The sequence below is a fragment of the Panicum hallii genome, chromosome 3 (genome assembly GCF_002211085.1).
Source record: "Panicum hallii strain FIL2 chromosome 3, PHallii_v3.1, whole genome shotgun sequence".
Classification (NCBI taxonomy): domain Eukaryota; kingdom Viridiplantae; phylum Streptophyta; class Magnoliopsida; order Poales; family Poaceae; genus Panicum; species Panicum hallii.
Window position 1 is genome coordinate 4,951,569 of NC_038044.1, and position 65,714 is coordinate 5,017,282.

Here is a 65,714-nt window from a genome sequence, read left to right on the forward strand (position 1 = left end):
GTGCCCTGCGATCTCAACTGGAAAAAACGCATCCCTTCCGGCAAGGACTTTGTCGCCTTCGAGGAGCCATCTGCCACTGCCAGCCCTGACCGTGACCGCGGTGTCCTCCTCGAACACGGGCTCCGGGATCATCTCTGTTTGTGGAAACACCTCGCTCGCTTCGGTGTTACATTTCTTGCCACCGGCACCGAGGACGTCGTTGCCGGCTTCCATTTCGTCGGCGCTCACCGACTCCTCGCCATCGCCACGGCCGCAAGCGCACCCCGCCATGCCGAGCAGCCACCGCCGCATGTTAGAGTTAGACGAAGAAGCGCGCCTGCGCTCGGCGCGCCCACTCTCCGCCCCGGAACAAGGCTCCGCTTCGGCGACCGGAGTGGCGGCGCCGGCGACGGCGCGCAACTTCTCATCCGATGGCTCGATGGGTACGGGCAGCAGCGCGGAGCGGCTGTTCCAGCTCGCCTCCGACGAGCTGGTGCCCGCCGTGGGCGTGGGGACGACAGACCGGTCGTGCTCGAGCGTCCCTGTCCTGAACATGGACGACGACAGCGACGACGACGAGCGCTCGCACCACAGCGCGTCGTCCCCGTAGAAGTAGCGCTCGGCGGCGAAGACCCCGAGCTCGTCGGGGCCGTCGTCGGCATCCCAGCGATCCGGCTTCACCGCCGCCGGTGCTCTGCGTCTGTCCATGCCCGGCGGCTCTAGGCACGACCCCGCCTGCTGGCACACCGCATCGATCTGCACAGAGCACGGGCGCTATCTATACCTCGGGACCGGAACGAGCGGCCAGCGGCTGCGAGAGATGGTCTGGTGGAGGGAGGTCTCGCGGACGCCATTGTCAGGGCTTGATTGCTATGGGTCCGACGCGAGAAAATTCCCTGGGCGACCCCTTGTCTGTTGGTCGCCGGTAGCTCTCGGGAGGATTTCGTTCATCTCTGTGGCTGTTCTGCTCCGACGCCTCGCTTTCGCGGTCTTAATTGCCATGGCGCCTCCTCCTCCTCTCCTTCGGACCCAAGATCGGTGAAATTCGCCAAGGAAATTTGGCCCACCGAGTAGCAAAGAAGCGGCCAAGTTCGGAGCCTCCATGCTTCGCCAAGCAAATTTGGTCTACTCTCTTAAGGATACTGCTAGCGAAAGGACCCTACGATAAGTGTAACAGCAAGCAACTTGCACCCAGATGTCTCGACATGATCATTATGAACAAAGACACATTTAGGACATATTTGGAAGGGAAGTATGACTCTAAAAATTGTAGGAATTTGTTTTTAAGTTTGCAGTAAATTCTAAATAGTGACTCGGATCCCAAATCACATTTTCAATTCAAACTTATGAACTAGTGATTCTTGTTTTTTTGAAGAAATTGAACTAGCGATTCCTTTTGAAGCCAGAGAGGAATCCTAGAAAAAACGTCTGCTTTCAAATTACCGGCATGTGCCACTATAAAAAATAAACTAATGTGAGCCCTATAAATCTACATTGGTAAAATTAGCTGGAGGACATCTTTCGAAGTTGGCTTTTGCTCGTAACCACTAAAAAACCATCTCTTCGCCAGGAAACAAACTTCAACAATCCCAATTTGCTGCAGGGCAGTGGAGTCTATTTTTTTCAGATTAATTGAAAAGGAGCAAGAAATGACCAAATTACCTTAAGCTATGCATGCGTGGTCAAACTTTTAGAAAGTATGCAATTCTTGCACTCCCTGCATATATACGTGGTCAAATGCTCCAACAACGGCCAAGTTTAGCCCACTCCGGTGCCTAGAAACGAGCTCCGCCTCTCACGTGCAGCTGCGCATGGCCTATTTCATCCACTTCAACCTCTCTATTTTTAAGTTGCTCGAGACTTGACATCTCAGGTCGCTAGATCGCATCAGATAGCTAGCTCGCCGGACGAACAGAACAGGACGGGCCACCATGATGCCGCAGTTGCGTAGCCTCGTCGCGCTGCTCCTGGCCGCCACGGCCGTGGCTGCCGTCGCCGTCCCCGGCGGCAAGCCGGGGTTCGTCGTCACCGGCCGCGTCTACTGCGACAACTGCCGCGCCGGGTTCGAGACCAACGTCTCCCACAACATCCAAGGCGAGCCTCGCTAGCAGCTAGCTCCTGCAGCCATACATTTGGCCGTCGCCATTGCCAATTTGCCATGCGTCTCGATCTGTTGGTGCAGGCGCGACGGTGCACATGGAATGCCGCCACTTCGAGACGCAGAAGCTGCACGACAAGGCGGAGGCGACGACGGACGCCGGCGGGTGGTACCGGATGGACATCGCCGGCGAGGACCACCAGGAGGAGATCTGCGAGGTGATGCTGCTCAAGAGCCCCGAGGCTGACTGCGCCGAGGTCGAGCGCTTCCGCGATCGCTCCCGCGTCCCACTCACCCGGAACAACGGCATGGACCAGACCGGCGTCCGCTACGCCAACCCCATCGCCTTCTTCCGGAAGGAGCCGCTCCAGAACTGCGGCGAGCTCCTCCGCGGATACGACCTCTACAACGACACGTCCGAGAACCCCTAAGCTGCTAATTCAAGGCGGGCCACCATTGTTTTGTCAATTTTGCACTGGGGTTTAGTTTCTTCCTCGTCTTCCACACCGGCCGACCACGCATCGATCAAGATCAGTTCATGGGTGGATGGACGCTATTAGCAAACAGATTGAATTAATTAATTCGTTGTTAGAAATAAAAACTAGTAGTGATTTTCATCTTGATTTCCCTTGCATTATATTGGTAGCTGTACTAATAATCTTGCACAAACAGAGAAGGAACAAGTATGTTGCAGAATTCTTGATCTTGATGATAATTTTTGATAGTATATATCAAGCTCCTACATTCCTCCAAAATTTAGTTATGGTAGACCCTATTGTAGTAGCTGCTATTCTGTGATGTGACATTTTCAGAGTTTGGGCTGCAGCCCAAATACACAGTTCATCTACAGTCCAAAACAAAAGGGAGCTCCTTCCCCATCGATCTGCGGGGAGGCTATATATCACCCGTGCTGCAAATCCCACATCCATCACATGAAGAAAATTATTTGGAGGATTCAGCCCCAATTCAGCCCAATTCGACCCCATCCCTCCTTCTCCAACTCCGGTGAGATTCCGGTGAGATTATGGTTTCAGGGTTAGAAGTTCGGGGTTTAGGGTTGCCGGGGAGGGGGGGCTGTTCACCGCCGGCCATAGAGGGAGGGCCGGCGGCGGCAGGCCGGCCCGGCGGAGGAGGCGGGTGCGGGGGCGGCGGGGGCGCCGCCAGTCAGGTGGCGGGAGATGGTGGTTGGGCCGGCGCCGGAGCGAGGGAGTCGACAGCGACGGCGGCGGCGGACGGAGGCGGTGGCAGCAGCGGCGGGACCCTAGCCCGCCCGCGCCGGTGGGGTGGGGGAGGGGCTGGGCGATGAGTGTGGATGCGGCAGCATGGAGAGGGGCTGGGCGGTGGCGCGGGAAAGAAGACGATCTCGCTCGTGCGCAATTTTGCTTGATGGGCCGTCCGTTCAGGTGATGGTTGGACCCGAAGCGGTAGGTAGCCGCACCCATCGATCTGCCCCCGAACTGACCGGAAACAAGACGTGCTTCAGAGTTCAGACACAGTACACAAAACGGGAAGAGATAAATTCGTGCGCATTGCGAATTCTACCCGGAGCGGCGACCATCGTGTATAGTATGTGTATGCGGACCCTGACTCCAACTGCGTGTCTGCATCGCTGCCGGTTCACACCGCGCGCAGCTCACGCGCCGGCGCCGCAACCTGTAAAAGGCAAGGCAAACCCACCCGCCCGCTGCATCCACTCTCCCGTTGCCCGCCGAAACGACCCAGGCACCAGGACCCAACTCCCGGAGAAGGCGGCGCTCGAATCTCGAGGCCGAGCGCGGCACGATGGACATGGACACACCGATGGCGGCGAAGAAGTCTTCTTCGTGGAGCAAGGGCGAGGACACCGTGCTGCGGGAGCAGGTGCGGCTGCACGGCGAGCAGAGCTGGGAGCGCGTCAGCGCCGCACTGCCCGGCCGCAGCGCCCGGTCGTGCCGCCTCCGCTGGTACCAGCGCCTGGCCCACGCCGTCGCCGCTGGACGGCCCTTCTCCGCCGAGGAGGACGCGCTCATCGTCGCGTGCCACCGCGCGTACCCCAACAAGTGGGCCACCATCGCGAGGTTCCTCCCGGGCCGCACCGACAGCGACGTCAAGAGCCGCTACAACACCGTCCTCCGCGAGCAGCTGGACCTGGCGCCGCCTCCGCGCCGCCACCCGGACGGGACGCTCCCGCTGTTTCCTCTGGTGCCCGGGGACGTCAGGCGTGCCAGCGGCAGGGGCGGCACGGTGCTCCGGCGCCAGCCGCCCGAGGAGGCTGCGGGGGATGATCAGAGCGGCGCGTGCCTCGCCCTGTTCCCGCTGGCGCCTGGGGATCTCACCAAGGGTAGCAACAGCGCACGCGAGGCGGCGGCAATGGACTTTGATGTCAGCGCCGGAGGCCTGCCCGAGATGAGGCTCTCGCCGGCGCCCACGGCCATGGCGGCGTTCAGGGCGATGGTGCAGGCTGTTCGGGCGCCGTAGAGTTTGTGCTCGTTTAATTTTGTTGTGATTCTGATTTCTGATGAATTTCTGAAGAAAAGTTTCTACAGTACCTTGTAACACTGCATGAGAATTGTACTGAAAATTCGCTGTCTTTCTCTCGAAATCAAAGAGAGCGATGATTATATGGGGCAGCCAACCGTTTTTTTTCTTTTCCATTTGTTTCACTCTGATTATCTTTTTTTTTTCTTCCTCTGCCATTATTAGTTTCAGATGTTGGTTCACAAATCTATGTTTGGGCCTAAGGTCACGTAATGTTTGGCCCAAATTCCTAGCGTCCTTTCGACCCAAATTTCCTCGAGTTTTTTTTAAAAAAGGGTTTAAAAAAAATTAAAATTCGAAAAAGGGGTGCCGGTTGAGAAAAATTTGAAAAATGGGTGCCTCCCGCCCGATCATCGGGCGGGAGGCGTGGGGCCGGGGACATCCCGCCCAACCAGCGGGCGGGATCCTCAAAAAACTTTTTCCAGGCCCCCCCGAGGGCCCCTTCGCGAATAAGAAACTTTTCTTATTCGCGAACGGGTCCCTGAGGGAGCATCCCGCCCGGCCAGAGGGCGGGAGGCATCCCGCCCGGCCAGTGGGCGGGATGTTTAAAGCCATTTTTTTTTGTTATTTTCCTTTGGAATTTATGATTTACAATCTATTTGAAATTCAGACTGTTTTCAAATGCAATATTGATTCGCCATATTCTTTTGTGTACATATAAAATTTTAATTCAAATTTACGAAGAAGATTGCTCTATCTAAAATTCGTATGAAGATGGTTAAACGATAACGTTTTGCAACGTAGAATCCGAATATTACGACAGTACGATAGATCAACCGATTAAAAAGAAAATAGTATCATACAAAAACAGTTTAAATATAAAAAGTTCACCAAATCAAGAGTATCTACTCCGCATGTCCCGGACCTCGCGCTCTCTTGGGCCTCCCGCCCCTAGTCCTAGGCCGTCGGCGTATGTGGTCCTCCGAGTACGTAAATGCATCTGGAGCACGGTGAGGACGAGGCGGAGGAGGTGCAGGTGTGAAGGGGTCATCCTGGGACTGTGCACCTGGAGCGTCATATGTCTGGGATGGACCAATGATGTCAGGCTCGGCGCCGCCGCCCACCAGCTCTGACCAAGTGGCAGAGCCGCCCTCCCAGGCGTCCCAGTCCGGCACACCGAATGGACCGCCGTATGCAGGAGCTCCCGTCGACCATGCATGCTGAGCATAGCCATAAGAGTACGGTGCAGCTGGCCTCGAGCCTGACGGGAGAGACGGTCCTGGAGCATAGGCGCCAAACGTCTGAGGCTCCATTCTTGCAGGAGGAGGTCCCATTGCCGTCGAGTGCATGACTACAAAAAGAAATGAAATTAGTCGTGTAAATCATAGGTGATTGAAATGGCAATTATGAAGAACTTACAGCTTGAACTAGCGGCAGTACCGCTGGACGCTGCGTGCGGTGCTGTAGAGGTCGACGGGCCAGCTGTGAACACGTGGGCGGACGCATGAGATGAACTGGAGGTCCCCACGTCGTCTCTGCCGCGACACGTCAGTGCACGTAACGCTCGCGTCAAGCTGTCTTGAATCTTACGGAAGCTGTCCTTGTACTGTGCCTCCGGTACACGCACTCCACGTTCAATCAACGTGATCTGAGGGTATGCTTTTCGGACCTGCCGATGTGCCCAGCTCATCTGAAAAAATTACACAACTGCATCGGTACTCCTCGTATACAGAAACGTATAACAGTAAATTAAAGAGCTTATAAGAACTTACCCGTCGATCGGTCCAAAGCGAACCCATCGTGGGGCTATCCTCGTCCCACATCCCGTACATCTCGGGTGGATAAGGCTCTTCGCTGATTAGGGGACGCGCTATGGCGAATCGCTCGTACGACCATAGCTGCAGCAGAAGTGGGCAGCCTGTGATGACGGCAGTCCTCTCCGTCTTCAAACAGGCCTGGCAAAGACCTCGGTACGTCGCAGCAAGCACTGCCGATCCCCAGCTCCACCCAGGTACCTGGCCCGGCTCCGCATCCGCAATCGCGCGCGCGTATTGCATGAGCACCTTGTCCACGTAATTGCCGGTAGAGTTGCAGAAAAGAGTCCAGCCGAACAACCATAACAGATACGCCTCCAGGTATCGTGACACCTCGTACTGCCCAGCCAGAGGGTGCAGATCCTGAGCCTGTAATATATTTGTTCAAAACTTAGAGGTACTCACATATGATTCAATTAAATTAAATAAAAAATAACTGGACGTACCCTAAATTGTATTACCCAACTTTTGGCGGGGCCGGGCAAATCAGGTACTTTCACAACAAGTGGCGGGTTCGCGGGACCAAACCGCTCCTGCAGCTCCACCCTCCAGAAAGGTGGCACGGCAACCGGGCCAACAGCTTCACCCGCAATGGGAAGCCCGAGCAGGTACGACACGTCCTGCAACGTGGGGGCCATCTCCCCGCACGGCAAGTGGAACGTGTGCGTCTCCGGACGCCACCTGTCCGCCAACGCTGCAAGTAGAGAGCGGTCCAGCTGCATCCGCTTCTTCGCGCCACCGTCTTGGCCGTCGCCGGCCTGAAGCATACGTGCGAGTGGCAGCAAACCAGCCTCACGTAACCTGTATATTTTGCATTGTGGTTACAATTATCTTACACGCTATACATTAGTTTCGTAAAAAAAATATAAAGTATCACCTGTCAAGCCAGCGGTCGTCCAGGTGCAACAACTCCTTTGCTACACGAGGGCGCAACTCGTGAAGCTCCTGCCCCTCCACCGCAGCCAGGTACGACCTGTGCCGTTCATCGATGTGCGCGTCAAGGAGCTCTGGTGTCTGCGCCATATCTGCATGAAAAATATAAGTACCGTAAGACACATTCCTACGAACAATTGAAAATACTATAAACTATTTACAATAGAACTAACCTAACAAATATTTGTAAAAGCTATTCAAAATACTAAAATCTATTCAAAATATAACTACCCTAAAAAATATATCTAAAAACTACTGCAATTATAAAAACTATTCAAAATATAACTACCCTAAGAAATATTTCTAAAAGCTATTCAAAATACCGAAACCTATTCAAAATACCGAAACCTATTCGAAATATAACTACCCTAAAAAATATATCTAAAAACTACTGCAATTATAAAAACTATTTAAAATATAACTAGCCTAAGAAATATATCTACCAACTATTAAAATACTCAAAACTATTTAAAATAGAACTATCCTAACAAATATTTCTAAAAACTATTGAAATTACTGAATTCTACGTATAACTACCATAATAAATATTCGTAAAAATAATTAATAATTATACGATTATAATACCTCCAAACCGACGTGTGGACAGGGCTTCGCCGCTTCGTCTCCTCTCTTCCTCTCCTCTCCTCCTTTTCTTTTTTCTGATTTTTGATGAATTTTATGAGAATTAGGGGGTGGGTGGGGGCTTAAATAGTGGGGGGGGGGGACATCCCGCCCGTTGGGAGGGCGGGACGTGTGCCTCCCGCCCGTTGGGGGGGCGGGATGCCCCCAACGGGCGGGAGGACCACGTCCCGCCCTCCCAACGGGCGGGAGGCCCCTCGGAGGACACCCCGCCCGTTGGAAGGGCGGGATGTCCCCTGACTTTTCGCAAAGAGGCCCCTGCGAAGTGGTTTTCCTCCCCCGCCGACACCCCGCCCGTTGGATGGGCGGGATGCGTCATCCCGCCCTTTCATTGGGCGGGAGGTACCCATTTTTCGAAATTTCCCAAACCGGCACCCTTTTTTTGAATTTAAATTTCTTTTTAACCCTTTTTTAAAAAAAATTCAAATTTCCTCACTCTTGAATGGGCCCACCAATTACACTTCAAAAAAAAAAGAATGGGCCAACCAATTCATGGTAATGAAAAAACTAAAAATGGTGTGCTTAGACTTCGAATTGTGGAAGGTTCCCCTTGCAAACTAGTAGGAGTACTGAGGAGACCATTGAACTTATAACCTAACATACGATTACCATTTCGAAAGAACTCTTAATAAGATCCAGTATTTAAATTTTCCAAATTTGAGCATCAATCTGACAGAAAAATTACCAGATTTCGGTAATTTAGAAGGATACAATCGAAAGAAAGAGCAAGGTAAACAATTTTGTTGCGATGGTCCTAAATCTTTTTCATAAATATGTAATACCTATGGCCCTTAAAATTACTAGCAATACAGAAACAAATATATTTCACTCATCACAACTTCACAAGTGCGTAGGTGGCTGCAGTAATTTGGAGCGGAGGAGGGGACGGCTGGTTGATTTTTGGACCTCACGTTTGTTCATCTGAGCCTGCCTCTGAATAATGATGCTATTCAGTCAATTTTGTTACGCTGAAAACTGATCTCAAAACGCCTTGGTTTTTCACCACGGTGCTTCCAATAGTGAATGGCCATCTTTTGCCAGCACCTAGTATAAGAGCATCTCCAAGAGATTAGCAGAACAGACTAGCCAAATTTATTAATTTAGCTACTCTCTAGAATAGATTTGATAAGAAAATACTAAGTACTCCAACAGAATCTGTAAAACTAAGAGACTGGATGGCTAGTGAGGTAGGCTATCCGAAAGTAGAGAGCGAATGAGGTGGGATGGAGAGCTATTAAATTTGAAGAGTCATTTACAAAAGCCTGTGGATGTTTTTGTTTAATAATAGCTAAATTTATCTTTAGAAAATGATTTAGCTAATCAATTGAAGATGCTCTAAACTGTTCATCAATGTTTCATCCCTGGCATTTCTTCCTCATCCCCTTGCATATATGCAGCCTTTTTTCTTTCACTGAAAAGTGATTCCATGTAACTCTGTGAAGGCCTCATCTTTCTTGCTGCGATATTATGGCCGACAGGAACCTAGCTACATCGAAAAACTTGAGAGTAAAGTGGAACTATTTTACTGCAGCAAAATTCCTTTTTCCCCTCCAAAAGATCAAGAGAAAGAAAGGAGGAAAGCTCACCAGGCATCCGCACCTCTCCCTGTCGTCTACCCATATTCCTGCTTCCAAATCAGGTGGTGGTCCCTGGCTCGCCCCCGTCCATTCTTTCCCGGCATCGCCGTGTACCTCGCCGCTACGCCGCCGGGCCTATTTATACCCCTGCCCAGCCTCGCCATTCCTCATCACAAGCGAAGCAGAGCACAAGAAGCACCACACACCTTCTTCAGCACCAGCTCCTGCTCGTGATCAACAAGATCAGCATGTCTTGCTGCAACGGCAACTGCGGGTGCGGCGCCAGCTGCCAGTGCGGCCCCGCATGCGGCGGGTAGGGATCTAATCAAACCTCACGGCACATGATGATATCGTTGTAGATTTTTCCATGAAAAAAATCTGCAGTAACTGATCATATATATATATATATACATATATATATCTGACGACGGATGTGTATGATCCGCGTATACGCAGCAGCAAGATGTTCCCTGACGTGGAGGCCACCTCCGCCACCACCACCATGGTCATCGCCGCCGCCACCAGCAAGGCGTAAGTCGTAGGGATCGTTTGTTTGATTCGTCTTCGATTCATCGCCGCTGCTGCTGTCCTTCAGAGTGCGCTCAACTCAACCTTATCTGCGCGTCCGTTGCAGGAGCTCCGGCGGGTTCGAGGAGGCGATGGAGAGCGGCGGCTGCGACTGCAACACCTGCAAGTGCGGCACCAGCTGCGGCTGCTCCTGCTGCAGCTGCAACTGAGGCAGCGCCGCGATGGAGCACGAGGAGGAAGGAGAACCCCCGCAGCGTATTATATAGTAGTAGCAGGCCAGCGTTTAAATAAGATCTTAATTGGCAGCTGAAGGTTGTGGTTAACTGAACACTGCTGTATCAAGGAAATTGATGTGCCTGCCTGTTGGGGGAGAAGTTACATGGCCACTTGAAATGAACACCTTGCTACAGTTTGGCTAAGATCTTTCTGTGAATGGTACAAGTGAATGAACAGAAAACCGTCGCGCAAGGCGCTTCCAAAAAACCTTATTCACTCTCTCCCGCGCACCTCGCGCGCCCGCGCTCGGCCCGACGAGGCGAGACGAGCGAGCGAGCGCATGTGTTCTTCTTTCTTCCTCTCACCCATACTTGCAAGAGCATGAAGAGCATCCAACTATTTAAATTAAATTTCCTCCAACTACACTAGTAAGATGGGACTAACTTATTGCCATGAACCTTTGCACTAATGGCTGGACCCAAATATTCCACCATATATGACACTGCCATCTCACCCTTTCAGATTGTTGCAACATCGTCTGTTCTCCACCTCTTTGTCCAAAGATCAGATAATCGTCATGTTGACCTAGTTTGTCCAAAATCTTACTGAGATGAATCTAGAACAAGATACGTCTCTCTCTCTCTTTTTCATTTTCTGAATGATAAAGATGTCCTTAGCTTCAGTATCGTCATGTTAACTTAGTTTGTCCAAAGTATCGTCAGGTTAGTTTGTCCAAAATCTTACTGATGTGAATCTAGAACAAGATACGTCTTTCTTCCTCTTCTTTTTCATTTTCTGAACAATAAGGATATTCCTAGCTTCAGTTATGGAAGCCATGTTCAGTCAATAAACCATCACTACGCCAAAAGCCCTAATCTGAGACGCACCCTACGCAAAATGCTAGACGCGCAGGGGTCGCGTCCCGCATTACCGCGTCGCAGATTAAAAAGTAATCTAAGACGCGCCTAACACGCGTCTCAGATTACCAAAATGCAAGACGCGCCTCACTTACGGCGCGTCTCGACTTGGCTTCACACAGGCTTCTCTGGGAGCCAAATGCGAGACGAGCTCTAGGCTAGGCGCGTCTCGCATTAGTCACAGATGAGAGACACGCCTCACTTACGGCGCGTCTCGCCTTGGATTCACAGGCTTCCCTGAGAGCCAAATGCGAGACGTGCTCTAGGCTAGGCGGGTCTCGCATTAGTCACAGATGAGAGACAGGCGCCCCTGGGAGCCAAATGCGAGAAGCGCTCTAGGTTAGGCGGGTCTCGCATTAGTCACAGATGAGAGACGCGCCTCACTTACGGCGCGTCTCGCCTTGGCTTCACACAGGCGCCCTTGGAGCCTATTGAGAGTCGCGCCCTAAGCGAGGCGCGTCTTGCATTAGTCTACCCCCAACAGGGGCCTTTTTTTTCCCCAGCTGCATCCTGGAACTAGCCAGGATTTGGCAGCTGCATTCAAATACCTGCAAAAGATTTCAATTCACAGAATTCACCGCAATCATCACACGCATCCATACAATTCACACAGTGCGATACACACAAGCAAAGATAGTATTATATAACACATGTACAATCAATTAGCCTCGTCCAAAACTCAAAACAAGGCTCAACCTAACTCAAAACAACAATGATCGATAAGAACAATAGAGTACATGCAAAGCAAGTCTCTCAATCTAGCTCAATGTCGCCTGCCGTGCTATCATAAATGGAACTCCCCCTTTTTGTTGATCACCTCCATCATGAGGAACCCCGCTAGCCTCTCTCGGATATCCTGCACGTTACCAAGCGTCGTTCGATTGAAATAATCATCTTCGTCCTTCGAAATATAATTACAAGCAGTTAGAATACAAGACGAAGATAGATATTTTTTAATTAGAACACGTGAGAATTCTTACCATGAAATCCGGTTTCTCTGCAACTAGAAGCATGTTGTGGCAAACATAGAACCCACATGATGCCTGTCAAGAGACCTAAACACAGACATCCGGATGTTATATTACAAATGCTTCTGAAATGGGCAAATGATAAAAAACTAAAACAAACAACAAACTTACTCGTCAAGGATTGAGATGACTAGAGAATAATCACGTATCTGAGGCGCGCCCGACTCATCTGATGGAATGCTCGAGTCAAGGTAGAAGACTTGCTTGCTCCTGACATTGATGATGAGTGTAACCCAATGGTCGTCTGGGTTGTACGGCACCACAATGTGCTCCTTGTCAGCATGTACTCCCATGCACTTCACCATGTACCTAACCAAGTTGAAATGGAAACAAGCGGTTACATGTGTTAAATGGAAACAAGTGACTACATGTGGCTACAAGTTGAAATGAAAACAAGTTTAATTGTTGAATGTGCGCACGTGACCAAGCTATCTCTATCTGAATTCATAAATGTCACCGTCATCATCTGTGGGTCAATGTACCCACACTTCTTTCCGGTTCGACGCCTTGTCTCTTGTTGCATGTGCCTACACGATCCATATGAATTGAAATAGAAACGACTTCAATTGTTCAACGTATATCAAATGCATTGAAATGGAAATAAGTCTTAATCGACTTACAATGCAAAGCACCGAATGAGAGAAAGATCCAAAGCGTCGAGGTTGAAAAGGTGGAACAAATCGCTCCAGGCAACAATAAAGATGTTACGACTGCCCTCAAGCTGCAGAAAGTGCCGCTCTTCGTATGACACCATGATTTCCTCGGCTTGATTGACATTGCTCATGTAGTAGTTGTGCAGCTCCACACAATATTGACCTGCTGCCCGAAGCTCAGGGACACTAAGCAAGGACTTTCCAACCCTGTACTTTGGATTCTCAGAAGTGTAAGCCCTTGTGACCGGTTGTTTTATCCGATCCACCTTTTTCTTACCCTCTGAGATCTCCCGCTTCGCCGCCATCTGCCTACTCTGCTTCTTCCTCACAGGATTAGCCTTGCTTGGCTTCTTGGGAGCTGTAGCTGGCTCTGTCGGAACAGGTGGAGGGGGGGGGGTAATCTGAGGCTGAGTAGGAACAGGAGGATGTGGATCCGGTAACGCTTCCCATGTATCCGGCAGCTGTGGGCATGGCTCAGAAAACGTCGGTGGCACTGCAGGACTCTGTGGCTGAGGTTGACTGGTCGGTACTGAATCTGCGTCTGCTGGATCAATATGAATACCAGCTCTCCGCCACTGAACCCTTCTCGCAACTGCATCCCGCAAAGTGGTGGTCGTGTCATCTGATGGGAATTCCAGCTTGATATTCTTAGCAAACTCATGGATTAAGTCAATCTTGACCACAGCACAATCAGCCCTGACCTGCAACAACAACAACAACAAAGCCTTTAAATCTCAAGCAAGTTGTACATACCAAAAGAAAAAAAACAAAAAGAAATAGGAGAAAAGAAAAGAGAGGCAAAGACCAATGCACTGACCTGGGCACCTTCAAGCTGGGACATACCGGGATACACAAGCCCTTTCCCGATCTCAAATCGAGATGAATCTCCGACCAGCTGCAGCTGCACGAGAAGACTGCATCGGGTCAGACGAGCCAAGCCATCTATCGTATCCGGCTCCACTGATGTAGGCACAATTGCCCTCTCTGTCCCTCTACCCTGAGAAGCACCCGCTGCAGTAGAAGCGACCCTGTCGCTTCTCTCTTCACTCATCGTACTCCCCGGCAAATCAGGGAATGGCAATCCCTGAGACTCGAAGATGGTCTTTAGCTCTCCAAACATCTCCATCTTCACCTGCCTTTTGATCTCATCTATGTCAACCTTTGATGAGGAGTCTCGAGTCCGCTTCCGGTATCTGCCTTTGTGTTCAGGGAACCCCTCCTTCCAGGTCAACTGACTGGAAACACCACGGACACGACCCCGTTGCTCACGGGTTCCCAAAGCCCTGGTGAGCGCATCAAACTCCCTCACTCCTTCATTTGAACCTTGGCTGCTCTCCATCAAAGCTCTTTGAGCAACTTCCTCAGCGCTCGTGCTGTAGTAATTGATATTGCCATCCTCCGTGAGCTTTGACCTAGCACGCATAAATGGTGCCAGCCGTCCCTCAAACGATTCATAGGGATTCTCAATGCCCCTCTGTGCCAGCATCTCATCCTCCTGCTCCCACTTGCGTTGCTTTCCAGCATATCCCGCTGAGCCAAGGTGGTGGTCAAGCTTGTTCCGCGCTCGGAGACCCCGAAAATACTCACTTGACTGTTGGAACTCGGGAGTATTCCACTTTTGAACAAGCTCGTCCCAGGCTTCTTTGGTCAACTCCGCATACTTGTCAAAAGGGTTCTCTTTCTTCTTCCAACACTTTATAAGCCTGCACGATAAATTAATAAATCTGCATAAGTGACAGTAAATAATGAAAAATTGGTAAATGACAATAGCAAGTGACAACACTTTACTTGTTCTTGTAGCTCCTCCAGGCTTTAGAGATGATCTTCATAGCATGCTTCGTAGCCTTATCGTGCAACTCTATCGGATATTCAACATAGGGTTGAATATTGTTTTCGAAGATTCTCTTTTTGTCGTCCCAAGACAAGTCATCGAAATGTTCCAAGGTGAGTGGCACCCTTTGCCGGGCAGTGAGGCCACAAACCCGTCCTAATCTCACCAAGATTATCGGGTCTTCGGGTGCTGCCTCAGAATTGACCCGGCCACAACTTTTCACATCTGATGACCACGTTGTCTGTGACCTTTTCTTTCTGCCAGCACCAGACGTGCTAGCTCCTGACTGTGACCGTGCCGGCCGTCCTGATGCTCTGTCATCTGTAGGCTGCTGCACACTGTCCGGACCAGTGGACATCGTGCTACACGAGAAAGAAAAAAAATTAGATACAACCATAGAGTAACCGCTCCGAATCAGATACAACCATAGAGTAACCGCATGAATCCCATACCTAGGCCTAGACATGCTTAATGTTTTAGTGATACATATTCTCGCAAAGTAATCTCCATTTTTTGAAATATATGACAAATTTGATTTGTTTTGAATTCTGTGTAGCAAAACATATTATGTGGGTCCATGGAAGATGTTTCTTGCCTCATACATCCATATACAGGGTATGAACACTGACTAATTAGAAAGGGGGAAAGCTCACCTACGGCGGCAGTGGACGACGCTACGGTGGCTTGGGGTGGCGCCGCGGGGCCGGGGACGAGGGCGCGACGGCTCGGGGAAGGCTCGACGGCGGCGGCACTCGCGGGGAGGGGAGCTCGGGCCCGGGGGGCGGCGATAGCGCGGAGTGGCGCTGCGCGGCCGGGGACGACGGCCGCGAGGGAGTGACGGTGTGGCTCAAGGCCGACGACCGCGAGGGAGTGACGGTGTGGCTCAAGGACGACGGGCGGCGCGAGAGGACGGCGGCGGCGGGGAGCAGAGAACGGGTGTAAACGATTTGAAAATTTGACCTAAAGTCCCAAGAAGGCCGAGGGGCGCGTTCTAAATGCGCGACGTGCTCCCGTGCCTAAGGCGCGTCGCGCATCTCAATGCGCGACCCGCGTTACCTACGGTTCGTCGTGCATTGTGATATGACCGACGCGCCGTAGGTAACGCACGTCTCGCTTTTGATGCAGCTGGTTGCCGGGGGAGGGGATTTTGTCCCACCTCGCCAACGCAAGGCGAATGCGTCCAGCTTATAAGCTTGGGCGGTCCTTACCGTTTCGAAATTACGATACATGTACCTTTGAGCCGCTGTTTCCTCTCTTTGCCCATGCTGGCGGTGTGGTTCTGGGGCCCGTGGGCTCCCTGCTGGTCGAACCCGTTCAAACTGTTCGTGGTACCCTGCAGGTTGAGCCCCGGTGGCCCCGGACCCCCAACCGGGGTAACTTTTTTTTTTGTTCTCTCTTTAGGCACAAGTGTTTTTTACATCATGGACCCCAGGGTCCCTGGGTTCCGCCCGGACCTATAGGTTTTGCTCGGAACCCCTTAGAACAGGAAAAATAATTGCAGATATGCGAAATGCGCGACGCGCGTTACCTACGGCGAGTCGCGCATTGGGCTCCCTGCGGGTCAAAACCCGTTCAATCTGTTCGTGGTTCCATGCGCGACCCGCGTTACCTACAGCTCGTCGCGTATTGTGATATGCGTGACGCGCCGTAGGTAACGCGCGTCTCGCCTTTGATGCATGCGCGCATGGGGAGGGGATTTTGTCCCACCTCGCCATCGCAAGGCGAGTGCGTCCAGCTTATAACCTTGGGCGGTCCTTACCGTTTCGAAATTACGATACATGTACCTTTGAGCCGCTGTTTCCTCTCTTTGCCCATGCTGACGGTGTGGGTCTGGTGCCCGTGGGCTCCCTGCTGGTCGAACCCGTTCAAACTGTACGTGGTACCCTGCAGGTTGAGCCCGGTGGCCCCGGACCCCAAACCGGGGTAACTTTTTTTGTTTTCTCTCTTTAGGCACAGGTGTTTTTTACATCATGGACCCCAGGGACTTTTTTGGTTTTCTCTCTTTAGGCAAAGTGTTTTTTACATCATGGAACCCAGGGTCCCTGGGTTCCGCCCGGACCCTCTAGGTAATGCGCGACGCGCGCTACCTACGGCTCGTCGCGCATTGTTATATGAGCGACGCGCCTTAGGTAACGCGTGTCGCGCCTTTCATGGTTGCCTGTATTTGTTCAGTTCCAGAACTGAATGGTTCAGTTCTGGAACTGAAAACTCACACATATTCATATCTCGCAAATATGAATTCGTACTTCACAAATATTCACACATGATCATATCTCACAAAGGCACAATTTAAGTCACACAATTACCATATTTAACAAAGGAACAATTAAAGTCACACAATTCCCATACTTGACAAAGGAACAATTAATATACATTGTGTGCCCAATCAATTTGCTACTTTCCGTTGTTCCCTTGGTTTTTTGAAACTCTTGACTTTTTCTTTATGGTCGTTGCGCAAGTAGGGAGTTTCGTTGGCCGATGGTATTCTTGGCTTGATCATTGAGGTGGCGAAAGGAGGTATCTCATCGAACTGATCAAACTCTTCCTCCTCTACCGCATTCTCAACACCGACGATTCGCCGTTTTCCAGGTATAACCACCTTGAGTCTTTTGTTTGTTGTGTCAGAAACATAAAACACTTGAGCCACATGTTGTGCGAGGACGAAAGGGTCCGTCTTGTATCCGTGACGGCCAAGATCAACACTAACGAACCCGTACTTGTCTTTTTGTACACCTCTATTTGCATCAACCCAATTGCAACGGAAAAGAGCAATTTTAAAACCGTGAAAGTCAAGCTCCCATATCTCTTGTATTTGACCATAGTACGCAGTTTTGTCCTCTCTGTTAACATAGTAAGCATCAACACGTACACCACTATTCTGATACATGCTTTTCTTATCTTGTCGTTCGGTGTAGAACGTGTATCCATTTATGTCATACCCTTGGTATGTCATACGGTGAATATAGGACCAAGAGCCAAAATTTTGAGTTGTTCACTTATAGGAGTATCTGATCGTGAAATTCGATTCCGGAGCCAACCACAGAATTTGTGCATGTGTTCCTTTACTAACCATGATTCACTGTGTAGAGGATTCTCTCTAAGCAACAGCTCCTTGTGCTCATCAAAGTACTCAGACACAATGTCCATTTGTTGCAACACGTGGAAATGAGCCCTATGAAATAAATCTCGATATGGAATTATAGCTTTCTTCCCGATCGTCCCCGTGCCTGTGAGCCTCCCCTCATGACGAGACTTGGGAACACCAACCGGGTTACTCGGGTCAGCGTAGTTTAGAGCCCACTCAATGGCTTCCTCTGTACAATATCCTTGTACCATGCTGCCCTCGGGGAAAGCTCGATTTCGTACTAGTGACTTCAAGATGCCGTTGAATCTCTCGTACGCATACATCTGGTGAAGGAACACAGGACCAAGTAGCTTTATCTCCTTGATAAGATGGCCCGTGAAATGAAGGCTGATATCGAAAAAGGCAGGTGGAAAATACATCTCAAGAACGCACAAAGTTTCATAGTGCTTCTTTTCCAATGACTCAAGATCTTCTTCACTTAGAACCTTTTGACCAATTGCATTAAAGAAAAAGCAAAGGTTCATAATAGCCTCCCGAACATTGACCGGTAGGATATTCCGAATTCCTACGGCAATCATCTGCGTCAGCAATACATGGTAATCATGAGACTTTATGCCGGGAGATAGCTTTAGATCAGGCATTGATACAAGCTTCGAGACGTTGGTTGAGTAGCCAGTTGGAACTTTCACACTTTTCAAGAACTCGCAAAACTCCTTCTTCTCATTCTTTGAAAGGGTGATGCATGATGTGGGCAGCTCCATTCCTTTAACGGAGTCATCATTGAGCCACAACTCTTCTCTAATTTTCATTTTCTTCATATCAGCTCGTGCATGTGCGTGATCTTTCGTTTTTCCGTCCATGTTAAGCAATGTGCCGAGAAGGCTCTCACATACATTCTTCTCCACGTGCATCACATCAATAGAGTGACGGACGTCTAAATCCTTCCAATACGGTAGCTCCCAGAAAATCGACTGCTTCTTCCACATGCCATCTTCTTCAACAACGACCTTCTTGCCCTTCTTGCCTTTCTTCTCTCCTTTCCGCTTACCGAGGACAACATGGACATTCTTAACCATTTCATAGACATCATGACCTGAGAAATGCGGTGGAGGACGCCTCTTCTCGGCCTTACCGTTGAAGTGATCACACATGTTCCGGAACGGGTGTTTCATTCCAAGGTGGCATCTATGTCCCATGTACACTATTTTTTTTTTGACTCACTCAAGTACTCAGAGTCTGTCTCTCTCAAACAATGTGGGCATCCGCAACCTACTTTCTTGCTCTGTCCGGACAAGTTCCGTGCCGCTGGAGAGTCACTGATAGTCGCGAACAAAATGGCTCGAAGCTGAAAGTACTCACGCTTGTACTCATCCCAGACCTCCACTCCTTCACACCACAGCAACTTCAGATCGTCAACCAAAGGACTGAAATAAGTGTCGATATCATTCCCAGGTTGATGTGGCCCCGGTATCAAGCCCGACAGCATAATGTACTTCCGTTTGTTACACAACCAAGGCGGAAGGTTGTATATCGTCAGAACAATTGGCCAGGTGCTATGTATGCTATTGTTCATGAATGGGTTCTTGCCATCTGTGCTCATTGCAATCCTAATATTCCTCGGATCTTCCGCAAATTTAGGATATCGCAAATCTATGTTCCGCCATTGTGTGGCATCCGCAGGATGTCTTATCAACCCGTCCACCTTATGCTTCTCCTTGTGCCATCGCAACAATTCTAACTCCTTTTTGTTTGCAAACCAGCGCAACAATCGTGGAATAATTGAAAAGTACCAAAACACCTTTTTAGGTCCGCCCTTTGTTCTGTTGCAGTCCTCATCATCACCACCATCTTTTCTACGGTTGAATCGATCGAGTCCACAAACAGGGCACTTCTCAAGGTCCTGATAATTCGAGCCACGATAGAGAATGCAATCATTCTTGCACGCATGGATCTTTTCCACCTCCAATCCCAACGGGCAGATAATCTGTTTGGCCTCATAAACGGTCTCAGGGACGGTGTTGCCTTGTGGAAGCATGTCCTTAAGGAGTGCTAACAACTCCTTGAAACTGCCATCACTCCATCCGTGGATTGCTTTCAACTGGAAAAGTTTCACCATTGCAAATAGCCTTGAGTATTTCAATCCACAACCAGGATAGAAAGGTTTCTTAGAGTCTTCGATCATCCTCGTGTACTTTCCGAATTCGCCTCCTTTGAACTCATCGTCGCCGTGTCTGTCAGCATTGCAAACCATCTCCTCTATGTTATCAACCTGTCAAGCCAGACATGAAAAGTCATATTAGCACGACCTTATTATACTAATTGTAAGCTTTATTATGGGGCCGGGTTTGATTACTACCTGTTCCATGATGTCGGCATTGCTCAACCCTAATATATCCGCCTCATCCACATCGTCGTCCTCTTCTTCGACAACGCTATGGACCTCCCTCTCCACATAGGAATCCCTACTCTCTGCTTCATTAAGTCCTTCTTCACCGTGTTTATTCCAACATCGATAATCCTCCATGAATCCACGTTTGATCAAGTGTGATTTCAACATGTGCTCTTGAAGATATCGCTTCTCATTTTTGCAATTTTTGCATAGGCAATAGAGATACTGTATACCATTGTCCACCATATCTTTCTTCGCGTTCTTAATGAAGGCTTCAACACCATCCATAAACTCCTTGCAAAGGCGTGGACCATACATCCAACGCCGATACGACATCTATATAGAATATGAAATCAAAACGTTAGGATTATCATAGTTTGAGGCCATGCACAACTAGTGTTTAAGTTCAAATATTGTTAGATGGCAAATGACATGATATCATGTGCTAGAAAAAATATTTTAAGATTTTCATCTTTACTTTTCATGCTATATGATTTATCTCGGATTAATTTAGTATTAGATGCTCTTAACGTCTGAAGACAATCATGAAAAAATCTTGGTGTATTTTCGAACATAAGTTATAATGCCCTATTCTAGCCATAAAAGTTTGAACTTAGAACTTAATTATTACATGGTGAACCAAAAGAATCGATCTCATGTCGGAGGTACCTTGCCACTGCCCCCGCGACACACGACAGCAAGAAGAGGCTCGATCGTGCTCCAGCCGCCCGCCGTGACACGCTCCCCACGAGATCTCCACCGCCCGCCGCCGCAGATCCACCCAGCCGCACATCCGCCAGCACCACTTTCCCCAGATCCACCCAGCCGCACCACCAAAGTATCAGACTGCAAGTTCGGACAGCTTGTTCGGACCTCCAGACCCCAAGGCGGGTCTTGTCTGAGGCGGGACCACGACGCAATCTGAGACGCACCATCCAGTGGCGCGTCTCCCATCCGCATGATCTGAGACGAGCCATCCAGTGGCGCGTCTCCCATCCGCATGATCTGAGACGCGCCATCCAGTGGCGCGTCTCCCATTTGTAAATGGCGCGTCTCCCATCAGCATGATCTGAGACGCGCCATCCAGTGGCTCGTCTCCCATTTGTAAAGCGAGACGCGTCCCGGCTATTTAGCAAAAGAAAATAGTCGCGAGATGTACCGCTGAACGAGATGAGCACGGCTGAAATCCCCCTCCCCAGCGTCCCGGAGACCGAGGAGCTCGCCACCACCAAAATCCCCCTCCCCAGCGTGCCGGAGACCGCGGCGCTCGGCATCACCCTCCTCGGTGCATCCTCCGAGACCGCCGCGCTCCCGGAGTGCACCGCTTCGAAGATCACGGCGGTCGCCACCGGCAGATCTGCGGCGCCTCCTCCAGCGGGCTTCTCCACCACCAGCCGCAGATCTGCGACACGGGGACCACAGCTCCCTTCACCACCAACATCCCCGGGCTTCTCCACCACCAGCTGCAGATCTGCGACACGGGGACCACAACGCCCTTCACCACCAACATCCCCCATTGTTGTAGGTATTTGTTGTAATCGTCGCATTCTGCCTGAATCGGCATCAGCAAACCCACGGAGGAAGCTTCTCTTTGTTTGCTTTAGTGGTAGTACTCTATCGATTTCTGTTGTCTCACGAAACCCACGAAACATGAGCTGGTCCAGAATGAAATTTCCGAGCTGGTCGAAGCTGTTTAGCTGCTTCGGCGGCTGCCTCCCCTGCAGCGACTGTGCAGTCACCGTAAACTGCTGTGTCTCGGGGAACAACAACGCAAACAGGGGGCAGGATTTTGATTCAGCTCGCGAAGCTGCTAGCGCTCCTAAGCCAGCTCCAATGCCTGATTTAATATCTATGTAATAATTGATGTCGATGTAATAATAATTGCTGGATTTAGCCTAGACATTGTAATGTATTGTGACATTATTCGTATTTGAGACAATGTAATGGAATGTTCGTTCGGTTTCAAGGGATTGATTCCATGTACGTGTAATATGTAATTGTATTGTACGCTACAGACGCGCCCCACCGCGCCCCAACCCCTTTTTGGGATCAATGCGAGACGAGCCTTATGCGAGACGCGCCTTACTAAGGCTCGTCTCGCATTACTTTCAAGCCCTCCCACGGCGCATTGAGGAGGGAATAAATGCGAGACGAGCCACGTTAAGGCGCATCTCAGATCTCAAAATGATCGGAGACGTGCCCTCCCACGGCTCGTCTCGCATTTGTCTCCCCACCCCACGCAGCGCCGCGCCCGCATTTTTAGGGCGACTCTCTTTCTGTAATCTGAGACGTGCCCTTAGAAGCTTGTCTCAGATTGCTTGCTCCTATTTGCTGTTTTGGCATAGTGCACCGTCTTCAATCTTGGGTTCCTGATCGGCAATTTTGCTCTCGAGTGCCCTGAGCAACAATGATTCTGTGATAATGCTGTTGGTGCGCCTTAGGCCATCATCTAAGGCTAGAGAACTCCTTCTACGTAAAACAAGCTAAGTTATGGGATCTAAGGGCTTGTTTATAAGGTTCAGGAACTTAGTTGCAGCATTCAGGGATTTAGGGACCTGTTTGTAAGCTTAAGGAACTTCTTTATAAATCTTAGTGACGTACTTGTAATATTTGACCCTGCCAATGAAATAAATGTAAACAACCGCCTTCTTCTCCAGCTCTAGGACTTGCAAGAAAGGATTTTTACCCATTTGTTTACTTAGCTTGCTCTCCCCCTCACTTTATCACTCTAAGATTATTAAGTTGAGCTTGAGTTATCTTCTCAAAATCTGTCTGGTTTCGGCTAGTCCAGATCCAATAATAGCGCTTACCGTGGTTTTCGCACGAAATAAAAGCTCACGATGATACCATAAAGTTTATGTTCTTTGTTCCAAAAATAAATATTTTGATTAAGTGACCTTCGTTTGTCTCGTCCTGTTAAGCAACCAGAAAAAGCGCAAGGCAGGCAAACACACGAAGGTACACTAGCACCTTGCAATGGATGCTCTCGGCCTGGCGTCACCTTCGCTCGGCGTTTCTTCCGTTTCCTGCGCAACGAAGTGACAAAGCCAAGGTCGAAGGTGCTAAGCAACTGGCAAAACGCCACCTTCGCAAAGCCGCGAAGCTGGCAGGACACTGCACTCTCCGCTTCCGACACCAGGGACCTCCGTGCGAGGAGTATGCAAAAGCAAAGGCCGCCACCTCCGGCAACCCATATCGCCGACCTCCACGGCGAGCTCGGAAACTCCGCGACAAGCACCAACTTTCACGGCGAACTCGAACCTCCGCTAAGCAGCAACTTTCGCTGCGAAACAATTACAACATCCAAACAATAAACGAAGGTTAAGTTTCACTTCCCCACTCAAAATACTCTAATCCTGCCACCTTCGTTATTTTCCTTTGTGCTTTGCAAGAGTAAAAGCTGTGCTTTGCAAGAGTAAAAAGCGCAGGACAACCGCATGAGACAACGTAAAGCTGCCACGTTCGTCCATCGGTGACGCTGAGCGAAGCCGCCGAGCAAGCAGCAAGGCGTCAACCGCTCGAAGCTTCCAAGCTGCAGATCGACCTGTGGTTAACGACAAGCTTCGCTTGCGTCTTATTCATTTTGTACATTAAATGTACATGGTAATGGTCATCTATTAATAACTAGCTAGTTCAGTCTATCCTTCCTCAGCTAACCTTCGATGCAAAGTTCCCCATCTCTACATGCAGATTGTATTAGCTTGTTGAATAATCATCCAATGTTTATTCTCGGCATTTCTTTACTTTCATAAGCTATTTGAAGTATAGTCATGTTGATTGAAGGTAGTGGTTTTCTATCTTCGATGACCACAGCAAAAGGGATGCGATTTTCTGATAAGACCAGGGTCGAAGGTACCAAACAAGTTGGCAACCGTTGCTCAAAAGCAGCACATATCGCATGCCTCACCACCGCACCATGCACCGAAGCTGCTCACCACCTCTACCGCCACCTTTGCAAAGTCGCGAAGCCCACGGGGAGCTCCGCGTGGGGAGCAAAAGCAAGGCAGCCACCTTCAGTGATCCATGAGACCATCGCTAGCCTGGTTTCCCATGCGAAACTTTTTAAGCAAAGGATTCTCGACCATGCAAACAGAATAGCTCTTATTTCGATCAACTATTTTATTCTAACTAACCTGATCTCTGGTGGGGAGCTTCTAGGCAAGGATACAGAGCAGGGACTTTTCGATTTCCCGCGAGGAGCAAGGCAGGAGCGAGGATAGGTCGTGTTCTCCTTTCGCCAGTTCAGGCAAACCTTCGGCAATCCATGAGAAGCTCAGTTCCACCTCCGCGAGAGGCATGAGGACGAGTCGGGCAATAACCGAGGGCCCAGTGTAGCCTCAACCATCGGCCCAAGCGAAGGTTTGGCACACGCCCAAAGACAAGTATTCCACTTGCACTTTAATTCTGCAAAAAATTATGCTTTTGTGGACCCTTCGAACCCGGCCACTTGTAGTCCTGACCGCACTGCACCAACCAGTAAACCGAAGCAAGGTTCTTGCTTTTACTAGAAAGTTGTCCTTTTCTTTATCATGAAAACCAGCGATCGAAGCTGGCAGCAACGGCCAACATTTTCTACCAAGCACTTGCAGCACCTTCGATTCTCAAAGTTTTACAACTTACCTTAGTATACTAATTAATGACATGAAAAAGTTCAAGGTTTTTGAAGATGGTCATATCGAAGGTCATTGCGCCATTGCCTTTGCGATATTATGTCCTTCTTGACCTTCGAAGGAGGTTATGGTTTTGAGAAGATCATGACAAGGTCTTGCACTCACTAGTTTTCTACCCTGCTTACAAGATAATTTTATCTTATTTATTGAAATTTTCTCTTACTAACCTCTATGTTTGCAGGTCCTTTAAAGAACTTGCTTATTATTTATCTGTTATTATATTCGCACGCTCTAAGCTTTCTAAGCTCATTGTTCTCCAACTAAGTTTGTCCAATATAGTAAAATTAACTCACTAATCCCTCTCTTGATGATAATTTTCCATCCAAAATGCAGAGCTATCATACTTGACTTTTTAAATAATGTTATGACCTTATTGGTTTTCTATCTTCATTGACTTGTAGAAAAGGTCAGGACTTTCGGAGAAGGTTATCACCCTATTGGTTTTCTACCTTTATTGATCTCTAAAGAATGTTACAGCTTTTGGAGAAGGTTATGATCTTATTGATTTTCTACCTTCATTGACCTGGAGAAGGTCAGAGTTTTTGGACAAGGTTATAACGAAAGTTATTATCTTATTGGTTTTCGGTCTCCATTGAACCATATAGAAAGTTATGATCTTATTGGTTTTCTATCTTTACTAACATCTAGAGAATGTCAGAGAGTTTGGAGAAATCATAATGAAGGTTATCACCATATTGGGTTTCCATCCCTATGGAATTCTGAAGGTCAATATTGGTTTTCAAAGAGATCTTCGGATCAAGACCACCATAAACAAATAATATATTTCGGAAATTAAAGTTCAAAGATCCTCAAGGGACCAAGTCATTTATAGGGCGATTGTTGCTCACCTTAGATCATGTTCTCTCCAAACAAGCAACCTTCAGAAGCAAAGAATATATTTCGGAAATTGAGGTTAGAAGGTCCTTGAGGGATCAAGATATTTACAAGCATTCTTCACTAATCTTATATCGCTATTTCAGCAAGCTAAGAACCTCTACAAGCAAAGAATATGCTAGAGAACTCCAAGCAAAATATTCCGAAGGTACCACATCTAGAGATGCTTATCTATCTTGCGATGCTTAACTGCTTTTGTCTAAGTGTTTCAACTCATCTTGGGTCGGAGCAACGAAGAGTTGCAAACATCGACCATCGCATCTTGAATGCTCCAATTGTGTAAGTTAGCAAAGTTCGCATGCCTCGCAAACTTTGCATACTTATCTAAAAGTGTATTAAGCACTTGAATGGCGAGGGGCTTCCAGATCTAAGGGTCTAAAAGCCAAAACACCTTATGATCTCTAATTCAGACTTCACCCAAAACACTCAGCCAGAGGGGTTATTTTTGAAAGTTATACATCTTATACAATGAAATTTTTCTTCACTAACATGCAGGTTTTCTTCAAGATAAACACTCCTTCTCCACTTTATGCTAACCCTTTTATGCTAGACCTTCGCATTCATTTCGCAAGAATATTGGTTTTCATCCCAAACTTAAGTGTTTGATGCATTGGTTTTCATAGTATAGGGGCTTTTATCAAGAGATATCTCTTATTGACCTCCGACTCTTGATGGCTATTGGATTGGTTTCTTTTAGTGTTCATCGTCATTGACTTCCATTATAATGATATTCATCAACAGTTGGATTCCACCTCAACAATGGCAATTCATCCGCTCTGGTGTTTAAGAGTATTGTCTTGACCTTCGGTTCCTATCAGCTTCAAGGATCTGGAATTGGCAAACCTTGCCATATCTTTGCAAATGCATCTGTTGGTGGGTGAGTACTGCGAGCGGGATTCGTGGAACCCCCGTTTAGAGATTTGGCCAGTGGCTGAACATGCTGATCTCCTTGGACAGCGTGGATGGTGAGCGCAGAGAGATTTTACCCAGGTTCAGGCCTCCCGGAGGATAATAGCCCTAACTCCTGCCTGTTTGTGTATTTTGTGGTTGTGTATGAACCAGAGAATACATGGGGATGGAGCTCCTGCTTGAGCTCTGCCCTCCCCCTTTCCTGCCCCGGGTCTCCTCTTTTATCCTCCAAGAGGGATCCCCACATCAGGCTGTGTACAGAAAATAGGTGAGGTGTCCTCCCTAAGGTGACGTGCCCTTCATGCATGGGCTTCCTTCTTTAATACGTGCAAGTGAATGTATCTGCCACATACTTCCATTCAGCACATGCATGCATGTACCACCCTTCACGCGCGCTTGCGTGTGGCAGGAGCACCCTCTCAACTTGGAACCCATGCATCAAGTGGGAGAGAGAGAGGGAGATAGCCTTTTAATGCACATGCACTCCGGGTGCATGGTGCATACGTGGCGTCCGGGGTGCATGGTGCATTCCCATCCCGGGGTGCACGGTGCATGCACACACCCCGGTGCCAGCATGCTTGCTCCATTAATGTTGGCCGGTGATCCTTGTCTTGGGACATGCATGAGAATAAGGTAGCAGGTGTTAGAGTTGCATGTCCTTCCATCTTTATTGTGAGAGTTGGATGGTTCTATCAGTTTGTCATGCTGCGACGCACCATCCCGTCAGCCATTAGTGTGGGGTTATTTAATAATGCCTGCTCCTACAACTGCCATAGCTTTTCCTTAAGAGCAAAGGAAACTATCGCCTCCCGAGGTGCCGAGCTGCATCCTAGGGTCCTCCAGGAGTGTCGAGCTGCACCCCGGGACATGGGGGTTAGGTGGGCCCATCTCGCAGGCCACTCCCTTTGTGCGTCGCTGTGGTCGAGCGTCTCCATGAATCGTGTGTGATGGGACCCCCGTTCCCTGTGCGCCGACATTAGCCCCCGGCCCCATGTCTGACCGAAGACCCAAGGATCAAGCGTGGGGCCAATCTTCTCCTATGGTGGATGGCACCTCGAATGCCATTCCCTTTTTAGCGCGACCGGTGTGGCTTTGCCGCCAGAGCGGACTTTAGTGCGATCGGAGTTGGCTTTGTGCAATCGGCGTCGGCTTTGGTGCGACCAGAGCTAGCTTTAGTGCGACTGGAGTCGGCTTTGTGCGACCAAAGTCGGCTTTGGGCGACCGGAGTTGGCTTTGGGGCGACCAGAGTCGGTTTTGCCGCTAGAGCGGACTTTAGTACGACCGGAGACGGCTCTGGGGCGACCGGAGTCAGCTTTGTGCGAACGGAGCCGCCTTTGGTGCTACCGGAGGTGGCTTTGTGCGATTGTGCGACCGGAGCTGGCTTTGCTACTGGAGAAGCTTTAATGCAACTGGAGTCGGCTTTGTGCAATCGGAACCGGTTTTGATGCCACCGGAGCCGGCTTTGTGTGACCGGAGTTAGCTATGGTTGGAAAATTCATGGAATTGACTCCTTGCTTACACTACAACTTACAGCGCGTAGTCGTTGGGTGAGAGACAGGTGACAGCCCGGCCATGCATGCGCTGGGACCACCATTCGTGAGCCCCCGAGCCACCTCGGGTCCCGAGTTGTTGAGGTCCCGGGACCGGCACGTGCATGGACTCGGGCGGCGCTGGCCATGGATGCAGCCCCCTCGATGTTGAGCCATGAGCGCCATGTAGCCATCTCCGGCGCACACTGTGCTGCGGATACTCAAAGCATGTGGAAATTAGCCTCGCCAGCAGGCAGCTGCGGTCAGTACTAGCTGCTATGCTAGTACAACCTGCGTCTACATGGTATTAGCTAGTATTTGAGATGCATTAGCAACTTGTAATTAACGGATTAAATACTTAGCTTTTCGAGGTTTGAGTCGGCAACGTGTGAGTGTTGATGGTCAAAATCCACCGGCGAGCAGCGATAGGCAACACGTGAAGGCTCCTGGGACTACTGGTGGGCACTAGTCCCTCGGTCAACGGCCCAAGATCCGGCACACGACCTGGCGTCTGGGTTGCTAGGCGTGCGACATGATCTTGTACTTGATCAGGAAGGTGTAGAAGTGATTTCGGTTAGTTTCCTGCATGCACAGACATGTTCAAACATTAGTCCGAGCTGTGATTGGCTCATCGGGTGATCCCCGATATCAGCTGTAAAGAGCCGATTGTCTCCCAGTATCAGATCGGATCTATATATATCTAAACAAAGCGCGTATATATGATACTAATGAAATCTTGCTCTGTAATTAATAAGCTAATTCAATCTACGACGGTTAAAGTTTTCACCACGTAACCGAAACATCCTACGCGTAGTTAAGGCTAACAGATACAAAAGATAACAGAACAGCAACCTAAACAGAGGTCTAAAAACCAACAGAAAGCTGATTCCCGGAACAATCCCTCTTTAGATTAATATAAAGCATGAAACGTACTGCCGGATCATTTAACTCGTTTGAAGAGCCTAACCATGCGGATATTAAGCTAAATCTTTGATGAATAAAGACTAACCATAACAGATTGGATCTACTAATCAAAGCAGAGCAAGGTGCTGCCCTTACACCTGAGATCGGGCACGAGGACAGCTAAACGGTTACGGGTGACATGCAACGCATGAGTACAGTATGAAAAGCCGATGCATTCCTATAAGCGTTAAGATAACTAGTATTACTCGCCATCAACAGTGCTTCAGTATGAGAAACACGGAGATGAAGAGGTAGGGACGATGCTGCCCGAGCTGCATGGCACTTACCCGAAGGAAACCGTGAAACAGGGGTGGCGATGCACCGAGAGTTGTTCGCGAATGGTTGTTGTTTTTATTTTTTTTCATTCGTAGTTTAGGGTACATATTTATAGTCTGGAGACTTGCTTCTCCTAACCAATTCTAACTGACTACGACACGAATCCTGGCAATCTCTATCTAAACTAACTTAAATGCACACACCTATCTACATACATGGCCAATCTGACCTTAAACCGCCCGCGCAAGGACCGATTTGCAAGCCCATTACAATTATCGTTTGAGCCCGCTCACCTTCTACCCCAGCCAAATTATACCGATAACAGTTGCTTACGCGGTTGCCGCACTTCGAGGTCCGTCAGCTCGGGTTCGACGATACGGGTCGCGTCAACCCAGCTGTGCCAGGAAACCACTCGAGGCCGAGACTTCTGGGATGCAGCTTGGCCTGACGAGGTCGTTGTTGTCGCGTGGCACTCGGCAACATCCATGCGGGGCCGCCGTCGTCTTCACAGCTTGCAGCCATCGCCGCGCCGCGCCTGGCGCCGCCGTCACCGACTCTGGTGCCACTGCCACACATGTCGGGGTGGCCGGGCGCTTGAGCTTCGGGTCACGAAGGCCGCGAGGTCGGAACCCCGGCCCGGACCTCTGCAAACGCCAGCTTGCATCGCATCCAGCTACCACTCGCATTGCTGGACTGAAGAAGACCTAGGCGGTGCGGTGCTGTCCTTGTGGAGCCCCCGGGCCTGGAGGCGGAGAAATGCACTCGGAGAAGCGCCATCGAGCTGCTCCCAATGAGCGACGCGGGAGGGCGCTCGGGAGCAGCTGTAGTACACCCCGGGAGCATCAGCAGTTCGCGCTTCGGAAGCGACAGGGGTGCACGCTCGGGGATCCGGGGCTGCAATGGCCTGGCGCGGCCGCCACTTATATCCCGGGAGCTGCGCTAACTCGCGTTGCGGGGGCCGTGGTGGCGACAGGAAACAGCATCAGACGCTCCCAGGAGCATCACATAGGTTGCGCGAGAGCAACCCGACGCGTGGGCTAGCAGCCTACAGTAGGCGTGACACACCTGCAAAAGAAACGACAAGGGGAAAAAGCAACCAGACATGCGGCCCGACGCGCATCTGTCACGCCAGCACTTAAAAAGTGCATGAATTAGCTCCACCAGTAAGTAGCACTTAAAGCGTGCATGAGTTAGCTACTTAGCTCCACCAGCAACTAGCCTTGGAAGCACTGGCAGCCTAACTCTTGCATGCCCTTTCACGCTACTAACAATACATCAGCATGGGTTGGACCATCCAGGAAAGTATTGCAATTAAGGAAAAATCAAAGCTTCGATGATGAGCACCAGCATGTTTATGAGAGCGCTCGACCAAGTACGCACATGTAGCTCGGCGTACGAGGAAAAAGCACGAGCCACATAAAAATGAAGGAAGAGGCAAATAAACAACACCTCGCTGATAAGAGCAACAGGCTGCAGGTGATCAATGCGGATTGAAAAACATTGAGATCGCGAACCTGCAGGCTTGCTTGCGGTCGGATGCTCGTCGGGCCCGAGGCCCCTCTTTGCTTCGCCGAGATGCAGCGCAGCAAAGCTCACCGGAGACGCCGGGAAAGAAGAAACAACGCCACAGCCTTCTACCTGGCGCGCCGCCAGGCTGTCGGTGGGTGAGTACCGCGAGGTAGGATTCGTTGAGCCCTCGTTTGGAGATTCGGCCAGGACCTGAACACACCGATCTTTTTGACAGCGCGGATGGTGAGCGCAGAGAGATTTCCTGCTTGTTCGTATATTTTATGGTTGTATATGAACTAGAGAATAAATGGGGGTGGAGCTCCTGCTTGAGCTCTGCCCTCCCCCTCTCCTGCCCAGGTCTCCTCTTTTATCCTCCGAGAGGGATTCCCACATCGGGTTGTATATAGAAAATAGGTGAGGTGTCCTCTCTGAGGTGACGTGCCCTTCATGCATAGGCTTCCTTCTTTAATGCGTGCAGGTGCATATATCTGCTGCATACTTGCATGCAGCACATGCATGCATATACCACCTTTCACGCGCGTTTGCGTGGCGGGAGCCTCCTCTCACCTTGGAACCCGTGCATCAAGTGGGTGAGAGAGAGGGAGACAACCTTTTAATGCGCATGCACGCCGGGGTGCATGGTGCATGCGTGGTGCTCGGGGTGCACGGTGCATGCACACCTCAGGGTGCATGAAGCATGCACACCCCGGGGCGCATGCACAACCCGAGGTGCGTGTATGCTTGCTCCATTGATATTGACATGTCAGAATAAGGTAGCAAGTGGTAGAGTTGCATGTCCTTCCATCTTTATTGTGAGAGTTGGAGGGTTCTATCAGCCTGCCATGCTGCGACGCACCATTCCGTCACCATTAGTCTAGGGTTATTTAATAATGCCTGCTTCTACAATTGCTATAGCTTTTTGTTTAGAGCAAACAAAACTATCGCCTCCCGAGGTGCCGAGCTGCACCCCGGGATCCTCCAGGGGTGTCGAACTGCACCCCAGGACATGGGGTAAGGTGGGCCCATCTCGCAGGCCACTACCTTCATGCATCGTGACGGTCGAGCGTCTCCTTGAATCGTGTGCGTAGGGGATCCCTGTTCCCTATACGCCGACAGCATCCATCTCCATTCATATGCATCAAAAGCATATATCAAATCATCTTATTGCATGATCACATCATCATGCATGGCAAAAAAAAATAGCTTCAAGGAGCAAAGAGGCTTATGACATAAAAAGACCAAGAAACTATCGATTCTAAGGGACACAAAGCTGAAACACCTTCGGCTAAGAAAAACAAAAGTACAACAAGCATAAAAAAAGCCAATGGGTTGTCGATCCTAAGAGGTACGAAGCCAAATCACCTTCAGCCAAGAAAAAGAAAAGTACAAAAAGCACTTGTGTTTATGGATAACTTCAAGAAATGATCGCGGAACCATTCTACACCTGTTGCAAATACATCACTTCGTTTAGGTACAAATCGTTATAGATTCGACAAAGCATAGCACTCAAAAGTTTCATCCTCGCCGTCATCTTTGGCATCGCCTCCGACTTTTGCTCGAGAGGCTCGCCGGAACCTTCGGCGTCGTCCCCGACGTCGCCCTCGCCGTCACTTTTGGCATCGCCTCCGACTTCAGCTCGAGAGGCTCGCCGTCACCTTCGGCATCGTCAACGACTACGCCTCGGCCGATACTCCTGCTCGAGGGGCTCGCCGTCACCTTCAGCATCGTGAACGACTCCGCCTCGGGCGATACTCCTGCTCGAGGGGCTCGCCGTCACCTTTGGCATCGTCAACGACTCCACCTCGGCCGATACTCCGGCTCGAGGGGCTCGCCGTCACCTTCGGCATCGTCAACGACTCCACCTCGGCCGATACTCCGGCTCGAGGGGCTCACCGTCACCTTCGGTATCGTCAACGACTCCGCCTCGGCGATACTCCGGCTCGAGGGGCTCGCCGTCACCTTCGGCTTCACCACCGACGTCTCCCTCGCCGCTACTTCAGCTTGAGGGGCTTGCCGGGACCTTCGGCTTCGCCTCCAACGTCACCCTCGCCAGGACCTTCGGCTTCACCTCCGACGTCTCTCTCGCCGGTACTTCGTCTCAAAGGGCTTGCCAGCTCATCATTACCTTCAACAGCTCGAGTGCATGAAAACTGCATCACCTTCGACCACTACTACAACTACCTTAACTTATGTCATCTACATCGACTACTTCCACTACATGCGAAGCTTATCTCACGAACACCAGCCAAGAGGGGCTGGGGGTGTATTGGAGGACCAGTCCTTCTTAGACGATGGAGTCTTGCGGCTACCTTCGGCCATGATTTCTCCGACTACATCGCTGACTGCGGCTACCTTCGGCCACGACTACTCCGACTACACCGGAAGATGAGCCACTCGCTGATTGAAGCTCGAGAGCGAAGCTACCTGCAAAATCAAAACTCTGAAGGATCTAAAGTTGGCACTTGTGCATGTAAATTAGAACATGTGCGTGCTCTTTTCTCCATGCCCTTTTTTCCACTGGATTTTTTGATGGAGTTTTTAACGAGGCACACATGTCTAAGTTGCAAAGGATATTTTTTGCAACCGGAGGCTGAATTGTAGATATGCCTCTTTTAACAGGATGAGCTACTCAGCCTCGTTGTGCTAGCCGAGACCAAATAGCTGAGGAGCTACCGTTGGGGGTGCGTCTTAGGCCATCATCTAAGGCTAGGGACCCCTTTTGTGCAAAAGAGGCTAAGTTTTGGATCTAAAGGCTTATTTATGAGGTTTAGAGACTTAGTTGCAGCATCAAGAACTTATTTGTAAATCCTAGAGACCTATTTGTAATATTTGACTAAATTCTAGGATCTATTTGTAATATTTGACCCCACCAATGAAATAAATACAAACAACCGCCTCCTTCCTATAAATAGAGCCCTAGGATTGCAGGTGAAGATTTTCACCTATTTACTCACTTAGCTTGCTGTCCCTCTTATTTTATCACTCTAAAATTATTAAGTTGAGCTCTTGCTCTTTTTCTCGAAATTTTTTCGGTTTCGACTAGTCGGGACCCAAACAGATGCATGAGAAACTGTGGTTTTGCGATGATTTATTGCAGTGCGAGTTGCAGAACCTGCAGTGATTCTCCAAGTGTCTGAAACTTTTCTTCACAGTTGACATTGCCAATTTGCCAAAAATAAAATGATGATAATGCCCTCCAATTTCTGATCGTTAACCGACACCAGACAAGTTGTTTTGGTTGCCTCATTGGGGGTGAAACGAGTCATTAGCTCCAGCGTCCACATCAAATCCTTTGGTAGATTTCAATGCAGCCATGGATCCCTCAGCAAGTGGAAGTTGCCATTGCCATGGATTCTCAGCCACGAGCGTACGACAGATGCAATGAAAGCCACGGCTTGGCAGCTCCAAGGGAGGGGCAGCGCTGCGCAACGAGGGATCCAAGCTTCTTTTTTTTCGAAGAACCGGGATCCAAGCTTCTGAACGATGGTTGCGCGGTGGCGGCCTTGGCGGCGTCCATCCAGCGTGCCCTCCGGTCGCTGGTGCCCTCCGGCGAAGCCGAAGAAGCCGTGAAGACCATTGGGGGGGCGAGGAGCTGAAGGTGCTCTCCATACGGAGCAAGGGCAGAGCAACGGGCGGCGGGAGGCCTCGCTGGGTCGCCATCAACGCTGGTCGTTGGTTGCCGGCGGCGGGATTGAGGGGAGCGATTTTGCAATAACCCCTTTCATTTGGATCGCGACTAATAATTCGGATCCGGTTATTTGCAGTAAGGTGCTGTTCGGATCCATATAGCAAAAGAGCAAAAGGGCAAAATTTTTGCCATTTGCTAAAAGTGGCAAAAATTTTGCCCTTACAGGTGTTCGGATCCTCCAGAAAAAAATTTGCCCTTTTGATGTCTCGGCCTCCGCCCCCGCCGTCCGCCGCCCGGCCTCCGCCGTCCGCCGCCCGGCCTCCGCCTCCGCCCCCGCCGTCCGCCGCCCGGCCTCCGCCCCCCCCCCTCCCCCCCCCCCCCGCCGCCCGGCCTCCGCCCGCCCCCGCCGCCCGACCCCGCGCGAGATTGGGGGATTCGGGGGCGGAGGCCGGGCGGCGGGGGCGGGGGGCGGGCGGAGGGGGCGGAGGCCGAGGCGCGGGAGGAGGCCGGGCGGCGGACGGCGGGGGCGGAGGCCGGGCGGGGGGCGGAGGCCGGGCGCGGGGGGGGGGGGGCGGAGGCCGGGCGGGGGCGGAGGCCGAGGCGCGGGGTCGGGCGGCGGCGTCGGAATTTGCTATTTTGCTACCTCGTCTCGCTCTTTCCCTTTCAACGGGTGGTGTTCGGGTGTAAACGGAAAAAAAAAACGGCAACTATTTTCCCTTTTGCCCTTTTGCGGTTGGATCCGAACAGGGCCTAACTCACTGGATCGTGATTAATAGCGCGATCCGAATATTTACAGTAACCTCCAGTTATTTAAAAAAAAGCTACTAATCGGATAATATTATTTCACATTGGTCCCTCGTTATCGTCTACGCCTGCTTCCGGGATCCCCTGCTTCCTCCATTGACGGCTCCATCTCCCGTGCCCAATGGCTTTCGCGTCCGCTGCCGGAGTCGCCGGAGATGCGCAGCTGCCCCTTCTGGTGGTGCTCCTCCGCCAAATCCTCTGTGCTCGCCTTCGTCCTCCCTTTTCCAACCCTGGAATCCAGGATGCCGAACTGCCCCAGGTTGGGGAGGGCCCGTGACTCTCCCGTCACCAACGCCGTTTGTCCGCCATGCCGCATTACCTTATCTGCCTCTGCGGAGCCGTCGTCCTCACACCTTCATCCACCAGAATTCTGCCGCTACAACCCCCCCGCCGCCCCCCCCCCCCCCCCAAACCCATCTACAGGTCGGCTTCCACGTCACCAACAGCGATCTTTCCTTCCCCGGCTCCGGATCGACCTTTCCACTACATCTTGCTGCTCGGCTTACCAATCTTCCCTGGCGTCTATCTCTGCTCCGGTTTCCTCAATGATACACAGGTTGTCTACTTCATCGGTGAATATTCAGATTTTTTTTTTGTTTAATTTGTGATTGTGAACCTGGCTTATGCTTTGTACTTGATAATTGCATCGGATTCGTAATCCTTCATGTGTCTGCTGGTGCATAGGAGTTGGTAACCGAGAATTATTGCAACTTGTCCATGCTACCTGGTGTCATTTAGTTTCAGTATCTCTGCCTTTGGTAAATGTTAGCCAGTGAATGCAATTTTCTATTTGTTAGCCTCTGCTAGTTTTGTTCCTGTTAGCTTAGCTGGAGATTGCTCCCATTTCCTGGATCAACTGCTGAACTTGTTCACTCGATTCTTTCCCAAGGCCTCTTCTCATTACTCTAGTATTTCTGTTTTGTTAGTTAATATTAAGATAGGTTCTGCTATGTAATTTTGTAATTGTGAATCTGCGTTTATTCTGTAGTACATAATTGCATCGAATTCTTGATTGATCATGTTCCTGTTGGTGCACAGGATTGTAACAGATAATTATTGCATCTTGTCGTTGTTAGTTTCCTGCTGTGATACCCTCAAAAACAATCCTGGTGTGATCTAATGTCAGTATCCCTGCATTTGATAAATTTATGGCCAGTGAATAGTGCATTTTATTTTTCATCCTGTGTTTATATTGCACTATTCACTGGTATTTGCAATTGCTTGAAAGTTTTATTCATACCTGATCAGAGTATAGTTTTAGTTTCCTGTTTCCTCGATCAATGATTCAAGTATTTGGTAAAGGCATTGATCTATCTGAAAATATGGGGCCATATGAAATGGCTCTCTTAGGGAAGAAAATATGTTATCCTCAATAACAGCATATATTGGACAAGCTAACTTAGTGGTGGCTTATCTCTAATTAAGCAGTAAGTACTGGTATGTCAACTATATGAATCACACACACATCTAGTTCTGCTTACTACTCCTGTTGAAAAAAATTAAGGAGCACAATGTTTGCATACCATAGACGATCATTAAAATGTAAAATAAGAGAACAGGGGAACACAATAACCCATACAATTTAGCAATTGCAGGCTTCCTCTATTCATTATGTCCCAAATTTGAGCATTAAAATTTGCTAAAACAAAATCTGTAGCATTGACTACAGAGTATTTATGAATTATTACATCAAAGATGCATCACAGCCTTCCGTGACAGCTTCAGGGCCTTGCGTGATAGCTGCAAGCAGCCTTGGCGCTGGGGGCATATCAATCTCCTGTAGACCCTCGAGAACACGGACCACTTCACCCATTGTTGGCCGATGAAGCTCATTATCTTGGATGCACCAATATGCAACTTTGCAAACCCTTTCAGCCTCTTTCAAATTGAAGTCACCATGTAGCTGTGGATCCACCAGACTTTGCACATCTCCCTCGTGAAGCTTGCTGATAGCTTGCACAGGGAAATATTCAATTTGATAATTGCTGCTACTAGATGCTTCAGGTGAATTTCTCCTACCTGATATGATTTCCAACAGGACCATACCAAAGCTGTAAACATCAACTTTCGATGTAATAGCTACCCCCCCAAGCCACTCGGGGGCAAGGTACCCTGCAGTTCCTCTGAATGTAGTCAGAACTCGGCTGAAGTCCCTTCCTACAAATGCTGCCATCCCAAAGTCTGCAATTTTAGGAACAAATGATCCATCTAGAAGTATGTTTTGTGGCTTAATATCACAGTGTATGATGCATTCTCGGCAACTCTGATGCAAGTAGGACAGTCCTCTAGCAATTCCTAGGACTATTTGATACCTGGTGTTCCAATTTAGGGCAGCAGCATTGCCCTGAAATAGATGGGCATCGAGAGAGCCATTTGACATGTGTTCATACACAAGTAGCCTCTTATCACCTTCACAGCAGAAACCAATCAATTTGACTAGGTTGATATGTTGGATCAGCCCAAGTGAGCTCACCTCAGCCCTGAATTGCTTTTCTCCCTGACGGGCACCGTCAAGCCTTTTCACTGCTATAGTAGTCGAGTCACTTAGTGCTCCCTTGAATACACAGCCAAAACCACCTGCTCCAAGCTTTTCTGAGAAATTTTTAGTAGCATGACCTAAATCAGTGTATCTAAAGGCTATAATTCCGCCATCACCTTGACTGTCGTACGATGGCGTGCCGCACCACCTGATTTTTTCTCTCCAAATCATGAACAACAGCATGAGGATTAGTAACCCAACACCCATTATGCTTGCTGCAATAACAACTCCAATGCTTGACTTTCCTTTGCTTCTTCTCAGGCTTGGCGAATCACTGGCGGCAAGGCGAAGATAAAGAACATCTTCGGAATTATTGTCGATGCCATCATTCTTATTTACACTAAACAACTCCCCATACCAGACGGAGCATCTGCTACTGTTGTAGGAATAAGCAGTGCAGGAGCAGGAATTGAGGCAAGCTTCTTCACATTTGCTCTGATTGGCAGCACCATCTATGCTTTGGGGGTTATAGGGCAGTGTAACGTGAGCGATGGGGTGGAAAACATCCGTGGAGCTGGTTGTGTTCTTCTCACTACTAGTGGTGCAATGTAACCGGGTGTTTCTGGTGCAGCCCCCGGTTCGATCATCAAGCGTCCAATCCTGTGGTGACTTCTGGGAGAAGCTCTCCATACAGTCACAGAATGGAGGGGAGGTGCCGTCGCAAGTCGTGAACGGTCCACAGGTCGCATACGGAGTGCAGGGATCAGCAGGTTGGGCAAATATGGCTTGCCAGGACTGTTCAGCCTGTGACCAAACATTCATCTTGATCTGGCCGGAGATGTCCAGCGAGACGAATGTCAAGGACGAGTTATCCTGTGAAGTGTACATGTAGTACTCCTCTGCATCGTCATTGACGTATGTGGGGTCAATCAAGCCTTTGGTCCGTGGATTCGATTGCAGCATGGTCTTCAGTATCAGTATGAGCTTCAGTGTCGAAGCTCCTCCGGACAACCAGTGCCAGTACACCACAGACGGATTGCGGTGCTTGAGAACCACCCCGCTGGTGTCGATCTCGACGGAGTACGAGCCGAGACCCGGATCGATGAGGCTCTTCCTCGTGACGCCCACACGGCTGAAGCCGGTGAGCTTGTTCCGGCCGAACTTGGCGCCCGGGAGCATGACATCGGTCGGGTAGTCGAAGCTCTGCCACAAGGTGACATTGGAAGGTGGGCTTCCTACAAGGGCAAGGTTCCCAGTGTCCAGGAGAACGGCGCTGGTAGTGTTCGTGCCGGCTCCTGTTGTCCTATTGGCAACAATGTGAGTGGACCAGACTACGGATTCAGGACTGGCATGGCTCACGATGGCGAGGTTGCCATCGCTCGAGATCTTCAGCTGTGTTAGCTTGGGGTCGGTGATTGGCTGCTCTCTATTGGCGACCCAAACGGTGGTGAAAACTGGGATGTTGTTGAACCATATGCCGAGGTACCAGCTGGAGGAGGTGGTGTTGCCGGACTTACTGGTGACTGCGGCTGTTGGCTGGAAGAAGCCGAGCGCGAACTTGCCGTTGCTGGAGACGAGCTTGTCGCCAATGGCGAGCGCCTGGCCTGCCGCGAGAGTATTGGTTGTCGCGCCTGCAGCGGGAGCTGGAGCTTGCAACGAAGCAAGGAGAAGAAGGCCGAGTAGTACATGCAGGGGATACATGGAGAAACAAGATGAAGTAGTACGAGTGACGATGGCTGGACGTTTTTGTGCTGATCGGAGAAGGCAGAAGGGGATGTATAGAAGGAAAGGAGGAGGTTGCAGAGAATGCGCAACGCGCGACGACGCTGCGAGTCAAATCCGGTCAGCTGTGTGTGTGCGTGCTCTACTCCGGAAAAACTAGGACAGGCACAGGTGCCAACTTGGGCTCCCACTTGTGGTGGGTACACTGCACAAGACGTTGTGCTCTGTGTCTCTGAAATAATGCGAGGCGGTATTGCCATGGAAACAAGGTGCTGGCCGACTAGGTGCCGCCGCAGGCTACGAAGCTGCCACGGGAAGAAAGAGAGAAGAAAGCAGCTTCCCAGCACGCTTCTTCGGGTGCTGATGACGAGGCTTCCATCGGCGTCCACACTTGGTCCAGCCAGCCGGGGTCAAGTAGTAAAAGGATCACAAGAACTTGTGCCGCTAGAGTTCGTGCAATTTGATAGTAGTACCGAGTAAATCCATCACAACCTGATGAGGAGCCAATGCAAGTGGACTCATGTTCTGACAGAGGTGGCGACGCCAATTAACACGGTGTTGAACATATATTCCGTTGTTATGGTAATGATGCGATCATCACTGTATACTCATCTTCCGGCACTCACCACCAGCTAGATTTTTATGGAGTCTTATTTCCAAATTCATTTGAACTTGATTATATTTGTAAGACAAACTACACCCACTGTGTTCCGTGCAGACTGCCGAGTTGTCACTTGCTTAAGCTTCCTGTTCGCCCGTGAGGACTGAAGGACGGAAGCAGCCATCGAACTTTCCAAGGTGGGGTGGGCTGTGGATGGGGCCTGATGAAGGTGTGGATCAGAGAAGAATGGCCGGAGACGGAGACGAAGCCCAAGTCAAGTCAAGTCAAGTGGCGTGCCAGCTGCATTGCCCACCTGCACCACCACCACTAGGCATTTAGCTTCCCAAGGGAGGTAACAACAGGTCCAATAGTTGCACTTGCCAGATCAGAATGGACAGCCTGCCAAAAGTGCCTATCATCACGACAAGCCTTAGGCCATACCACAATGGACAGCCCATCAAACCAGCTATGCCGTCAAGCACTCGGATTAGGGATGACAATGGTGCATGGGACCCAGAATGTCAGATACAGCATAGGCCCAGCAACCACAGGTGCAGCCTCTCTACAGTCTAGACCAACACCTCACCTGCGTTGGCTCTCGTCCAAGATTTCATTCATTCAGGGTCACGCGTCGGACGCTACCGGCAGAAGCCTGGAAAAGAAACGCCAGAGACAACCAGGCGCCCATGGCCCATCCCGTGAGCTGTCGCATGTGCCGTGCCGTGCTTCCAAAGAGCAGCAACACCAGCACGCCACAGATCTGCCGTCACCACCCGGGGCAACCCTCCCAACCATTGAACAAACTGGCTCCAGCGAATCACAGAAACTTCGCTTGCGGTAAAAGCATTACACCAAGTTGGTTGGTTAGTTACCCGTGATAGCATCAGCATACATGTACTGGAACAACAAAGACTGCCCAGAAAGAACCCGATCGTGAGAATCATCATGGATCACCGCGGAGCTTATGAACAGATGGACGCATGAGAAGCGGTCACGAAGAAGTTATTTACACGACTCATCGATGAAGAATGAAGCATGAACAGGGTACATATATCAACAGTCAATTAGCTCTCTTTGAATTGCACAGCAAACGTTGGCGGGCACATCAAGAACATACTTATCAAAGAATCAACGATTCCAGCTACCAAAAGCTATACTCGGGTACACCACACGCAAGTCAGCGACTTTGGTCATATAACTCGGCCAGACTTTACAAATTGCAACAGACGTCATAAGGAAAAAAGAAAAAAAAAAGGAGAAAAGGAATTCCCTCACGAGGCTCCGCTGTATCCTGAGCTGTAGCCACTGTAGGCGCTTTTCTTCATCGCGCCCGACTCCATCTCCTGGGTCTGGTGGCCCTCGCTGCTTGACGCAGATGGTATCTGCCCGTACTCGCTGGTCGGCGCGCTGTACTGGCTGCTGGTGTAGTTGTTGGTGTTGAACGCCATCTTCCTGAACTTCTTCATGTCTTCGTTGTATTGGCCTGAGTCGTAGTCGGAGCTGCTGTACGACCCGAAGAAGCGGCTGTGACCAGGTCGGACACCTTCGTTGAGATCCTCCAATGACACATCACCTTCCAAAGCTCGAACAACCTGAACGTCAATCAGGCAGCAGATCATTAGACCACCAAGTGAATACGAGCACATGATGAAATGCAGTTGTATGGATCGAAATGCGGCATGTAACATCTTTTCATCATTCAACCTAGTGAACAAAGTTCAATCTCAGAAATCAGAACATCATCATTTCATCATCAACACAGTACCTTTCATAGTTATAGAAATCATGAGCTATATGCAATAGATTCATAATAGTCACACTTAACAATGCCTAAAGTAGATGAAGAAATTTTGACGATGAAAAGTGTGATGGCAGCTTACGGATACTTTCTAGGACAGTTAAAAAGATGTTTATGAATTACCTGGCTCATGCGTGGACGACGACGTGCAGAATGGCGTACACATGCAGCAGCACAGGCTATCATTCTTGCCATCTCGTTAGGATTGAAATCCTTGGCGAGCCGAGGATCCACCAAAGAATCATATTCACCATCCTCTAGTGCTCGCATCAGTAAAGGCCTTGCCTGCAGATGGTACAGTAATGTTACTTTCAGGAAGATTACAACATCGTAGTGCAAACAACAAAGGATAAATATTTTCTAGGTTAACCACACCGACATGTCACGTATAGACAGATACTTTCTCAAGGCAATACAAGACTACAAACCCATAACATTTATTAACAACAATAAAACATAGTGGCCAGAAATATGTGTTTTGCCTAATAGTAGAAGTCAGGAATAAAACTATTAAGCACGCAGATAGATCATGAGAATTATCAGTAAAACTAAGTGACCTTCACTTGACATAACAAACAACAGAAGAAAACTTCAGTTTTGACCTAGCAGTTAAGAGGCATTATGAAAACATCAAAGCTAGAAAAGATGTTTGAAGTAATTACCCAGTCAACCAAGCTGTCATCCATATATGTTTGGGTCGAGTCAACTGGTCGCCGCCCAGTTATTAGCTCAAGAAGCATAACTCCGAAAGAAAATACATCTGATTTTTCAGTGAGCTTGCCGGAAGACGCATACTCAGGAGCCAAATACCTGAAGGCAGAAAGATGTATATTAGCAAGACACATTTATTACTACAGTATAGCAAGTTGAATGTTGGAATAACTCTCATGCTAGCTGAGAATATGATGCAAATGCTAAGTTTACAAAATCTCTAGGGTGTTGTATCATTAAGAAAATTAACCATATAGTCAACCTAGTCTAAGTTGCATAAGTAATGGCATCCACAGCTACAAGAATTGCAGCTGAACAGTGGTGTATGCAGCACGTGTATAATGTCTAACAACGTACTTCAATTACAAAGTAGCTTTTGTACATACCCAAATGTGCCCATTACTCTTGTTGAAACATGGGTGTTGTTATCAGTAGTGAATTTTGCAAGTCCAAAATCCGCAACCTGTAGAGAGTCACTTGTTAGATAAAGTGAAGCTAAAAAAAAAGACATTCAAGCAAGAAGGCTGTATAATTTCTCATCAAATGTGATTATTGAAAAATTCCATTAACATGACAAAATTCAAAGCAAGCAAAACTTTAAGGTTACCAAAATAGAGTAAATAGCAGAAACCACATTACTACATCATTCAAGCCTTTTAACAGAGATGATTTGTGGACTGCCAAAATGTCCTAATGTAATATAGTTTTGTCAAGGTCAGAGATGATTTTCAGTTTTAGCAGAAACGGACAGAGAAAAGAAAACTCAGAGCATACCTTAGCTTCAAATTTGAAGTCAAGAAGAATGTTTGATGCCTTTATATCACGGTGGATGATCTTCGGATGGCCTGCACATAAAGAAAATGTTATATACAAGGTCCTCCTATATATCTAACTTTAATAAAAGAGATATTGTAATAAAATATAGACGGCAGTAATGGATGTAAACTCACAGTCTTCATGAAGGTACGCTAAACCCTTGGCAGCACCCAAAGCAATTTTTAATCTAGTGGGCCACTCCATTGTCGGTCGATCTTTCCCTGCAGAAGGTGCAAATATGTCATAACTCATAAAAATGCGCAGGAGAACATGAAACAAATGGAAATAGCAGTCAACTTATGTCATGCATGTCTCAATCAAATTTTAGGATAGGCACTTAATTAATCCATGGATTGCCCTATAGGGGAAGGGATTTCTCTTTGTGCAAACAAGACGCTTGGTCGTAGATTGCATTTTGAACATTAAAAAAGGCAAAGCAAATACTGCCAAAGTGACCCGCTAAGCAGATTTTTTTTTCCAGGAGATTGGTGGCATCGAAAAGGCTAGAAGGTGGTTCTGACGAATAGCAAACCAGCGATTGTTTCATGCCAAAGGGAAGGCAGGGGAGCTTTTTATTTAGCTAAGTGTCACAGGCTATAGAATTTCCTTCAACTGAACAATCTTAGATGTGCTAATCAAACTTTGTAACATGGTCTCAAAGGGAAACCAGGTAGAAAATTCAAACATTTGAAATGCAGGATCACAGATGGTGAAGCAAAATTGAAGAAAAAACATACCATGTAAGTGGAATTCCAATGTGTTGTTGGGAACAAACTCATAAACAAGCAACCTCTTGCCTCCAGAAATGCAATAACCAACCAAAGACACGAGATGTTTGTGATGTACTCGACTGATAATCTCAACCTCAGCCTGGAACTCACGCTCCCCCTGGCCACTTCCAAGCTTCAACTGCTTTACAGCAATCTCTTTTCCATTAGGCAGCAATCCTCTGTGGACATACCCAAAACCACCTTGTCCAAGGAGATTAGCATCAGAGAATCCATCAGTTGCCCTCACCAACTCTTCATACGTGAATGTGCTCTTAGAGAAGCCAAGGGCAGCGCCAGGGGATGGTGGAGGTAGGATCTCGCCACCAGAGTAATTAGAACCAGACCCACCACTACTGTTTAACATTGCTGGTGGAGGAGGTGGAGGTGGCTGTGGAGGACGGTTGGCATATGCTGGCGGGGGTGAAGGGTGCATCTTGACAACATGTTCAGGTGGTGGAGGAGGTGCATTTTGCTGCTGCCAATTTTGGTATGTTCCACCGTATGGATCCTCTGTGGTAAGATAAAACATCATGTGAGATAAATTATGTCTACATCTCATAACAACTTATAATCCTCAAAGTTCAACTGGTATTTGATTTAGATAACGGGCACGACAACCATCAACAGCTACGAGGTAATGTAATCTCGGGAGTAATTTATTGTTGAACTTTTGTCGTGGCGAGGAGTTTACATCACCACTAAGGATCGTCAATGAAAACGAAATTCAGGTCCGATTCTCTTGAAATTGAAAATAGAATGTACACATAACACCCATGTATACTTAGTGGACTTAACACTTTTCAACCTACTTTGCACATGTCAACAAGACCTACACGAAGAATCGGGCACTCACACACACCTAACACCCATGTTCATGCCGCGAAATAAGATCCAACGCCACCCGAATTGCCAGGAAGACAAGAATTGAAACCGACAGCAACGTGACTAGTAGCTACTGGACACGCCATCCTGCGCGCCAGATCTGGATCTAGACAGCGACAGGCGGGCTGGCACGGGAGGTGTACGAGAGATCTGAAACTCACCCTTGTACGGCGGCGGAGGCGGAGGAGGGTACCCGTAGTGCGGCGGAGGCGGCGCGCGGCGGCGCTTCTTGCGGAGGCAGCAGAGGCAGATGAAGCTGGCGAGCAGCAGGAGCACGAACCCCCCGACGGCCACGCCCACCACGAGCGACGTGGACGGCCCGTTTCCGCCGCCGCCGCCGCCTCCCCCCGAGTGCGACTTGGGCGGGGAGTGGCTTGGCGTGGACGGCGACCTGCCGGACGACGGCGTGGACGGGGACTTGCCGCCCCCTCCCCCGGAGGACGGCGGCGAGGGCGTGTCGGAGGGCGGGGACGGCGCGGCAGGCGTCCCCCCACCGGGGGAGGAGGGCGACGGCGCGGAGGGCGTCGCCGGGGTGGAGGAGGACGGCGCGGGCGGGGACGCGGCGGGGGTCGCGGGAGCCGGGACGGAGGGGGAGGAGGGCGGCGGCGCGGAGGGAGCCGGCGGGGACGGCGCGGCGGGCGTGGGCGGGGTGGGCGCCGCCGGGGCGGACGGCGGCGGCGCGGACGGGGTCGGCGGCGGCGGGGTGGTCGCGTTGGCCGGCGGGGCCGGCGGCGTGGTCGGCGCCGGCGCGCCCGTCGGCGACGACATCGCGCCCGAACCTCGCGCCGCTCCGGCTCCGGGGCTGGGAGCTAGGGACTGCCGGCCGGTTGCTTAGCGCGTAAGAGTGGACTGGCGGAGGAGGAGACGGCGAGATGCTTCGCGCTCGATTCGCGTGGAGAGAGAGAGAGAGAGAGAGAGAATCGCAGGGAAGCTAGCTAGTAGTAATCAATCAAGCTAGCGGCGGCAGCGGGAGAGGGGGAGGGAGGAGCAGCAGCAGCAGCCTGGCCAGGCGAGTAGGCACTCCGCAGGCAGGGCGGTCGAGCGTTAAATGGGAAGTGAGACGGAGGGAGCGGGGAATGAGGTGGGAAAGCGGATGGTGACAGCGCGGGCGTGGTGGGCCCTCCCCCCAGCAAGCGGGCGGGGCCGCCGCCCCCGCGGCTCGACAGCGTTCGGGTCGGGTGAGCGGAGCGCGGTCGCTCGCCGTGTTGCGTACCGGGAGGCTTCACCTGCACGGTCACCGACAGGTGGACGAGGCCTGCCGCGGCGGGAGCGCGGGGCCCGCCTGTCCGCGACGTCCAGAGAAGATGACGTAGGAGGCGTCGCCGGCCTGCGCGTGGTGGCGCTCCGCGGTGCGGTGCCCCGCCATCGCTTTTGACCGCCGGGGGTAGATGGTGGTGTGTCCACCGGATAAAGCGCGCGTCACCTTCGCATGCACCTCCTCTGCTGCCGCCGTCGGATTACGAAGCCTTTACGGCGGGTGACCGTGGTTTTACTTTTACTCCTCCGCGTGGGCCCCGCGGGTCAGCGTCAGAGCCTCCCATGTTGTGGCAACGGAGGGCAGGTGGGTCCCGCGCGTCAGCCCCGCTCACCCTGGCGTCTCGGTTGCTGACCGCACCGGGCGGCTGCTGCTTCTTTACCGCCGCCGATTCACCGCGGTGTCGCGTCGTGTTCCGAGGCTCCAGCCTCCAGGTCGGCGAGGTCGCGAGCCACGTGGTCGGACCCCGCGGCCCGCGAAGCAGCGTCCCGCTAGGCCGAGCGTGATTGGCGGCGTAGGGCGGGACACATCACACACGGGGGGATGACCTGGGCGACGCGTACGGCTTTTTTCTCTCTGACATGTCGTGTTCTCTCCTCGTTTTTTACCTTCTGTCCGAGAGGGGGAGGAAGGAAAAAATACACGGTTTCTGTAGCAATGGGAGCATTCGAAATTAGAGATCTACGAGTACGCGATGCTTATACGACATCGTCAGTTTGTCACGCATGGTCACGTGCGCGCTCGCTTTGCTCCGTCTTCACCTGCGCGACAGCAACATCCTCGTCGCTAGCTCGCGAATTGCTTTCGCGCTCCTGGATGAGAACTGAGGACGCATGTGTGCGTTTCGGATCTATCTTCTCTTCATTTCTGCGCAAGTTGGAGGTATTTTTGAATCTATATCCACATCCAGGTAAAATATCGTCGTGGAATAAACTTATCTCGCATCTCTTTTTTCATCTATCTTGATCGATCATGTCAACCTCATCGGCGCCGCTCTGGTAGCTCTATATCTGTTTCCAAGCATAATCCTAATTTTAATCTCGAAATAAAAATATTTTGCTGATTTACATGTAAGGAGACATAGTTGTTGGTAGGTAAAAGCTTCGATCAGAGTAGAATCCAAATTTACTGTGTTGATACATAAAGTTGCTGTTGGTTCTCTTCGACGCCGTATATACATATATGAAGGGAACCACAGTACTCACTCTGCCTTTCGTAATAGTACATATGAAGAGAAAAAACAACCTTCTTTCCTCGAGACGTTTACAAACTGAAGCCAATATTTAGAGTCTTTTTTTTCTCCAAGTACACAAACTGAAAGAGATTCTATATATGCCCCCTGGAATGTCCTAGCAGGAAACGGTCTGAGTCTGGCCTTGTTAGCCATCCATCCTTCCCTTTCTCTCCACCTGGGAGCATGGTGTTACCAGCAAGCCTCATCAGGAGCCGTTCGTCGAGCGCGTACGAAGCAGGAGCTGGACAGCTCACGAGCAGCTATCTACGCTAGAGTCCTCATCAATCACATGGGTCGGCTCCGTCCGAGCTCTCAAAGTTTTTAGGCGGCGGCCAAGCGGAGCGCCCTGATTCGGCCTCCGGCCCTGCCAATCTGCACCGGCAATCTATACGCGTTTCGAGCTCCTATAAAATTTGGGAATTACAAAAATACTCCCTACGCTCCGTTCTAAATTATTAATGGTTTTAACTTTTCTATATATATATAGTTTTGTTATGTATCTACATGTATATATATACATTTATATCTAGGTGTATATATATACACATAGCAAACTTGTATAAATTTAAAAAATTAAAACGACTATAAAAATTAAAACGACTAGTAATTTAGGACGGACGGAGTTGATTTACGCGGCGCTGGAAACAATTAACTAAAAGAGGAAATGCTTGGCGTACAGCCTCCGTATAACCATTTACCTAAGGCCACTAGACACCGAGAGACGTATATTAGCTGAGTCAGTATGGAGTTGACGGCCGGGCTACTGATTTTATTCTTCGTACGTAAGGAGGAGTTGACAACGTCCACTAACCACAATGGACGTGTCCGAGCTCCCAAGTTAATTCCGACATAAATTACGCTTAGAGGCTAATTGGCCGGCAGAGAGTGAGAGCGGACAGCAGCGTAGGGGAGGACAAAGAACGAGAGCCGTGGCGTGGCGATCGAATAATCCGTGCCGCACATGCCGCGTACGCGAATCCTGCTGGCCGCATTGACGAGTTAATCATTCGAGTGCAGGCCAAGGACATACTCATATCATATGCAACTGATGATCTGCAGCAGTTGGGTGTTTCATTTAACTATATATGTCTCCATCAGCAGATGTATATGCATGCAATGGATATTAGGAGATATGTTTTCCCTTGCAAGTATCCCGGGTGGAGAGTGACATTTTTAGTCAAACTGAGAATACACCCTGTTCACTCAAAGGCCAATACAAAAATACCTCCCTGATGCAAATGTCTACGGGTTTTCTCTACTTTTCTTGTGGACGGGTTCTCTGATCGACGGGTCACTCAGTTTTCAGTGGGCGTCGGCTTTTTTGCTCTCTTTTGTTTCAGCAAGCAGTAACAGAGAAAATTAACAAGTCGAAATTAAAAGCAGGATCTACTAGTACCTATATGTCAAAGCCAGCGCCACTCGTTAATTAAGCACAAGTTTGAGCTATTTGGCTCCTGCACTTATCAGTTTCGGAGGAAGGAAACTCAAATCTCTGACCATACTTAACAGACAGCAACACAGGGACAAGGCTGCTCTGATCAGTGCTGTCCATATCCGAACGATAGTCTAAATCAGCGACAAGCTAAGAGTACTCCTTGTTTCACCAAGATACTTCAGCTGTTGAGGTCTTGGACTCAATCAGCCAGCACAATGATGGCATTGATGCTCCTACCAAATCTCTATTCCTGCCAAACGTAATTGTCTTGTGGTCATCATCATTAGGCCTGAAGGGAAGATGTGTGTGTATTTGCAGGCCTACCCTACTCGGACGAGAATGTGTGTTGCTTCTTGGTATGTGCAGGCATCTCAACCGCAGACCATGTGCCTGCCAATCATATGCGCACAATGCAAGATGCTCCCTCGGCAATTTCCCCGCCATCTTCTCAACTTAATTTGTGCGCTTTATTTGTGATCATAATTATTAGGTCTTAATCAATAATTGTAATTTGTACATGGTGTGATGACAAAAAAAAAAACATTTTTGGTCTTGAGCTCTTGATGATGATGATGTTCCGCAGAACAAGCGTACGGGGCATGTTTTCCTGTTCCTGCAATGCGTGCACAGAAGAGAGCAAGGTAGGCACGTTTGGTGGTTGGTTTGCTGCATCAAGATGACGATGATGGTTAGATGCGTCGCATATATAGCCAGACACATCTTGTATGAAGTATTCCAGAAATAATGTTTTCTTTTCTGATGTGCTAATATAATGTCAACAAACACAAGATAGCATGTCTGAATAATTGTGCCCAAACAATGCACAGCATTTTGCTTCGACAAGGATAAACGTGTCTGAACTGAAACGTATGATGTTTTGTTGGCAAACAAACTTATTATGCTTGCAGTACTGTACAGTGTACTGCTATATATACTCCCCACAGGCCACAGTGCTGCTAGTCTACTACTACATGATGTTGTTCTCCCAGGTCTGTCTTCCGACCACACATGGCATGAACAGTCACCTCGATTTGCCATGAACAGATGCTAAGAAAATCATGCCGCTGGTATTCTAAAAATGCAGAAACGAAGATAGACACAAGTGGACGGCGATGCCGATTATTAGCTGCAATCACGGTGCTGGGAACTGAAGGAATGCCTTATTATCAAAATCACCGGCCGGGGTGGGTACGCGGCGCGGAGTCAACACTCTATTCCATCTCCACGATTGGTAACAGCAAGCCGTGGAATTGTTGGCAGGCACGCGGTTTCCACGCATGATTTACGGCGACGCCCGATCGGTGCTCGCTGCCGCCGACTGTTGAATTCACTCGCTCTTGTTTGCTTTTCTTTTTTCTCCTTGTAATTTTGTAAAATTTTGATTCTCTTCTCTATCAATGCACGCCACATAGCAAAGCTGTCAGCCGTTTTTTTTTCAAAGAAAAGATTGTTGAATTCACTTTCTGTACTCACGTGCAATTGGCATGGTCTGAATAGTAATTATGAGATAAAGCTTTTGTGAAAATTACGATAGTTTTTTTTTAAAAAAAAGAAATTTGGTGATGTTTCTAGCAGTCTAGTCGCAGCCGCACAAATTTGATGAGTTAGGAGGGATACGTGGAAGATCATCATGACAGCGATGCTAGCTGCTAGCCTGCATGCTCGGAGTCGTGAGGAGATTGATACGCTGGTGAAAGGGACATCAACAAGCTAACTCTGACTGATTAAGAGCCGATCTTTCGGTCCTAGAATCGAGACAGTGACAGAGAACTGCCGATGCACAAGCTATTTGATGGAAGAAGAAAGCCTAACAAAAGCAAAGCCCAGAAAACTCTGGGATTCGACTGTTCTTTTATCCTCGTTGGGCTTCTATTATCCTTCATCTGTGTGTGTATGGGCTTGTTGGGCATTTCCATCGCAGCCCAACCCATTTGGACCTTTGCCTTTCCCCCCGTTGCCTGTGTACAGTAGATTGGGCTACTCTTGGGCTCTGACTGTTCTTCTGTCCTAGTTGGGCTTAAACGGGCTTCTATGATTGTCCTTAATTTGTGTGCGTGCTTGGCTAAGTATGGATTGTTGATTGTTTAAGATTTAAAATATATTTGTAATGCTATTTCTTTGCATTATTAAGCCTTAAATAATATTTTAAATAGGTGGACACCAGTTTTGAGAAATAAACCTGATATATGTGTAAGAGTGCTCGTCCTGATGGTAGCAAAATTAGCTGATGGCCTGTTGGTTAGATTTTTTTTTTTACAATCTATATATTAGGCACACCCATTAGGTGTAGTCGATATTACTATGAGCCAGTGGGTCAGCATTGACAGTGGCACAGCTTTAAACTTGGTCGACTAGCCCTGACACATCTACATCCACAACACGCACAACTCCTTTTGTAGTCGCGCCGTGCCCAAGCACGCACGCTGATCCAGGCGGCCTCGATGGATTTACCACACGCCGGGCCCACGAACCAGTGGGACCACTGCACGCACCCGGCCGGCCACCTCCATTCTCTAGGCACGCCACTGACGTACGCATGCAAAACCTTGCACACTGGGCGTGCCTGCATCCATGGACAACAATGGAGCCTTGCCCCGTGCACGCCGGGCATGCAAATGCGATGTCGCGCGCATGCATGTCGCCGGCCGGCCCGTACCGTACATGCTGCCCGCCGTCAGCTCCCTGTACGCGTATGTCGCCGGGCGGGCAGACTGATGACCGCGCGCGCTCTCAGTCTGCCACAGAGCCCACAGCTAGCCGATCAGAGAGCAACGCCAACGCAACAGGCAATACTGACTGCATCGAAGCTGCACTTGGCCCATTGGACCCTGCTGCTACCGGCTGGCCGCTGCTGCCCTGTGGGCGCGCCCTCGCTGCTGCTGCGAGCACCGGACCCGACCAAACGCTGTGGAGCTAGAGCTGCATCAATGGCGACGCCGCGCGCCGACAGGGGCGGCAGGGGGCGCCAGGCTTTGGAGCAGGGTGCACGCGAGCAGACGAGACGACGCAGCGGGCGGCCGGGCCGTGGAGAGCGAGGGGCGGGGTACGTGGTTCCAGGCCCAATAATCCTCGCCTGCGGCTTTAATTTTGACCCGCTTCTCGGTCTGGGAAAGGCTTCTTTCTGCCCTTGACCTAACCTAACCTGACCTAACCTGACCACACCTACTGCAAGTCGAGGGCTCTCCATGGCTCGAAGCTCCTCCCGGATTCTGCTACTCTCGTCGGCCGGGGCCTGCCCGGGCCTCCGGCGCAGCTGAGTTAATGTGTGTGGTTGGCGGCAGCCTCGATCAGACGGCAAAAGCAGCGGTTGTCGCGGACCATGACATACCTGTCAATTGTCATGTGATGAATACTCGTACGTACATCGTTACGTGGTATTCTCCATCACAACATAGTCCGAGTAAGATCTGATCGGATCGGTACCTGAAATTATCGTATTTTTGCTTATTTTCCAGCAGTGACAGATCGATCACAGACGTGGTCGTACTCCGATGCGCAATGTGGCAATGTCGCTGATGGCTCGTTAATGAAAATCACGAGCCGTATTTATGCTAGCGATCATTGCGCCCATGATAGCCAATCGATTTGAAAACCATGGAAAGCTACAGGCTGACGTGACGTTCTCGTGGTCTTGCTAGATGTTTTTGCTTATGGTATTGCTTGGAAGCATTACAAGTTGAATAAAATCATGCCTAGGCACTCACTTTGAAGACTTATCAAGTTTGATACAGTTATAGTGTAAATTCCACAAGATAAATTTTTCTAGTTCAAATTTCTGAAGAGGGCGCTCAAATTCACGTCCAGGGGGCTGGACTGGAAGCTCCACAACTCCCCCTACCGACCAAGCTAGCTGTTGGCAAGTTCCCAGCACGGCTTATTTGATAACAAGCACTACTTCTGGAAAAAAAGACCAATGCAGCCAAGCAAGCCTAATTTCCCTAATTAGAATAGAAAGGGGCACTATGGCTTTATTTGTTGTTCTATCTCTCCGCCTCTGATGCAAGAAGGGAAACAACAAAGAGAAGACACTAGTATCTAGTTGCTGTACAAGTATACTACAACTGTACATGCATGCATGGAAGGTAGTAGGTGCAGGTTTTGAAGAAGAAGAAGAAGATAGCCCCACAGTGGCACACACCAGGTATGGTCCAAATATGTTTTTTAAAAAATATGGTCCAATGTCAAACCACCCCCTCTTAATGGAGATTTGAGAGGATATGTATGAGAACAGGTCCGGGGAGAGAAGGCGCAGCAGCCTCCACCACCTTTCAAACCTCCGCCTGGAATTGGAGTAAGTTTGAATGCAAACCTGGCCGTAGCGGTAGCGGTTTTGGCGCCAGGTACTAGGCGCTTGGAAAGGAACAGGCACCAGACTGGGAGGCCTCATTTATGTCGTTCACGATGCGATGGGATAGGGATCTGATGCAGGCGTAGTAGTAGGCTTGGAATGAAGAGCCCGGCTGGATTATTGGATTGGCTCAAATCCCATGGAATAGAAGCTCTGTAGTACTCTGTGCACATCTCGGGAGCAATGCCATCCACATGCCATTGGGCTTTCTCCGTTTCTTGCAGGTTGTGTTTCCCTGCAGAGACCCTGACGACTCCTCAGCTATTGTAGCATCAACTCCAAGCACAAGCAGTGTGGTGTTGTTTTCGAATGAAGCATTTGAAATGTTTTGAACAGACCTTTATTTTGAAACTCAATCTGTGAACATTAAACGTGATGATCAATCAAGCTTGCTAACCTCACGTCACAATCAAGTACAGCTACCGTCTTCACTCATGCTCATCAACGAGCATAGTTAATAGACTACACTTAACATCCCAACTAACCCCACTCTCAGCAATCCTGATCCAATGCAATTACGCTCAGGGGATCCAACGTAACTAGTTCGCCGGCGGATGGCGACGGGCCGGCTAGCCGCCGTGGAGGACGACCCATATGTCGGAGAAGGCCTGGAGGATGACGGGGTGGAAGCGCGGCGCGTTGAGCGACAGGTACGACCGCAGCAGCCGCTCCAGCTCCGCCGCGCCGAACACCTGCCGCCCCACGATCATCTCCACCATCGACTCCCGGAAGTCGCTGTAGGGGTCCCGCGACCGCTTCACCACCGCCAGCCCCCTCCGCACTGCCTGCTCCGCGGCGGCCGCCGACGTCGCCGTCGTCGTCACCAGCGGGCGGAACCCCGGCTCCCTCACGGCGCCGTCGCCGCACGTCGCCTCCATGCAGCTCGCCGCTGGCCGCCGACAGCGCGGCCTCCTCCGCTGGCGGCGGCGGTGGCGGTGGCGGTGGCTCTTGTTCGTGGGCGGCGGCGGCAGCTTCCGCCTGGACGTGTAGAAGGCGGAGGAGTCGGAGGACACGAGGCTTCTCGAGGACAAGAAGGCCTCCGTGTCGTCGTCGACGTAGCAGTCTTCGGTGTCACCATCATCATCCTCGCCGGAAGAGGTGAAGCCGTAGGGGTTGGACGAGAGCGTCCTGACGCCGGCCATGCCGACGACGGCGTTATTGGAACGCCGCCGGCTGCCGTGGCGGGAGGAGGAGCTCCCCTCCTTGCGCCGCTCCTTGTCTCCACGCGCGCGCTCATCGTCGGGAGGAGGGTGGCGCAGGCGGTCGAGAGCGGCGGAGAAAGGCTCGGCGCGGGGGAGCAGGGCGCCGGCGATGGTGTAGTTGGCGGCGGTGGTGGAAGTGGAGGAGGTCGATATCGTGGCTGTCTCGGCGGTGGCTGTGAAAGCCGTGGAGGTGGACGAGGAGGAGCTGCAGGGGGAGCGGAGGAGAGAGTTGCAATTGGCCGGGCGAAGCAGCTGGGCGAGGCGGTCCTTGAGGCGCCGGCCGCGGCTTCTGCTGCCGCAGTCCATGGATTGCATTGAAGAGCTTTTGGTTGCTTACTGTTGAGGGGTGGTGGACTGGTGGTGATGGGTGATCGCGCCGAGGTTGGAGGGAGGCAGATTGCTAGTGATACTGAAGTACTGAACTGCTAATCTGCTATGCCGTTCACAACATCCCAATGGTATTTATAGCCAGCTGCCCATGAGGGCATTTGCACGCACAAAGCTACGAGCCCACGCATGCGAGGTCCTGAGTGCTAATATATGCTAAAGTTTAGCACTTAATTTTATTCAGATGTACTGTCAACTACTATTATTATTCAACTATCAAGTGTCAGCTCTTAGGAGTATGTACTTCGGTATCATACTTTTTTATAAGCAAAACTCCGGTATCATACTTAGAGGCTGTTTGGATGCCTGCCTGCCTAACACGCCACGCCACGCCACACATTTCGCGTCACAGGTGTGGCGGCCGAATCGGCCGCCACACCTTAGACGCGGTGTGGCGCCTAAGGCAGGCATCCAAACAGTGTTTTAGAAATCCACTCACAGTTGCGCTCACGCTTACCTACCACCAAACACGCTGGGCCGATTTATTGGGCCGATGGGCCTGCTAATGGGCCTTCCCGGCCCACCTCCCAAATCCGCTGATGGCGCGAACCGCCGCTGGCCGCTGTCGCGCCAACCGTCGCGTCCCGTCCCGTGGCGCGCGCGCGCAAACGCCACCAACCGCAGCGCTCGGCTCCTGGCGCCGTACAAGTACCCTGACGCCGCCGCCGTCCGGAGGCCAGGCGCTCCGCTGCGCGTATCCGTTCCGACATGGTCCTGCCCCACACATAGTACCCTCTCGGTCTCTCCATGCGCCGCCGCAGCCATGTCCGACGACGAGCCGTACGACGCTGACGGCGACGTCGGCCGCTTCCTGCATTGCCCTAGCCCGGAGGCGCACCTGTTCCCCTTGTCTGAACCGGAGGGCACTCTCGGGGTGCTCGTCCAGAATGCGCCGACCACTGAACAAGTCCAGGGCAACCCGGCGCCACCGACGCTCCCGGCGCCGGACCTTGGCGTCCAGGGGCCGGCCAACGAAGTCCAGGGCCAGCCGGCGCCGGATCCTGGCCTCCAGTTGCCGGCAACTGAAATCCAGGGCTACGGCCACCCGGCGCCACAGACGCAGAACGTGGCGGCGGATTTCGGCCTCCAGGCGCCGACGACCATCTACCCCGACCCCGAGCACTATGAGGCGCCGATCATCGATGACGCCGAGCACTATGATGAAGCGCCGATCATCGACGCCGAGCACCACCAGACGCCGGTCATGGACCATCAGGTGGCGGGCATGGACGTAGAGCAGTACCAGGCGATGGCCATGGACGTCCAGCCGACGCACATGGTGGCCCCCGAGATGCAGCAGGGGTACGGCTTCATCACCGACCCAACGCCGATGCAGGGCGACAATGGTGTCGACGCCGAGCACAATGAGGCGCCGATGATCTTGGCCGCCGCCGAGCACTATCAGGCGCCGACCATCAACGCCGAGGACCATCAGGTGCAGGCCATGGACGTGGAGCCGCAGTACCAAGCGATGGCCATGGACGACGTCCAGCCGGCGACGCACGTGCTGGCGGGCCCCGAGCCGCAGCAGGCGTACGGCGCCTTCCCCGAGCCCTGGTTGGCAGGCGAGAGCATGTACCCCCCTCCGAGCCCTTCTCTGCTGGAGAAGCTGCAAGAGCTCGCCGCCATGCTCGACGACATCGAGGCGGGAGGATCCGGCGGCGCTGGTGGTGGTGCCGAGGCCGACGCGCCCGACGCCGCGTTGTGCCCCGCCGAGGAGGACGTCGCCTTCCGGCCTATCGTCCGCGGCCAACTTGACTGCTCCAGGTGCCGCACGGTCCGGGAGGTCGTGACGCTTAATGGTAGGCATAAGCAAGCGCACGTCGTTCTTTATTTACATATTTACATATATACATATATGTATGTCTTGTGCAGGGCCGAGCAAGGTGCATTTCATGGTGCACAGTGCGCACCCAGGGACTTTCCAGCATGGGATCGTCGACCGTATGTACATGGGTGCAGACGGCAATTTCCGTACCTACGTTCTTCTGCATCATGAGTAAATGCCGCTACTTCTCGTTACTAGCTATACTAACAGGCTCAGCATCTGAAATTCTGAATGTTTCTTTGGTGTTTCAGCCTCCGGGGGCGCATGCACGAGTGGGTGATGAATTTCATAGCAATGAGCGTGGAGAAGATGAAGAGGCACGGCGTACCGGTGTTGCAGGACACATGCGCCCTTAGCGACGGCGCGGGAGCCTGCTCCGACGACACCGACGACAACCATGCGCACATGGATGTCGAGGTTGATATGCCGGACAATTTACCGTCGGCAACTGGTGAGAGAGATTCGTTCTAAAGTGTATTGGTTGTTATTCGTAATTAATCGTGCATGGACTGTAACTCAAAAAGTTCTGTTCTTGTAATGGAATTGTTATTGCATGTGTAGCTGATGATCAGGCACCCACTCCTGAAGCCGCTCATCAGCCATCTATCCCTGAAGGTGCTCTGCCTGCAGTCACGCAGGCGCAAGAGAACACTGATGCTCCATCTGTCGCTGAAGCCGCTACAGCCCCTGAAGCAGCGTCTGCTGAAGCCGCTCATCAGCCTTCAGTCACGCAGGCGCAAAAACACGCCGATGCCCCATCTGAAGCCGCTGCTGATCAGCCCCCAGCCTCGCAGGCGGAACGCAACGCCGGTGCTGGGGAGAGCTTTCCTCCTTTCAACTGGGAAGGATTCCAGCCAGAGATACTCGAATCCTCTCATGTTGAACCATACGATCCAGCGTCCGGTGTCAACGTGTTAATGTACCCCAGCATGCAGGAGCAGCTGCGCCAGGATGAACTCAGGAAGAAGGAGGGCAAGAAGCTTTCCAAGATGGCCGTTACGGATACGCCGGACTACCTGAACATGAACGACGACCATTGCGCCAATGCACCCAACTTCTCGTCAGCACCGTTCAAACGTCTTTGCGAGAAAGACCCTACGTATCGCCTGTACAAGCGCAGAGTACGTATATATTCCAAAGTTTTAAATAAAGCTGCCGCTATCAGGAAGGGCAGTCACTGTAGCATTTAACCCGCTAAACACCGTAACATCAATCCTGCCGCTAAACGCCGTAACATCAGTCCTGCCGCTAAACGCCTTAGTCGGCGATTTATAACCATAATATATTCCGTTCAAAATTCGTGCATTTTCTGAATTTAGAGATAAATATACATGCACTTTGATCCATAGCTGATTCATCTCTGACTGTTGCTGCTCCAGATCAGCGGTCTCATCAGAAAGATCAGGAAGCTGGAGCAAAGCGCGACCAAAGTTGGCACCGGGGGACTGTTCAAAATCAAGCAGAAGATGGAATCCTTCAAGCACGAGAAGGAAGAGCTCTATGACATGATCAAGAGGGCGATGCAGGAGAATGAAAGGCGTAACGGCAACGGTGCTGGTCCTTCCAACCTTGTGGCGGGGCCTTCCAATGGTGCTGCCGGTCCTTCTTCAAATGTTGCGGGTTCTTCGAACAACGACGCCGGTCCTTCAGACGTTGCTGCTGCTGCTTCGAACGAGGATGCCGGCGGTCCTTCAAATGTTGCTGCTGGTTCTTCGAACACCGACGCCGGTCCTTCAAGCGCTGCCGCCGCCGCTCCTTCCAACGTCGCTGGTCCTTCCGGCACCGAGTAGCTAGCTTGTCGAGGGCTAAACAATGGTGCAGTGAGAGACGCTGAATAAAGATTGCACACATCATATTTGGTGCTTTATTTATTTGGATTTTCTACCGGTCTGTAATAATACTGATCGGGTACTCTTGAAACTGATCGTTGCAACACTTTTGTGGTTTATGGGAAAACCGGAACTTTAATGGTATCGTGATAAGACATGCGAGTCAGACCTTATCAGATTAATACACTCTCTCTCTCTCTCTCTCTCTCTCTCTCTCTCGTCAATGTTTTGTTTGCAGAATTCGTCAATTTCTTCGTTGGAAGCTTTATCGTCACCAGCACCACGGAGACTAAATCAGAAATGGTAAGCTTCATCTACCTCGGCAACCAGTGCCGGACCGTGACAAAAAAAGTAAGGTGGAGCCAAATTGCCAAAAACTGTTTATCAAGAGGCTAATAGCTGAACATATATTAGATTTCTCATGGCCCTTTATTAATTGCTTCAGAACTTTCATCAGGGAAGGGGAGGCCGGAACCCAGTTTCATCTCCACTGGGTTCCACCCCTGTCGGCAACGTATGTGAAGAGTATATCCTAACATCTCATGTATATATGAAGTACTTGGATTTGATTTTCTTTACGGTGTTTAGCAATCGCCATTATTATCTATATGTTGTTACAACAATATTCTGACAAATGCATATCGTATGCCATGATACCAATTACATATATAAAATATGCGCATATATTACCTTTGCACAAACTTAACTTAAATACTTGTTAGGAAATTAAATAGAAACTTTTTGATTTGTACATCTTGAACTCCCACTAGTGGCCATGCCATATTGATATATATATATATATATATATATATATATATATAAAGAATCATGTCCCCTGGAAATTCTGTGACATATTTTCAGGTTAACAATTTAATTATTGCTCCTTTCCTAAGTCTTCACTGTGAATTTTGTCTATGTAGTCCCTGAAAACCAATGAACCAACCATACCCCCCTAAAGAAAGAGAACAAAACAAGCACGAGGAAAGAGCAATAGGAATCCTATAAAAACATAAATTAGAATGGTTTAATCAGTCATCCATAATATCAAATCGTTCATTTTATTTTTTAATTACTATAGGCTAGTCATAATGATCCTCCTATTCAATTATTTCTTCAACCGTTCCCATGTGCCTCAATGTATAAATGATATTCCTGTCTGAGTCACTACGCCAGAAGCCCTAATCTGAGACGCGCCCTAGGCAAAATGCTAGACGCGCAGGGGTCGCGTCCCGCATTACCGCGTCGCAGATTAAAAAGTAATCTGAGACGCGCCTCACACGCGTCTCAGATTACCAAAATGCAAGACGCGCCTCACTTACGGCGCGTCTCAACTTGGCTTCACACAGGCTTCTCTGGGAGCCAAATGCGAGACGAGCTCTAGGCTAGGCGCGTCTCGCATTAGTCAAAGATGAGAGACACGCCTCACTTACGGCGCGTCTCGCCTTGGATTCACAGGCTTCCCTGAGAGCCAAATGCGAGACGTGCTCTAGGCTAGGCGGGTCTCGCATTAGTCACAGATGAGAGATGCGCCTCACTTACGCCGCGTCTCGCCTTGGCTTCACACAGGCGCCCCTAGGAGCCAAATGCGAGACGCGCTCTAGGCTAGGCGGGTCTCGCATTAGTCACAGATGAGAGACGCGCCTCACTTACGGCACGTCTCGCCTTGGCTTCACACAGGCGCCCCTGGGAGCCAAATGCGAGACGCGCTCTAGGCTAGGCGGGTCTCGCATTAGTCACAGATGAGAGACGCGCCTCACTTACGGCGCGTCTCGCCTTGGCTTCACACAGGCGCCCCTGGGAGCCTATTGAGAGTCGCGCCCTAAGCGAGGCGCGTCTTGCATTAGTCTACCCCCAACAGGGGCCTTTTTTTTCCCCAGCTGCATCCTGGAACTAGCCAGGATTTAGCAGCTGCATTCAAATACCTGCAAAAGATTTCAATTCACAGAATTCACCGCAATCATCGCACGCATCAATATAATTCACACAGTGCGATACACACAAGCAAAGATAGTATTATATAACACGTGTACAATCAATTAGCCTCGTCCAAAACTCAAAACAAGGCTCAACCTAACTCAAAACAATAATGATCGATAAGAACAATAGAGTACATACAAAGCAAGTCTCTCAATCTAGCTCAATGTCGCCTTCCGTGCTATCATAAATGGAACTCCCCCTTTTTGTGGATCACCTCCATCATGAGGAACCCCGCTAGCCTCTCTCGGATATAATCATCTTCGTCCTTCGAAATATAATTACAAGCAGTTAGAATACAAGATGAAGACAAATATTTTTTAATTAGAACACGTGAGAATTCTTACCATGAAATCCGGTTTCTCTGCAACTAGAAGCATGTTGTGGCAAACATAGAGAACCCACATGAGTTACCCGAGGGTTGCCGTGTGCACTACATGTCAAAGATAGATAGAAATTAGCATTTTGCGACACTTAGAACCAAGAAAATATCGTAATAGTAAAGCGATTTAGTTATAGTAGTTACCGTCCACGCGGTGTGATGTGTAAACGCAACTTGACGTTGCTCTTTGTATCCTTCTGAGGCCCTAAGATGCCTGTCAAGAGACCTAAACACAGACATCCGGATGTTATATTACAAATGCTTCTGAAATGGGCAAATGATAAAAAACTAAAGCAAACAACAAACTTACTCGTCAAGGATTGAGATGACTAGAGAATAATCACGTATCTGAGGCGCGCCCGACTCATCTGATGGAATGCTCGAGTCAAGGTAGAAGACTTGCTTGCTCCTGACATTGATGATGAGTGTAACCCAATGGTCGCCTGGGTTGTACGGCACCACAATGTGCTCCTTGTCAGCATGTACTCCCATGCACTTCACCATGTACCTAACCAAGTTGAAATGGAAACAAGCGGTTACATGTGTTAAATGGAAACAAGTGACTACATGTGGCTACAAGTTGAAATGAAAACAAGTTTAATTGTTGAATGTGCGCACCTGACCAAGCTATCTCTATCTGAATTCATAAATGTCACCATCATCATCTGTGGGTCAATGTACCCACACTTCTTTCCGGTTCGACGCCTTGTCTCTTGTTGCATGTGCCTACACGATCCATATGAATTGAAATAGAAACGACTTAAATTGTTGAACGTATATCAAATGCATTGAAATGGAAATAAGTCTTAATCGACTTACAATGCAAAGCACCGAATGAGAGAAAGATCCAAAGCGTCGAGGTTGAAAAGGTCGAATAAATCGCTCCAGGCAACAATAAAGATGTTACGACTGCCCTCAAGCTGCAGAAAGTGCCGCTCTTCGTATGACACCATGATTTCCTCGGCTTGATTGACATTGCTCATGTAGTAGTTGTGCAGCTCCACACAATATTGACCTGCTGCCCGAAGCTCAGGGACACTAAGCAAGGACTTTCCAACCCTGTACTTTGGATTCTCAGAAGTGTAAGCCCTTGTGACCGGTTGTTTTATCCGATCCACCTTTTTCTTACCCTCTGAGATCTCCCGCTTCGCCGCCATCGGCCTACTCTGCTTCTTCCTCACAGGATTAGCCTTGCTTGGCTTCTTGGGTGCGGTAGCTGGCTCTGTCGGAACAGGTGGAGGGGGGGGTAATCTGAGGCTGAGTAGGGACAGGAGGATGCGGATCCGGTAACGCTTCCCATATATCCGGCAGCTGTGGGCATAGCTCAGAAAACGTCGGTGGCACTGCAGGACTCTGTGGCTGAGGTTGACTGGTCGGTACTGAATCTGCATCTGCTGGATCAATATGAATACCAGCTCTCCGCCACTGAACCCTTCTCGCAACTGCATCCCGCAAAGTGGTGGTCGTGTCATCTGGTGGGAATTCCAGCTTGATATTCTTAGCAAACTCATGGATTAAGTCAATCTTGACCACAGCACAATCAGCCCTGACCTGCAACAACAACAACAACAAAGCCTTTAAATCTCAAGCAAGTTGTACATACCAAAAGAAAAAAAACAAAAAGAAATAGGAGAAAGAAAAGAGAGGCAAAGACCAATGCACTGACCTGGGCACCTTCAAGCTGGGACATACCGGGATACACAAGCCTTTTCCCGACCTCCAATCGAGATGAATCTCCGACCAGCTGCAGCTGCACGAGAAGACTGCATCGGGTCGGACGAGCCAAGCCATCTATCGTATCCGGCTCCACTGATGTAGGCACAATTGCCCTCTCTGTCCCTCTACCCTGAGAAGCACCCGCTGCAGTAGAAGCGACCCTGTCGCTTCTCTCTTCACTCATCGTACTCCCCGGCAAATCAGGGAATGGCAATCCCTGAGACTCGAAGATGGTCTTTAGCTCTCCAAACATCTCCATCTTCACCTGCCTTTTGATCTCATCTATGTCAACCTTTGATGAGGAGTCTCGAGTCCGCTTCCGGTATCTACCTTTGTGTTCAGGGAACCCCTCCTTCCAGGTCAACTGACTGGAAACACCACGGACACGACCCCGTTGCTCACGGGTTCCCAAAGCCCTGGTGAGCGCATCAAACTCCCTCACTCCTTCATTTGAACCTTGGCTGCTCTCCATCAAAGCCCTTTGAGCAACTTTCTCAGCGCTCGTGCTGTAGTAATTGATATTGCCATCCTCCGTGAGCTTTGACCTAGCACGCATAAATGGTGCCAGCCGTCCCTCAAACGATTCATAGGGATTCTCAATTGTAACACCCTAATGTAATTTCCCTTAATGTTAATGAATTTATTTGGGCTTAAATAAATTTTCCAGGCTTTTCTTTAATTTTTGTGGCATTTAAAGCAAATTATAACGCAAGAAAATAAAATTTATCATAGGATTAAAGTGTTTGTGCATTCATGCCGCAGCATTGTTTTACTTGTGTTGGGTGTATAGGTTTGAATTCAAATCGTATTTGAATTCAATTAGAATTGTTTGAATTAGTGAGTTAGAAAAACAAAAGAAGGAAGGGAAAAGAAGGAAGGGAAAAGAAAGAGCAGCCCATGTCCTTAGCCCAGCCCAAAACCCTCTCCTTTCTCCCTCGGGCCCCCTTCCCCTCCTCTCCCCGCGTGGGCCTCACCACGGCCCAGCTCCCCTCCTCCCCTCGGGCCCCTCCTCTTCTCTCCCCTCCTCGCGTGGGCCGAGCCCGGTCCGTTTCCCCAGCCCCGCGTACCTCCTCCCTCTCCTTTTCTCGCTGCCAGCTCGGGCCCACATGTCGGTGCCTTCCCTTTCTTCCTCCTTCCAAGCGCCCGATCCCCTCTCCTCTGTTTCTCCCCGCCGGCTGCGCCTCTGCATCCGGGTCCGCTCCTCTGAACCGCACCCGGGCCGCACCCTGGCTCGCGACCAAGCCCTTTCCCCCTCCTCTCTAGAACCTTCGCCACCCAAGGGGTCTCGCACGGGGCCGTTGAGCCGATCCGCTTCCTCCACCCGCCACGGTTTCCACCGAGCTTTCCGCGGCCACCGCGGGCACGCGCGTCCAGCCTCCGCCGGCCCTTATTTGGCTTCCCCGCGCACACCCCTAGACCCTAACCCTCTGGAGCATGCGAGCCCTAGCCACCGCCGCCCCTGCACTGCTTCTTTTCCACCGCTCGGTGTCCGGTAAGCCGCCAGCCACTCCGGGCAATTGATCGACGCCGGTGAGCCTTGCACCTCCCTGACCCCCTCTGCATCTCCACAGGTTCCGCACGGACTCCATCGACGGATTAGCAGGCACTGGGCACCCCTGCGACGACCCGTCCGCGCGCGCAGTACCAGCTTCTGCCGCCGGCCGTCACCAGCGACGCCTCCGCACGCCGCCTCCGGCCAATCCCCGCCTTCAGCACGTCATCTCGGGTAGTCGTTTGCGCTAGATTTGGTAGTCTGTAAACCACCACAGCCACCCAACCACGGCACGCCGGCGATCCCGTGCCGCCCCCGCCGTGGGGAGCCGTGATCCGAACCCTAATCCGCCACCTCAAGTACCCAGACGGGTTCGCTGTCGTCTTCTCTCCCTCCCCGTGCTACCCGTAACCCGAACCGAGGCTGGAAGCACCCAGTCGCGTGTTCTCCGGCGATCTCCAGTCGCTCGCCGCCGTGGAGATAGAGCTCCGGCGACCCAGCGCCGCCACCCCGCGCCCCGTTGTCCCGGGCCGTCCGATCCGCTGCTAACGCTTAGGATTAGGTTGGGAGCCCGTTAATTTGGACCGTGTGATCGAGATCCGAGCGCCTGAGTTCGCGCGTACCGGTTCGAGTTGAGCGAGAGGCAGAGCCGTCCGATTCAAGATCTGCGATCTAGATTAGATCCGTTTAAGTATAAGTCAGGAGCGTCGGATCCAGATCCGACGGTCACCAAGCGCGCGTACCCCTTCGCGAGTTGGATCTAATCAGGGCCGTTGGGATTAGATCTGACGATCCAGAACAGAAGTTACCGCTTCAGCCCGTCATTTTTGCTAAAGAGCCCCTGTCCTTTAGGGAAATCAACCCGCAGTACCCTTTAGTACAAAAGTATTTATGTTTTAGTCCTGTTTTATTCGTTTAGACCCCTGAGCTTCCCAGTTTTCATGCCCGCGGTCCAGCCCTAGGGCTTTAAGCCATCTAGCCCCTGTGTCTACCCTTTAATCATGTTTATGCCCCTGGTTTTGCCCAGAACCCCCCTGGAAGCTTCAGTTTTCTTACAAATAGGTCCCTGGATCTTGTTTTAAGCGTAGTTTTCGCGTTTTAGCTCCGTTTTAGGTGTTCTTTATATCCACGCGATCGTTGTAACGCGTAGAATAATTCTAGGCCAGTTTTATGTGCTGTTCTATTGTATTGGTGTACTGTTTCTTATATTTTGCTATTGTTTGCATGTGTGTGCGTGTGTGGCCCATGTATTGCTGTTACGATCGTGAATAGACGTCGATCCACCGGAGCAGTACCAGGAGCCTTCTTCCGAGCAGTTCGAGCAGCAGCCGGGAGAGTACGAGGAAGGCAAGTATAACATGAACCTCCTATCACTTTTAAATACAATTTCATACTGCATTTTAATATTGTATACCTTTAAGGACTTCCTAGCCACCTTTATATCCTTTATATATATCCTTTGGGTTGCATTTTGGTTAGTTGTGCTAGGTTGCTGCATTATAACAAATCTTGGTCCTTTTTAATTAA

The 65,714-nt window shown here is 50.3% G+C and overlaps 7 protein-coding genes across 8 annotated transcripts in view; 3 read left to right on the top strand and 4 right to left on the bottom strand.

Moving 5' to 3' along the window:
- Nucleotides 1–899, bottom strand: part of LOC112885842 — a 1,798-nt gene extending 899 nt beyond the window's left edge. The window contains exon 1 of the mRNA XM_025951516.1: nt 1–899. This exon is cut by the window's left edge and continues 899 nt beyond it. Within this exon, the coding sequence (XP_025807301.1) occupies nt 1–687 (687 nt within the window). The 5' untranslated portion in view covers nt 688–899.
- Nucleotides 900–1,910: 1,011 nt separating this feature from the next.
- On the top strand, nt 1,911–2,568 carry LOC112885845 (major pollen allergen Lol p 11-like). The gene is made up of 2 exons (XM_025951519.1): nt 1,911–2,073; nt 2,162–2,568. The coding sequence occupies exons 1-2, from the start codon at nt 1,911–1,913 to the stop codon at nt 2,506–2,508; spliced, it is 510 nt and encodes a 169-aa protein (XP_025807304.1). The 3' UTR covers nt 2,509–2,568.
- Nucleotides 2,569–3,877: 1,309 nt separating this feature from the next.
- Nucleotides 3,878–4,534, top strand: LOC112884555 (transcription factor MYB44-like). The gene has a single exon (XM_025949963.1). It carries the CDS (start codon nt 3,878–3,880, stop codon nt 4,532–4,534), a length of 657 nt encoding a protein of 218 aa, XP_025805748.1.
- A 5,115-nt stretch (nt 4,535–9,649) lies between these two features.
- Nucleotides 9,650–10,444, top strand: LOC112886363 (metallothionein-like protein 2C). 2 transcript variants are annotated; one of them, XM_025952249.1, is made up of 3 exons: nt 9,650–9,810; nt 9,954–10,028; nt 10,132–10,444. In XM_025952249.1, the coding sequence occupies exons 1-3, from the start codon at nt 9,746–9,748 to the stop codon at nt 10,232–10,234; spliced, it is 243 nt and encodes an 80-aa protein (XP_025808034.1). In that variant the 5' UTR covers nt 9,650–9,745; the 3' UTR covers nt 10,235–10,444. The 2 variants fall into 2 exon arrangements, with proteins under 2 accessions (XP_025808034.1, XP_025808035.1); XM_025952250.1 differs by having other exon boundaries at nt 9,655–9,810; nt 9,957–10,028.
- A 26,443-nt stretch (nt 10,445–36,887) lies between these two features.
- Nucleotides 36,888–40,229, bottom strand: LOC112888145 (G-type lectin S-receptor-like serine/threonine-protein kinase At2g19130). Its single transcript, XM_025954504.1, has one exon. It carries the CDS (start codon nt 39,504–39,506, stop codon nt 37,011–37,013), a length of 2,496 nt encoding a protein of 831 aa, XP_025810289.1. The 5' UTR covers nt 39,507–40,229; the 3' UTR covers nt 36,888–37,010.
- Nucleotides 40,230–41,177: 948 nt separating this feature from the next.
- LOC112888146 (proline-rich receptor-like protein kinase PERK1) lies at nt 41,178–45,873 on the bottom strand. Its single transcript, XM_025954505.1, has 8 exons — nt 45,267–45,873; nt 44,191–44,733; nt 43,588–43,674; nt 43,412–43,482; nt 43,024–43,100; nt 42,589–42,736; nt 42,050–42,211; nt 41,178–41,720 (listed from the first exon to the last, which is right to left on the bottom strand). Exons 1-8 carry the CDS (start codon nt 45,871–45,873, stop codon nt 41,400–41,402), a joined length of 2,016 nt encoding a protein of 671 aa, XP_025810290.1. The 3' UTR covers nt 41,178–41,399.
- Nucleotides 45,874–53,806: 7,933 nt separating this feature from the next.
- On the bottom strand, nt 53,807–55,074 carry LOC112887404 (transcription repressor OFP2-like). The gene has a single exon (XM_025953564.1). It carries the CDS (start codon nt 54,892–54,894, stop codon nt 53,947–53,949), a length of 948 nt encoding a protein of 315 aa, XP_025809349.1. The 5' UTR covers nt 54,895–55,074; the 3' UTR covers nt 53,807–53,946.
- Nucleotides 55,075–65,714: the final 10,640 nt, after the last annotated feature.

Coding starts and splice junctions, on each gene's coding strand:
- LOC112885845 (XM_025951519.1), top strand. CDS start 1,911: ATGATGCCGCAGTTGCGTAGCCTCGTCGCGCTGCTCCTGGCCGCCACG. Junction 2,074..2,161: donor CGTCTCCCACAACATCCAAG/GCGAGCCTCGCT, acceptor CTGTTGGTGCAG/GCGCGACGGTGCACATGGAA.
- LOC112884555 (XM_025949963.1), top strand. CDS start 3,878: ATGGCGGCGAAGAAGTCTTCTTCGTGGAGCAAGGGCGAGGACACCGTG.
- LOC112886363 (XM_025952249.1), top strand. CDS start 9,746: ATGTCTTGCTGCAACGGCAACTGCGGGTGCGGCGCCAGCTGCCAGTGC. Junction 9,811..9,953: donor TGCGGCCCCGCATGCGGCGG/GTAGGGATCTAA, acceptor GCGTATACGCAG/CAGCAAGATGTTCCCTGACG. Junction 10,029..10,131: donor GCCGCCGCCACCAGCAAGGC/GTAAGTCGTAGG, acceptor CGTCCGTTGCAG/GAGCTCCGGCGGGTTCGAGG.
- LOC112888145 (XM_025954504.1), bottom strand. CDS start 39,506: ATGTATCCCCTGCATGTACTACTCGGCCTTCTTCTCCTTGCTTCGTTG.
- LOC112888146 (XM_025954505.1), bottom strand. CDS start 45,873: ATGTCGTCGCCGACGGGCGCGCCGGCGCCGACCACGCCGCCGGCCCCG. Junction 42,212..42,588: donor ATGACAGCTTGGTTGACTGG/GTAATTACTTCA, acceptor TACCATCTGCAG/GCAAGGCCTTTACTGATGCG. Junction 41,721..42,049: donor GTCGTCCACGCATGAGCCAG/GTAATTCATAAA, acceptor ATTGACGTTCAG/GTTGTTCGAGCTTTGGAAGG.
- LOC112887404 (XM_025953564.1), bottom strand. CDS start 54,894: ATGCAATCCATGGACTGCGGCAGCAGAAGCCGCGGCCGGCGCCTCAAG.